We start from the raw sequence: 72,089 nt of genomic DNA, 5'->3' as shown, positions 1-72,089 counted from the left end.
ATCCTTCTTTGCAGCCAGGTGATTGTTGTATGGTCTCCATAAGGATATAGTTAAATCAAGCATTAAGAGGGTTGCATTTTAAGAGGAGGAAAATATGTCAATCACAGTTTGCCTTTGACAAAAGGAAATTCCTTGAAACTGAGAATGGAGAGGGAGGGAGAGTGTCTCGTCATGTGGGTGGCCAGGAAACTAGAGGCCACCCTAGTACGAGAAGAAGAGAAAGTTGGAGATTGGGGGGGAGGGGGAGACTCACCAGACTAAATTCTCCTCCTTTGCTGTGAGGCGTTCACACCAAGTCTTGTGAGAATATTAACAAGGTTACCGGAGCGGGCCCTTTAGCCTCAGGAATTATTGGTGAATATGGAACTATATTTGCACAAACACAACCAGATGCAGGCTGCTAAATGTGCTGCAGATGTGAATAGAGTTGGAGAGCATCACTTTATGCATGTGCGTTACACCTCTAGCCCTCTTTTGCTTGATGTTCACCTCAGTAAAGACAACACAGAAGAAACGGAGAGAGAAGCAGACAGCAAAAGTTCTACAAAATCTGAATTTAGGGGTCTGTTACAAGGTCATTCTTTTCTGGAGCAAGTAATGTAACCCATGGGAGCAGACACATTACTTCAGAATGCATCTGTTATTCATTGTTGTATTGTGAGGTTGAAGTTTTCTTTGACATTCTTTTTCATTTCTTTGGTGTCCTTAAAATCTATTTCTAAAAATACAGTACATCATCATCATCATCAGAAGAAGAAGAAGAAAAATCTCCCTATAGAACCTCTTCCTCCAATAAATACAAAATTTGGGCAGTGTAAAATTAGATTCTATTTGCATGACAGCATTCTGAAAATGTGTTATGGAGTTATTTTCTTTTTAGTCTTAGGATATTTTTGTATTAGTTTTTGTTTCAGTTCTAAAACCATTTGTTTTTTATTCCTTAAAACTGAGTAACATTTCCCCAAACTTTTACCTCAGATACATTTTTTATCATAATTTTTCTGTGAATAATCATTTTGAGGAACTTCTCTGAACTGTTAAAGCACAGTATATCAGGGTTCCAAGAAACACCCCCAACCGAATAAGACTCCGAGACCAGCAGTTCCTCAAGTTCCATTTTATTAGAGATGTCATATTGGCACATCTGGGAAAACCTGAATATGAAAGCACCCCAGGTTTTCCCCACCCAAAGGAAAGTCAAAGTCCCTTCCCCTGCACCCACAACTCCATTACATGGCCAATCAAACCACTGTCCCAACTGGAAATGTTTCCCAGTCACGCCTCTCCAGGTGCAGGCTGAACATCCTTGACTCCCAGAGAAAAGAATGTTATTTTGGCTATCTATTTCTACCCACTCCATGCAACCCCACTCCCAGTTTCCCACAGCAGGCCTATGCACTAAATGTGGCAGCCCTGAAGAACCAAAGAGAAAGATGGCCTCCAGGGCTGACACAGTGTATACATATTTTATCAAACATAACATAACATAGTTCTCTTGTCTTAATCCAATCCACTACTGTAAATGGAGAGTACAGCTTTATTCAGAATTAATTGAGCCAAAACTCCTCAGAAGATCATTTCCTCAGATACTACCTGATTATGATCTTCTCCATCTTGTTGTCTTATCTCAGAACATCTTCAGTAACAACCGGTAGAGAGAAATCAGAACTGCTTACTTCATTCTTTGCATCAGTCTTCATGCAAAAAGATAATATAACCCAATTTATTAAAAAAAAAAACAGCAAAAGACAGGCTAGTAATGCAAATTAAAATAATCAAAAATAAGGTAAGAGAACAACTGTCAGCTCTAGATGAATTCAAATCACCAGGTTGTGATGGATTACATCCCAGAGTTCTGAGAAAAATGGAAGACTCAGATCTCAGAAACTTTGAACAACATCTTTCAAAGTTCTTGAAGCACTGGGGAACCTGAGGACTGAAAAAGGGCTTATGTAGTTCCCATCTTCAAAAAAAAAAGTGGGGGGAACCAAATCCAGGAAATTACAGACCAATCAGCCTGACCTCAATACTTCGGAAGTATTGGGAAGATCTTGGAAAAGATAATCAAACAACAAATACGCAAAAAACTAGAATTGAGAAAAGTTATAACCAGAAGCCAACATGAGTTTGTCAAAAACAGATCATGCCAAACAAATCTTATTTCATTCTTTGACAAAGTGACTAAATTAGTGGATCAGCAAAATGCTGTGGTCATATAATATACTTAGATTTCAGCAAGGCATTTGACAGTAGAATACAACCTCCTTCTAGGAAAGCTAGAAAAATGTGGGATATACTGCACCATCACCAGATGGATTTGTAACTGGCTGACAAACTGTACTCAACTGGTAGGCTTTAATGGAACTAAATCCACATGGAAGGAAGTGGGCAGTGGAGTACTTCAGGGTTCCATTTTAGGCCCAGTACTCTTCAATATCTTCATCAATTATTTGGATGTAGGAATAGAAGGTGAATTCATCAAATTTGCAGACAATACTAAGCTAGCAGGAATAGTCAACACCCCAGAAAATAGGCTCAAAATCCAGAAGGATCTCAACAGACTTGAACATTAGGCCCTATCTCACAAAATGAAATTAAATGTGGATAAAAGTAAGATTTTATGCATAGGCAAGAAAAACAATTTGTACAGGTACAGACTGGGTGAAACCTGGCTCAATACCAGTAACTGTTAGAGGGATCCTGGAGTCTAGTGGACAATGACTTAAATATGAAACAACAGCGTGCAGCCGCCGCCAAAAAAGCCAATGCAATCCTAGGCTGCATTAATAGATCTCAATAGACTCAAAATCACATGAAGTACAAAGTCTTAATAAAAGCACACTTGGAATTCTGTATCCAATCTTGGTCACCACAAAATAAAACAGATGTTGAGACACTGGAAAGAGTGCAGAGAAGAGCAACAAAGATGATTAGGGGCTAGAGGCTAAAATTTATGAAAAACGATGGTAGGAAATTGGGTATGTCTAGCTTAGTGAAAAGAAGGACTAGGAGAGACATGATAGCAGTTTTTCAAAATTTGAGGGGCTACCACAAAGATGAGGGGGTTAAGTTAGATGGTAGAAGGCAAGACAAGAACCAATGGATGGAAAACTAATCAAGGAGAGAAGCAACCTAGAACTAAGGAGGCATTTCCTAATGGTAAGAACAATTAACCAGTGGAATGCCTTGCTTTTCAGAAGTTGTGGGTGCCCCATCGCTGGAGGCTTTTAAGAAGAGACTGGATTGCCACTTGTCTGGAATGGATAGGGTCTCCTGCTTGAGCAGGCGGTTGGACTAGAAAACCTCCAATGTCCCTTCCAACTCTGTTATTCTATATTCTATATCACTGTACATTTTGCTGCCTGATTCCAACTGATTATGGGAAGCTCACACAATAAAAATAACATCAACAACAAAATCAAAAGAAATAACCAGAAGTACAAAAATAATTACAAGACAGCAATCCAAACAACAAAGGAAAACAGAACATCAGAGAATCTCACCCACCCTATCCCAATGTTTGAATGATTAGCCAGATTTTCGAGGCCGCCTGGAATGTCATCAAAGGGAGGCCATACAAGTCTTGGGGGACCTCTGGAGGCTCTTTTGGGAGGCCACTCATGTGCTTGGTTTTTGTTCTTATTGATGGTGTACAAATAGATAACCCTACATGACGATGCTCAAATGCTGGTGGCCCATTTTGCCCTGTGACCTAATCTCCGATCCACTTCCAAAGACACAGGAGAGACCCAACAAGATTTTCTTTCCATGGTGAGAAAAAAGGACATTTGCTGGGCCAGCCATTCCTTTATGATTGCCCACATCTCACTTCTCCACTTCTCTGCTCCTTACCATTCACACACCCACTGTTTATTCAGCTACCACCTTTCAGTTCCAGCTTATATTCTTTGAACTGTGGAGATCCAAAGTATGAATCACAGTGAGATGTCCATGGGGTCTGCATTAGAACAGGCAGCTTCTGCAACAACCTCACTCACCGTATCTTTTTTTTGAAACCCATTCCAGAAAGAGAGAGAGACAATTGGATGTGGTCCACATTCAGGACATACACCCCTCTCCCAGGGGTGAAATTCAGCAGGTTCTAACAGGTTCTGGAGAACCGGTAGTGGAAATTTTGAGTAGTTCAAAGAACTACTGGCTGGCCCCAGAGTGGGGTGGGAATGGAGATTTTGCAGTATCCTTCCCCTGCCATGCCCACCAAACCGGTAGGGGAAAATTTTGAATTTCACCTCTGTCCTCTCCTGCTATGTGAGATTAAATGATTGAATCTTTCAGTTCCTCAGAGTAAGGAATGGAGGCAGGAAGCTGTTCCAGAGATCATCCAGTCATTCTGAGACATTTTTAGAGTGAGGCACTGGAAGAAGCTGCTGTTCTATCCGATGGATTGGGAGGGCAGTTTGTGGGGTCCAACCAATATGCTTTTCTTCCCCATTTGTCACTCCATCTAGTGATAGAGCTGGCTCTGCAAAGTTGAAGAGGGTTCTGCACATGTGTGTGTGTGTGTGTGAGCTTCCAGCAGCTGACTGGAAAGAGGCTTCTGCACATACTCATAGACTGCTAAAGGAGCTTGAAGTCCTGCTAAAGTGAATTAACATAGCAGGAGGGCTGCTGCACAACTGCTGAACGGTTGAAGTGAAAAGTGAAGCATCTCTTTAAAGTTTTGCTCAGCCCTAGAAAATAGTTTTGCTGGTTTGAGTTCCTCTCATTCCTTTGTTACTGATACATGAGCTAGACAGTTCCTTAATCCTGACAAATGGGTGGCCAGTTCATATTAGAATAGGCTGAGAGAGAGAAAGAGATTGGTTCAAAGTCACCCGGCTGGTATGATGACTGAGGCAGGACTAGAAATCAGTTTCAGTTTTTAATTTGGTGCTTTAAACATCTATGTCAAACCAGCTCCCAACAAACATAATACCTCGGAAGAAGCAAGATTTTGCTGCGGATATTTCTTTCTTCTTCTTCTTCTTTTGCCATGTCCGTCATCGGACATTGGCGATCGTGTTGGCAATCCTATTTTTGTCAACAGCTGTATGAAAAAGTGCTGCTGAGTTTTATCTAAACCAGTCCCTTAGGTTTTAAAGCCATGATATTCTTCTTCTGCCTGGGCCTCATTTGCCTTCAATTTTTCCCTGGAGGATTAAGTGAAGGATGCTGTATTTTTCTGGGTGTCACATCACATCTTCAAAATTCTCTAACTTTCGCTTTTTAATAGCTTTGATTATCTCCCTTTGCTTTCCCAGGCGGCTTATCACCTTAAAGATATTTTTTTAGATATGAAGAAAGCTCTGGCCATGGTAGTAGCTGGCTTTTGGCTTTTGTTGTTATTGTGTTTTGAATAAACATGGAGATTTAGTTCAGGTGTCTTACTTCTCAACCAATCTAAAAAGATTAGTAGTAGTGTATTGCTTGCCTTTATTAATTTCTATACAGAGCTGAAAGCATTAAGGGTACAATTTCTGAGCTGCAGAAATCTCAACAACCACTAGATGGCAGCAAAAATAAACTGTGCTCCCATCTAGTGGTCATTTGGATTATTTTTTATTTTTTGCAATCACATGGTAATCCTAATTAGCACATCTCTCATTCTTTGTTTTTAATTTAGTTTTAGATACACTTACTTGTGGGTACTGAATAGTAAATATTAAATTTATTATTTATAAACTAGAAAGCCCTATTCTTAATCCTTTTTATTGAATGAAAGCTTTATTTAATTGTATTACAAATGTCAGTGAATCAAATATATGCTGCTCCATTAGTACTAATATCTAAAAGCAATGCTATGTTTAAGACCAAGGGCTTTTATTTGATTTCTGGAGTCTTTTTAATCAAATAAATAGCTATCAGAAAGCTTTCTTTTTCAGTTAGTTAATTCATAAATATGACAAATAAAATATGATTTAGGCACATGACTCAACATTTCTATATTATTTATTTATTTAGGATTATTGGTAAACATTACTATGGTCACTGACCAAAAAAGAAAGAAGACAAATTCTGAGGCAGCAAATAAAAACCATGGTAAAACTTCATAATTATAAAATTGATGTGGCCAATGTATGGAGTATTTTACAAATAGAAAAGAAAACTTAGTCATGTTCAAAGACATAAAAATATATTGATATGACAGAAGCAACCACAAATAAAATGGATCTGGGTGACCTGGAAATTTGACTAGATGGGGAGTTATTAGCTGTAACCAGAAGCTTTATAATAAGGATAACATAGTAAAAACATGGGCCAATTGTATTTATTCGGTGAGTTGACTTATATAGCACCTCTCTCAAGATGGCATACAGTACTATTAAAAACAAAGAGAACGAAAATAAATTGCCTTAAATATAAAATGTGATCAAAATGAGTTCAAAATTTTGCCAAGGCCATCCAAGAAATTATTTTGGATGGAACCACAAAGTCTCCTGACTGACTGACGGTGGCAGTGTAAAGCCACAGACTAACACAAAAAGCAGGCAACATCAGGGCCATTCAGCTTTCAGGAGGAAGGCTGTTCCATTGGACATTTGGAGCAAGATAAATGCAATCAAAATTAATGGGACTCAGGTTTAATTATATTTTAAGACATTTCTTTTCTCTTTCTTCCTTCATATTTTCCAATCAAGTTTTCAATACTTTTCCTTATTTTCTCCTTAGTTTTTCTCTGTGTAAGTTGCAAATTACCTATATAGTAAGATTGATTTAATTTACCCACATTTCCAAATATATGAGTAGGTACAACTTAGATTTTGATACAGAACGGAATAAACCTGGGAAGGAGAGGCACTAGAATTCAATTTTTCTTTAGAGTAAATTTGAAAGTTATTGCTTGACTCTGCTGACATGTTGGCAGGTCATTGAAAGTATTGAACATTGATATACTGTATATGGAAACCTTTTTTAAAATCCTGAAAGCTCTAATTAAAAATTAAGAACAACCTAACCTCGCTGTTCCTAGCAATAGATCTAGAAATGTGTTATAATTAAGCTAGTGGAGCCTACATATAGACAGTTCTGATTTAATCACATCATCTGAGGAAAAGCAAGGTCTTCAACAGTCTACATCTCAGGCAGGTCCAGTTACATAACAAGGTTCATATAACAAACTCGCTGATGACAAACAAACAAGCATTGTTATCAGTTTTGTCACCACTACTTTTTCTTACCTTCTCTATTGTCTCAGATGTGAGGTGTGTGTGTGTGTGTGTGTGTGTGTGTGTGTGTGTGTGTGTGTGTGCAGATGGAACAAATTCCCTTGATGTTCCAGGACAAGGAAGCACAATGCTTGTTCAGGAACAGATGTTTGCAATAGAGGACTTTCACCCAACTATTTTCTGTTTCCAATCTGCATGTGACAGGAAACACAGACTTGAAATGAATAAAAAGAACAGAGAAAGCATAATGGATGATAAAATAACAGCATGTAGAAAAGATGAAGAAAAGATGTCCTTGTTCTAGAGGGGAAAATAAAAAAAGATAATAGCAAAAGCCACAGCGTCATCTGGCTTTTTCTCCAAAATTTGGACACACTTCTTTGAGGCTGTCTGACTCGTTGCCATTAAAAAAAATGGGGCCACATAAAAATAAGAAATTGGGGGAGTTTTTTGTATTTGGGGGCTGAAAAGAACAAACTTTATTATTCGGTGCAAAGGAAAAAAAAGGAAAACTATAGCAAAGGGTTCATGTACATATAGATAAATGAGTAAGTCAGTGATTTTAAGGTGGCATAAAACCTTAAACATAAACCTTAGACATAAAACCTGTTGAGCAAATCTAATTAACTAAGTCTACTATCTGCAAAGCATATCTACTTTGTTTGCTGCTTTACAGTTCTTGTTTAGGACCATGAAAGAATAAGCAAGATAAAATGAAATGAAGTAAATAACTATATTGCAAACAATATTAAAGTGGAATGAAATAGAACTTTGCCTTGCTAAGCGTGGCATTGCTTTTTAATCCATGAAGCACTTATGCTTCAGAGCAAAATCTTGCAACTTGTGCCAAAATATTCAAATCTGCAAAGTGAAGGTAAAAATTCTGTGGAACATTTTTTAAACCTTTTAATAAGTGGAATAATCCTTTGATATCGGGCTAGAAAAGGCAGCTTGGAAGAATGTGAGCCCTAGATCCTATCTCTCCCTTTCCACATTGCTTTTTAGGTATGAATCTTCTTATATATGCTATGTAAGTTATAAGGAGCAGAGGGAAAAGCAAGCCCTTGAAGAGGTCCATCTGTGTATGTACAAAAATAAGCCTTCATAAATAATTGGGCAGGGCCCAATTAGAGCTTTCCAATATTTGAGGGCTTCCTATATACACAGACGTGTGCCAGTTTGCAAAATTAAAACCAATTTCAACAAACAAATAATTACAGAAACATTGAAATTTCAGATTTTCCAATCTTTCCCCATTATTCCTTTTAGGGGCAATTATCATTTCTAGCCACTTTGAGCAGGCAGGCAGGCAGGCAGGCAGGCAGGCAGGCAGGCAAGTCAATCAGAAATTCAAAACTCATTCTAGGCATTGAGATACAGAATGTTCTGGGCATGGACTTTCAGTGGCATTTTTTCTGGAGGAGAGCAAAGCTTTTAATTTGCGCACGTAGCATATAACTGAATATATATATGTCTCTATTTTTAGCACGCGTGCTTTGTGGTTTATTGTAGTATTATGTGTACCAAAACCAGGTAAGCAATGATGGAAAGTGCCCTCGCTTGAAAATGTGACCTACTGGCATCTGTATGGGCATTAGCTATGATTCCAAGATGGTGGTGGTGAATTTTTAATCTGAGATAATTTGATGATCTCCAGAGGAGCTATTCTACTGATTTATTTATATCTATATTTATTTTCATATCTATATACCGCCCTACTCCCAGGGGACTCAGGGCAGTGAACAGCCAAGATAAAAATACAAATAACATACAAAAGTTAAAAGCTATTAAAAATAGATTAAATAATTTAGGCTCAAAAACAAATTTAAAAACATCCAATTTATATAAAACATTTAAAACCCAATTTAAAAGGGAGAGTTAGGCCAGACCAGCCTGTTGGAATAAAAACGTTTTTAGGGCGCGGCGGAAAGTGTGTAAATCTTGGATCCTCTGTATCTCCGGGGGGACCTCGTTCCAGATGGCAGGTGCCCCCACAGAGAAGGCTCTCCCTCTGGGGGCCGCCAGTCGATATTGTTTGGCCGACGGCACCCTGAGGAGCCCCTCTCTATGGGAGCGAACTGGTTGGTGAGAGGCTATTGGTGGCAGAAGGCGGTCTTGTAAGTACCCTGGTCCTGAGCCATGGAGCGCTCTGTCAACTCTGCGTTGCGTGTCCGTGTGAAAAAGGAGAAAGGAGCACGCGTAGCCACAGCTTGCTGCAACTTCTTTATTGGCACAATCCTTCACACGCTGCACGGCAAAGCTGACCATATGCGGATACACAAAGTCGGCGTTGGGAGCGGCTGCCTCCCAACGCCTTTTAAACAGCGCGCTAGCGAGGTATTAATGACCACCGCCCTTCCGGGTCTACTGCGCATGCGCTGCCGGGCTGCCGTCCTTGAACCCATTACAGCGAGAAGGCAAACAGTAATCCCTCTCCCCGGCCGCCACCGTGTCCGAACGCCTATGTTACATAAATCACCCCCACCACCGTGTAGCAGCGTAGACAGTCTTCGACACTCCCGTCGCTAAAACCCCCCTTGGTTGCTGTTGACCGTAGCGGCTGAATCCTCAATTGTAGCAGCGAGGTGAGGTGTCGAGTGGATCGCGACAGGCAGCTCCCCCTACCAGGGGCCCTCCTGGAAGACACAAAGAAACATGTTAGCTGTAAGTCAGGGTTTTAAGTCCGCACTCCGGGGCCCCGGCTTATGGGGATACCTTCTATGGAACTGACTGAGCAAGCGATTAGCCTCTATATCGGTAGCGGCTACCCACGATGCCTCTTCAAAAGGATATCCCTTCCACTTAAGCAAATATTTGAGCTTCCCCCTACTAAGTTTAGAATCTAGGACTTGTTCCACCTCATACCGGTTGTCCCTTACTGGGCCGGGTTTGCTCACTGGTTCCCGAACTACATCTACGGGCTTCAATAGGCTACTATGGAACACAGGGTGGACCTTACCGAGTAACGGTGGCAATTTGAGCTCCACTGTGACTGGATTAATGACCTTTATAACAGGGAATGGGCCTAAATATTTAGGACTCAATTTACAGCTTGGTATTCGTAGTTTTAGGTATTTGGTGGAAAGGTATACTCTGTCTCCAACTACAAACGGCTTATGGTCTGCTCTCCACCTGTCAGCTTGGTGTTTTTGCACTAGTGTTGATTTCTCCAAAGCCTTTTTTATATGAGGCCACCCCCTCCCGATGTGGCCGGCCCAGGTACCAGGTGCCAGCTGGTCTTGGGATTGCACATCAAGTTCTGGGATGGCGGAAAATTCTTTACCAGAGACTGCATGGAATGGGGTAACCCCTGTACTCCCATGAACCGTATTATTGTAAGCAACTTCGGCGAAAGGGAGTAACTCTGACCAATCTGTCTGTTGGTATGAGATATAACACCGTAAATAGCGTTCTATCATAGCATTTGCTCGTTCCGCTGTGCCATTGGTACTCGGGTGGAACCCAGAACTTAATCCCTGTGACGAACCGATCATGGTCACGAAGGTATGCCAGAATTTCGAGGTGAACTGGACACCCCTATCTGAGATAATACGGCGAGGTGCACCATGTAACCGGTAAATGTGTACTAGGAACATTTTGGATAGTTTACGGGCAGAAGGTAACCCACGACATGGTATGAAATGGGCCTGTTTGGAGAAGAGATCTATTACAGTCCATATAACGTTATATCCGTTGCTTTCTGGGAGATCCACTATGGAATCCATAGCGATCTCCTCCCATGGTCGATTTGGTTCTGCCACGGATTGTAGAAGGCCGAGAGGCTTTCCAGGCCGGGGTTTAGCACTCGCGCACACTTTACAACTTTTTACATAGTCCTCGATCTCCTTTCTCATACGGGGCCACCAAAATTGACGTCATACTAGGTGGAGTGTTTTGAGGAAGCCAAAGTGACCAGCGGTTTTCACATCATGACACTTGTGTAGTATGTTCAATCGCAGAGCTAAGGGAACGTACATTTTGCTTCCCATCCAGGCAAAACCGTTCCTATGTGTTAAAGCTTGCTTATGTTCTGCCAGCCATGTATCTGATGCTAGAGCATCCTTTAGTTCCTTCTCCCACTGGAGTGGTACATTATGGGACGTCCGACCTGCCTGTTGAACTCCCGGCATCAATGCTTGTACGACTTGTTCCTTCTTACTCTTATATTGAGGGAGACGCGATAAAGCATCCGCCAAGAAGTTCTTACCCCCCGGGACATATTTGAGTTCAAAGTCGAAGCGTTGAAAGTATTGCGCCCACCTCACTTGTTTTGGTGATAGGCGTCTTGGGGTTTGCAGTGCTTCAAGGTTTTTATGGTCCGTCCACACCTCAAACCTTTTCCCACTGCCCTCCAGTAGATGCCGCCAGGTGAGTAAAGCCCACCTAACAGCAAACCCCAATTTTCCCAAATAGCCCAACGCCTTTCTGTGGGGGTCAACTTACGAGACGTGTATGCACAAGGGACTAATCCAGTTGTTGTGGTTCTTTGCATAAGGACCGCCCCCACAGCTACATCGCTGGCATCGGCCTGCACCACGAACGGCAAAGTGGGATCTGAATGCCTAAGGATTGGACCTTGTGAGAACAGAGTTTTTAATCCATCGAAAGCTTGCTGACACTCAGGAGACCAGGCTACCACTTGCCCTGGCCATACTTTCTGGCCTGTGTCCTTTGTGCGGAGCAAGTTCGTTAATGGAAGAGCTATTTGCGCGAACGCTGGTATGAACTGGCAATAAAAGTTCGCAAAACTGAGAAAACTTTGTAATTGTTTTCGTGTTTTCGGTGCTTGCCAGTCCAGCACCGCCTGCACTTTCTTGGGGTCCATTTCTACTCCATCGCCAGAGATCCTATAACCTAAATAATCTAGCTTGGTGCGGTGGAATTCGCATTTTGATAGTTTTACGAATAGTTTTGCCTGTAACAGTTTCGTAAGCACCTGTCGTACCAATATTATATGTTCCTCCATAATTTTGGTATAGATTAAAATGTCATCCAAGTAGACGAGAACACCTCGATAGAGAAATTCATGCAGGACTTCGTTTATTACCTGCATGAAGACGGCTGGTGCCCCCTGTAAACCAAATGGCATTACCCTAAACTTATAACTGCCCAGGGGACAGTTAAAAGTAGTCTTCCATTCATCACCAGGCCTAATTCGGACTCGATAGTATGCCTCATGCAGGTCTAATTTTGTAAACACCTTTCCGGTCGACAGAGTAGCCAAAAGGTCTTTCATGAGAGGCAGGGGATATAGATGCTCAACACAGACAGCATTCACGCCTCGAAAGTCCACACACAAACGTAACCCGCCATCCTTCTTTTTCCGGAACAGGACGGGCGCCGCCATGTGGGACCTGCTGGGCTGAATGAAACCTCTGGCCAGATTTTTATCGATGTATCGCCTTAATTCCTCTAACTCTGGTTTCATCATGGCGTACATGCGGGGTTTCGGCAAACGGACCCCTGGTTTCAGTTCAATGGCACAATCTGTTGGCCTATGGGGGGGTAGCATCTCACATTCCTCTTCGTCAAAGACCGCCGACAGATCACTATATTCCACGGGGTACCCACTCGGTGGCTGTTTGTGTACTGCGTCCCCCTCTTCCTCTGCTCTCCCACTCGATTCCTCGGGGACCGGATCAGGACCAAGTCTCAAGCGTAATTTCTGGTAACCGCCCTCCCACCATATGGTCGGCCTCCACTTGTCTAACCAGGCTAGGCCGAGAATAAGGGGTTCTACCATAGTATCAACAACCACAAAGCGGATCTTTTCCCAATGGTCCCCCACTTCCAGATGGACCGGCTCGGTTACTTGGGTCGCTGGCCTGCCCCCCAATAACGACCCATCCATCTGTTCGAACCGTATGGGGACCCTTAATGGCACCATTCGTAAACCCAGTTCTAAGGCTACAGATTTCTGCAGGAGACATTGAGTACATCCAGAATCAATAAGGGCATCCCGTTCCACCCTTCCTGCTGTGTGTAAGTGTTTTAGGACCACAGGTATCACAAAAGGTCATATCGGGCCACTCACCATGGGGTCTCCAGTTGCGTCGTCTTCACTGCTGTCTGAGGCCACTGGAGTACTCCCTTGGAGCGGAAGGGGTCTCGATTCTGATGCCGGCCCACGAGTAGACACCGATGCCAGTGTAGGTGTGGCCCCTTTGGACCAGTCCGATGAAGAGCGGACTCGTTCTCGACCTTTCCCTGCGGACGATGGTGTCTTGGAGGCAACAGCCGACACAGGAGGTATAGGACAATCAGCGGCGCGATGACCGAGTTGGTTGCACCTGAAACATCGGATTGCACCACTCCCAACGGGGAGGAGAGAGCGAGGAGGGGAAGACCCCACCCCCCGTGCCCCCACAGGCCTATCACCGCTGCGTCGTGTGGCTGTGGAGAAACCAGCCACCCCTCGGGGTCTAAACTCCCGTAAACCTACATCAAGGTCCACTGCAGCCTTAAACCATTCTGTGAGTTTTGGTGGTAGTCCCCTGTACACACACGCCTGTCTCAACTCCCGATCTAGGCCTAGGCGGAATTGATGGATGAGTAAACGTTCAGGCCACGCACGTAATCAGCCTGCCACGGCCCGAAACTCCTTGACGTATTGCCTGGCAGGCCGGCCCCCTTGTTTCAACGCCACCAACTCGCCTACTAATAATTGGGTGCGTGACTGATCTTCAAAGCGACAACGCAACGCCTCTAAAAGGAGTCCCACATCAGCCAATTCCTTGGCGTGGTCGCTATGTAAGTCGGCGACCCAATCTACCGCTTCGCCCGACAGAACAGTGGTGATAGCCACCACCATAGACCATTGCGACGGGAAAAGATGACCATACAAGTCCATATAACTGAGTATCTGACTCAAAAATAACGAGACCCTATCTGGACTACCGTCGAATGTGGCTTGTAGGGGAGGAGGGCCCCACAACTGCTGCTGGGCGTGCCACGGGCCAGGACCCCATCCGGGCCCCGGGGCCATCGGTCTAACGTCCTGGGCATCTCCAGCACCACTCCTGCGGTGGTTATCTCTCTGCTGGCGACTGTGTCCTCGCGACCCCTGCTGGTTGAGGCGTGGGCCACCTGCCCTATCTTCGTCCCTGTCTTGGGCCTGCGGACACAATCGGGGCAGAACTAGTTGCTCCTTGGTCGCGATACTCGAGCCGTGGCGTCCCCTCCCCAATACGCAACTTCGGGCTCGCCAGACAGAAACGCGGCTCCGAGGCGCTGTGAGGTGCTCTTTGTCCCTGCCAGGGTCGTGCCTCCGGTATCCATGGCTGCCACGAGGGGGCGTCCCGGAAGCTTGCCTCGCCGAACTTCTCCCGTAAAACATCCAGCGTGGACGCCCCCAGCCCGGTAGAATGGCTCATATCATATTCGTCTTCCTCTGTCCACCTGCGTTCCCTCCACCCCTGGAACGACGCGCCACTCAGGTTAGGTGGGAATGGCAACCACTGTCCTGGCGAATCTTTCTCACCTCGGGAATGGCACTCGTCCGAAGGGGGGGTAACAACGCCCGCCTGGGGCATGGCCTCCTTCGGGCGTATGACTGTCAGTTCCAGTTCCTCAGATGCCAGGTTCTCCGATAAGCCCTCTATGTCCGCATCCAACTCCTCCTCGGTCGCCGGGGACTCAGCTGCTGCACCCTCTGCCATGCCGCTGACCACCGCCGAATGCGAGGAGGAACGCCGACTTTCTGTCAACTCTGCGTTGCGTGTCCGTGTGAAAAAGGAGAAAGGAGCACGTGTAGCCACGGCTTGCTGCAACTTCTTTATTGGCACAATCCTTCACACGCTGCACGGCAAAGCTGACCATATGCGGATACACAAAGTCGGCGTTGGGAGCGGCTGCCTCCCAACGCCTTTTAAACAGCACGCTAGCGAGGTATTAATGACCACCACCCTTCTGGGTCTACTGCGCATGCGCTGCCAGGCTGCCGTCCTTGAACCCATTACAGTGAGAAGGCAAACAGTAATCCCTCTCCCCGGCCGCTACCGTGTCCGAACGCCTATGTTACATAAATCACCCCCACCACCGTGTAGCAGCGTAGACAGTCTCCGACACTCCCATCGCTAACCCCCCCCCTGGTTGCTGTTGACCGTAGCGGCTGAATCCTCGATCGTAGCAGCGAGGTGAGGTGTCGAGTGGATCACGACACGCTCTAAAGGTGGTAACCAAAACCTTGAAGCGCACCCGGAAGACCACTGGGAGCCAGTGTAGCTCGCGCAGGGGGGGGGTCACATGGGAGCGCCACGTCGCTCCCATCACCACCCGCGCGACCGCATTCTGGACCAGTTGGAGCCTCCGGGTGCTCCTCAAGGGGAGCCCCATGTAGAGAGCATTGCAGTAATCCAGGCGTGAGGTGACAAGGGCGTGAGTGACCGTGTGTAACGAGTCCCGATCCAGAAAGGGACGCAACTGGCGAATCAGGCAAACCTGATAAAAAGTCCTCCTGGCCATGGCCGTCATATCTCTTCTAAAGACAGTCGTGAGTCCAGGAGGACGCCCAAGTTGCGAACCCCATCTGTGGGGGCCAACGACTCGCCCCCAATAGTCAGTGATGGCGCCAACTGACTATATCGGGACGTCGGAAACCACAGCCACTCGGTCTTGGATGGGTTGAGCCTGAGTCTGTTCCTCCCCATCCAGATCCGTACGGCCTCCAGGCACCGGGACATCACTTCGAGGTCATCATTGGGGTGGTCTGGGGTGGAAATGTACAGCTGGGTGTCATCAGCGTACTGGTGGTACTTCACCCCAAAACCACGGATGATCTCACCCAGCGGCTTCACATAAATGTTGAATAGAAGGGGCGGGAGGAACGATCCTTGTGGCACCCCACATACAAGGGGCCTCGGGGTCGACCTCTGCCCCTCTGTCAACACAGACTGCGACCGGTCGGAGAGAAAGGAGGAGAACCACCGTAAAACAGTGCCCCCCACCCCCACCCCTTCCAGCCAGTGCAGCATACCATGGTTGATGGTGTCAAAAGCCGCTGAGAGGTCTAATAGGACCAGGACAGAGGAGCAGCCCCTGTCCCGAGCCCTCCAGAGATCATCAACCAATGCGACCAATGCCGTCTCCGTGCTGTACCCGGGCCTAAAGCCTGACTGGAACGGATCTAGATAGGTCGATTCATCCAGGCACTGAGGCAGCTGTCGCGCAACCACACTCTCAACAACCTTCGCAACAAAGCGAAGGTTGGAGACAGGATGATAATTTGCTAACACAGCCGGGTCCAGGGAAGGCTTCTTGAGGAGGGGCCTCACCAACGCTTCTTTCAGGGTGGCGGGAAAGACACCCTCACTCAAAGAAGCATTTATAATCCCCTGGAGCCAGCCTCGTGTAACCTCCCGGGAGACCAGCACCAACCAGGAGGGACCCGGGTCCAATAAACATGTGGCCTCACTCAGTCTGCTCAGTATGCTGTCCACGCTTTCAGGAGTCACAGGATCAAACTCTTCCCATGTAATATTCTCAGGACCTGCCCTTGTCATCTCCCCTGGATCTACCCAGTCAGAGTCCAGCTGTTCCCGAATCTGAGCGATTTTGTCATACAGAGTCCTCAGCTCTACCCTCCAAGGGGTCCTCCCGCGCCCCCTGATGGAGCAGGGAGCGGGTCACCCTAAACAGGGCGGCTGGGAGATTATCTGATGATGCGATAAGAGCAGAAAAGTAGTTACTCTTCTCTGCTTTTATCGCCACTAGGTAATTCTTAATATGAGATCTTACCAGTGTCCGGTCGGATTCAGAACCACTAGCCCTCCAACTGCTCTCTAGGCATCTTTTCCGGCGCTTCATCTCCCTCAGCTCCTCAGTATACCAAGGAGCCAGGTGAGACCGGCGCCGGGTCAGAGGCCACAAAGGCACAACTCGGTCCAAAGCCCCAGCAGCCGCCCTATCCCAGGCGGCTACTAAGTCCTCAGCCGAGCTGTGTGCCAGAACCTCAGGAAATGGCCCAAGCTCCGTCTGGAACCTATCAGGATCCATCAGGCGCCGGGGCGGAACCACCTCATTGGTTCCGCCTCCCTGCGGCAGGGTGTGGCGATTCGAAGGTCCAGGCGAAGGAGGGAGTGATCTGACCATGACAAGGGTTCAATCGCTATATCCCTTATCTCAAGATCATTCAACCACTGTCCAGAGACAAAAACCAGGTCCAGTGTGTGTCCCCCCATGTGAGTAGGGCCATAAATTAACTGGGTCAGGTCCATGACCATCATGGAAGCCATGAACTCCCGAGCCGCCTCAGACGTCTCGCCGACTGATGGCAGGTTAAAATCCCCCATGACCATAATCCTGGGGGTGTCAACCGCCACCGCAGCTATAACATTGAGCAGCTCGGGCAGGGCCACTGCCACATGGCAGGGAGCCAGGTACGTGACTAGCAAGCCCAACTGCACCCTATGACCCCACTTCACAAGGAGGGACTCACATCCAGCCATGTGAGGAACAGTGGCCTCCCTTGGTCCACATCCCTCGTTAATGACAACCGCCACCCCCCTCCCCTCCCCTGTGACCTTGGCTGATGGAATGCACGGAAACCGGGTGGGCACATATCAACAAGGGGGACTCCCCCCTCCTGGCCCAACCAGGTCTCCGTAATACCCGCCAGGTCCGCATCCCCCTCCTGAATAACGTCACAAATGAGGGGGCCTTATTTACCACGGACCTGGCATTGCACAGCATTAGACAAAGGCCTGGGGCCCGAGGGTCCGTGCAACCTGGGGAACGAGAAGAGCTTTGGGGGCCGGAGCGTGCCACCGCTTGCAGCCAGCGAGGATGCACTCCCACCAAGTGATGTGGCCCCCTGCTCCCACATCTGCCCCTCCCACCTACAGTATCGATGTCATGGCCATCTGCATCATAAGCTCTAACCCCCTCCTTGACCCCTGAACCCGCCCCGCCCATGCTGCGCCCCTCATCTGGCTCAGATACTCTCCCCCACGGGTTCTTCCCCAAACCCACGCAACCTACCCCCCTCCCAGAATCCCTTAAAATCTTATTAAAAATTTTCACTAAAAAACCCCATAACCCTCTTTTTGCTGTATGCCATCTCTCCAGACTCCAAAGTCCGTCATTGAGATAGGCCCTCGATAAAACAGAGGGCCAAACCTGCGAGAGGGGGGAATCTCGCAGTTTGAGGAGTTCTCCCAACGAGTACATTTTGTAGCTGGATAGTCCATAGCTGATGGGCATGTCCTAGCTATCCAGGGTCCCGTGGAGAGAGTATCGATCAGAGGTACAAGTCATTTTAGTCCCACTGACCTCTCACATCAGTGGGGGAATCTTAAGCCGTTTTGAGCTCAGATGTAAACATGATGTAAACTGATGTCTGCATGTGAGACCCAGTTTGTGAAACTGGGATCTAGCGAACAGGCTTCCTGCTGCATAAAAGCCTCCTTGTTTGGATTGTTTGAAGGTACCTGGAATCATGGTGGAGTCCCCCCAGATCTATGGCATTGGGAATTCAACCTGTCTTCTCTGGATATGGAGTCAAAGGCAGCTCAGAAATTCATGGCCACTATGACATCCACGGACCTGTCTGAAGTAATTCTGAGTCCAAATTACAGTGGAACTTACATGTTTAGATCAGCTTTTTTATCACAAGGCAGTGATGATGTAATCTGGAACTGGGGGATTTTAATCCCTTGTCATGATCAGACATTCTCTATTGACCTTGGAGTTCTCTGCAGCTGTGCCCTATTTCAGGGAGGAAGGATCTATTTGATTAGTCGCCCCCAAACACCTAATAATTACTGTTGGATTTTACAGGGAAATTGGTGTTATTTCTGTTTGGCTTAGTTGCTGCCAGGAAAGTGAGGGCAGTGATAGCTTTGGATATATTTACACCTTGCAGATTCTCTGTCTGCATGGGTCTCAGAAAATTCCCTGATTTTTAGAACTCCAAGTGATGAAGCAGCATGATAGATGCTTAGACCATCACTGTGAACCTAACAAAGTGCCTTAAGAAAGGTACAAATCTTTCGCAAGAATTATCTCATGGTGATACAAAAGGCAAAAATGCCATTGTTTTCCTGTTCTCATCATGTCCATAGAGCGCTGCCCAATACCACAGCCCGGTTTAAGATGACTCAGTCAACTTGGATAGACCTTCTCAAGAAGCCATAATTAAATTGAGCAGAGTTGATCAATTATCGTCCTATCTCCAATCTTCCCTTCCTAAGGAAGGTTATTGAGAAAGTAGTCAGCTTGCAGCTCCAGCAGGCCCTGCAGGAAATCTTCTTCAGTCTGGATTCTGCTCTGGCTATAGCATTGAGACAGCATTGATTGTACTGGTTGGGAAAGAGATGAAGGCAAGATTGTGTGAAATTAATAAAAAATATGTTGCCAAGGTATGTTTGTGCTATAATCATGTGCAACTGGGATAAGTCCCAAACCCTTACAGTAATATACAAAAGAGTTGAGTCAGAGCAGTGACCCTGAGGCTACATGATGAGATTATAGAAAAGGAAAAGGATAAAGATTCGTTTTCCTTCATCCAATCACCAGAGCCATTATATGCCATTAAGAGGCCCTTCTAATGTTCTCACACTTCAGATTTCCAGATCTACTTAATCTTATACTACAACTCAGGGTCCACTGTTTAGAGCCAGATGTAGAATATTGGCTGCAAAGAATTATTGTTAACTAATTTAGCAGAATGGTTGCTTCAACAAAAAAAAAAAAATGCTCAACTCAGAAATGAGTTTGTAATTCCAGTCTCACCTAAGAAGAATCTACATTCACATTGTACCTTTTTAAAATTTTCAGAAATTTAATATCAAACAAACAAGGAAATGATGTATAGTTTCTGATGATTATCCGCTGTAGAATAATAACAGCCGAGACTGGAAAGTCCTGAGGTAACACCTTTAATAATCACAACGACTCTGAATGTAATCTGCCTCAGGCGAAGAACGCGCGAACTCAGCCTGACAGCTCTTATATGGGGGCTGTCAGGCGGCTAACCAATAGAATAACGGAACGTTACAAACAACACCAACAGGGGGCTGACTCATGGAGCCGGCTCAGTACACTACACCCCTTCCCACCTGGACCGCGGAAGTGTAGTCGTGAAGATATGCTGGTCAGCGCCGGATTCGCCCCGATCTCCAGGGTTGCGCTGTCAGCACTCCCTCACCTGGGGCTGGACGCCGATGCCATCAGGATTGCTCCCTGACTCTCTGGTAGTCTCCAACTCATCGTCTGAGCCCCGCTGGCACTCTTCACCTTCAGGTTAGTCTACAGTGTCCCGATCTTGTGTGGCCATCGCATCACTTGGCGATGTGTTCCGGTGTTTAGGCTGGGGTGCGCTTTTATGGGGTGTTACCAGGGAATCTACCTGCTCAGACATCCCTGCATCCCTAGCTGCGCCTTCCGCCCCATTCTGCCAATTTGCACCATTCCGCCTGGCCCGCAATTGATCCTTATGCCTGCGCCAGACCTTACCTTGCTCTATCTCAACTTTATACGAGCAAGGACCTGTGAGCGCAACTACACGCCCCGGTATCCACAACGGGTGGCCCCCATAATTTCGAGCGTAGACACTGTCGCCCAGGCTGAACCCCTTCATGGTGCTTACAGAATCTAGCGGCTGCCTTGAGGCATAACGGGGGTGCAACCTATCAAAAACAGTACGCAACCTGCACCCCAAAAGTAATTCCGCAGGACTCTGATTGGTGACCTGGCAAGGGGTGGTGTGTTGGATTAGCAGGTATTCAGCCACCCTCTTGTGCCAACCACACAGCGCCTCTTTAGCGGATCTTACGGCTCTTTCAGCAAGGCCGTTTCCGGCCAGATGGTAAGGGGAAATTAAACAATGACGAATCCCCAATCCCGTGAGGAACATCTCGAAAAAGCTGGCGGTCAATTGGGGCCCATTGTCCGACACCAGTAGGTCGGGCAACCCGTGCATACAGAAAATAGAGTGGAGGATTTTAATCATGGCGTCAGCCGAGGTGGAATGCATCAGCCAAATTTCAACCCACTTAGAGAAGGCATCTACAAGGACGAAGAACATTTGGCCATGGACCGGACCCGCAAAATCAATATGCGCGTGAGACCATGGGCCCAAGGGGTCCTCCCACCTCCCGGCCAGACACTTTGGTGGCAGCGGTCTCGATTCCTGGCACGGACGGCAAGACGCCACCCAGTCCGTAATGTTTTGGTCCAGGCCGGGCCACCACAGGTATGCGCGGCCTAAAGCCTTCATGCGCACCACCCCAGGGTGCCCCACATGCAAAGAGGAAAAAATGGACTTGCGCAGAGACTGAGGAATCACCACTCGGTGTCCTCATAATAGGCACCCTCCCTGAGTTGACAACTCTGATTTGCAAACAGAAAAAGGCTTCCACTCGGCCCCCACAATGCCATTTGGCCACCCCCATAGTACCCAGTCCACGACTTTGGAGAGTTCTGGGTCCTGAGCCGAGGCACGAGCAACATCGGCAGCAGTCAAGGCGAACGGTGTGCTGTCAATCAACAGGACAGAAGAGGCAGGTGCAGGGTCGCAGAGGAGTGAGGGAACCGGACAGCGGCTGAGGGCATCAGCGTGGGCCAGATTCTTTCCCAGAACGTAGGTCAAAGTGTAGTTATAAGCAGACAGAAAAACTAACCATCTGGAGAATCTAGGGGAGAGAATTTGAGGGCTTTGACGATCTCCAGCGAGGAGGCCGAGCAAGGGCTTATGGTCAGTTATTAGGGAGAAAGGCCAACCATAGAGAAAAGTGTGAAAACGTTTAACCCCCGCCACTAAAGCCAATGCCTCCTTATCAATTTGAGCATAATTACGTTCGGCGGGAGCTAAGGTCCGAGAAAAGAAAGCCACGGGGGCTTCCCGGCCATTAGGGAAACGGTGACTAAGGACAGCACCCACCCCGTAAGAAGACACATCACATGCCAGGACCAGGGGGAGGGTCTCACAATACTGTGTGAGGACGGAGTTTGAGACTAACAATTTCTTGACAGCTTGAAATGCGGAAGCAGCTTTAGAGTCCCAATTCCAATGGGCCCCTCGATCCAACAACCGATGCAAGGGTTCAGTGACGGACGCCTTATGCGGCAGGAACACTGCATAAAAATTAAGCAACCCCAGGAAAGCCTGAAGTTCAGCTTTCCCTTGGGGGGGGGGTGCCTCAAGGATAGCCCTGGTCTTGTCAGGCATTGGATGGATACCTGTCTTGTCAATTAAGAACCCCAAAAACTCAATCTGGGGAACAGCAACAAGGCATTTTGATTTCTTGACTTTAAGCGCAACACGCTGAAATGTGGAGAGGATCAAACGGAGCCTGTCCATCAAGGCGGAGGTGCTGGTAGCAGACACCAGCACATCGTCAAAATAAGGGATAACCCCAGGGATACCATGGAGCAGCCTCTCCATCAGACCCTGGAAAATCCCTGGGGCTATACTGACACCAAATTGGAGGCGGCGGCAACGGAACGCCCCTCTATGGGTAACAATAGTTTGGGCGTCTGCAGACAAATCATCGACAGGCAACTGCTGGTAAGCCTGTGCTAAATCAAGCTTGGCAAAAATCGACCCGTTCCCAAGGGAATGCAAGAGGTGGTGGACCACAGGGACAGGGTAAGCATGAGATATTAAAGCCCGATTAATGGTTGCCCGATAGTCCGTGCAGATGTGGACAGAACCATTAGCCTTCATAGCGATGACAGTGGGGGTCTCCCATTGCGCATGGTCCACAGGCTCCAGAATGCCTTGTGCAATCAACTTATCAAGTTCAGTGTCAAGCTTAGCCCGAAGGGCAAAAGGCACTTGCCATGGTCTAAGCCGACGGGGCTGAATGAGGGGGTCCAAACAGAACGACACCGGGGTTCCGGTGTACAAACCCAGCTTGTCATCAAACACAGAAGGGAATTCCTGATAGAGCGTTTCAAGTTCAGAGGATCCTACAGCATGAACTCCCTGGATGGTGAGGCCCAGGGCGTCAAACCAATTTGGGCCTAAGAGGCTGGGCAGTGGCCCATCAACAATTATCAAAGAGAGCTGGCCAGAAAAATTTTTAAACGAGACTCGAAAGGTCCCACTGCCTATGACTGGAATATGGGCGCCCTGGTAATCTTTTAACAGGAGGGTACATGGGTCCAAATGTCATTTCGCCAATTTTGGGACAAGACATTTAATCGTGCTCCAGGACACGATGGACGTGGCAGAACCAGTGTCCACCTCCATAAGGCATGGTTTGCCTTCGATCAGGACAGTGAGGTGGATTTTCTTCTGGCTGAATTTGTTTGGAGGAACCACTATGTTGACAGCAGAGGACCCCCGCCGATTACGGGCGCGCTCGTTAGACGAGCGGAAACAATGACCTTGCATGTCGCGAGGGGGACTTGATCTCAGTTGTGGCAGCGCCGCCTGACACACCTGGGTGATGTGACTCCGGCGGCTGCAACGGCGGCAAGTAACATCCTTGAATCTGCAAGAGGACCATTGATGGGCTTCCTCACAACTGAAGCACTCTGATTTAGGAGCCGACCCCCTCGCATTTACAGGTATTGTAGCCCTAGTCCTGGTATCCTGAATGCGGCAAACCCCCGCGTTGTCATCTGAGTCAGATAGGTTCCACTCCGAGGTCTCGTTTACAACTGTCGTTCCGCCCCCAGCCGAGGAAGCACTTTGGGCTTGAGGTAACTCTGCTAAGGACAACTTGGCCAACTCAGCCGCACAAGCCTCATCCAGAGCCGTTTGGAAGGTTAAATCATGATTCACTATAAGACGCCACTTTAGGCTCTGATTCTGTATGCCACCAACAAGCTGGTCAAGGAGGTAATCGTCGAGGTTAGCGAACTCACAATGACGAGCTGCCCTCCGTAATGCAGCTACATACTGATTTATTGATTCCCCCAGAGCCTGATCCCGATGGTAAAAATGCTGGCGGAGGGCAAATTGGGACGGCGCTGGCGCATCATGACATTTGAGTTTTTTCATGAAGTCCTCCCACGACCCGGAGTGGGTGGAATGGGGAGCCATGAGAGTCATAGCAGTGTCAAACATTTCTGGCCACAGAAACTAAGAAAATAAGCGCATTTGCGCTCAGGCGTCAAGTTCGTATAGTCATTAGCAATTAGAAAGCAGTCAAAACGGGCCACATATGCGTCCCATGTTTCATTACTTGGGTTGAATGGGGGGAAATGGTGCGAGCTAGCCATTTTCAGTGTTTTTTTTTTTTTCGTAGTTTCACAGATTTGGCTTTTTTACCTTGTTTTGTGGATAACGGTCGACAATCCCCTCCTCGTAGCCAGTGATGAGTATCCACTGTAGAATAATAACGGCCGAGACTGGAAAGTCCTGAGGCAACAACTTTAATAAACACAATGACTCTGAACGTAATCTGCCTCAGGCGAAGAACGCGCAAACTCAGCCTGATAGCTCTTATATAGGGGCTGTCGGCCGGCTAACCAATAGAATAACAGAACATTACGAACAACACCAACAGGGGGCCGACTCATGGAGCCGGCTCAGTACACTACAGTTCCTACTAATTATGGGAACTTGCAAGCATACAATGATTTAGAAGTGATTCCTGATCTCTTCTTTGCACATTCCTGTCTCTGTAGCATGACATGATTGACTGAGAAAAAAAAGATTAACTTCCATATTTCAATTTGCCCCCTACATCAGCCTATTGGACATCACTACTGCATATCTTCTTTTCAGAGCTAGTTAAAATCCTGAATAAGCACAATCTGAAGAAAAGAGATATTCTGCCATATTTATACTACACTCATAACAATTAATGTGCATTTTACATGTGCATGTGTCCTTATATACAAATGCAATTTTTAAAGTGGAAAATGGCTATTATATCTCAGAGAATATTCTTTCCAGGTCCTGGAGCTTGGAAATTACTAACAATTTCTCTGGTTCAAAGGCAACCAATGATTGAAGTGATCACCATGCCAAAAGAATTGCATTTATTTTGGTACTCTTCCTACTTTTTATTCCTTCTCATTCAGTTTTATTTATTTAATTATTTATCAAACTTAAATTCCCATATCTCTCATATCGTGGGGCTATGTTTTTCCTCCTCTTTCGCAGCCAAACTATATATGAAATAGAAATTCCATAATGAGATCTCCTAGTGTTTTCTTGAGTTTTTTAAAAGTACCGGTATATAAAAGAGGAGAAATATTTGATTAAAGTTGTAACATGAGAGAAAGGAGTACTTCCAGTTCTCTAGTGCGAAACGGGCCACTGATATGGGGAAAAATGCCCATGACAAACAATGCAGCAGACTGGGTTTTAAAAAGGCTCAAAATTCTTTATTTTTATCCTTCCTGTTGCTTCTAAGGGGGAAAATACCACACTGATCCCAAATTTCTTTTGTACGATAATTTGAAACAATCATACCTCCTTTTGGTCTTGTCTTTTACTTCATTTCTCTTAAACAGATCTCTGGTTCTCCTGTTTTCTAGGATGCTGCTGTTGTCCTCTTTAGTTCCGTCTACTCCAGCTAAACTTTAGTTGCTTTTCCAAAAAGAGTAATTCAGCTAGTAAAAATCAATGAAAGGGATCTATTGCCAATCTGAATAAATTGTCCTGACTCATTCACTACATATTAATAATACCTGTATTTAACAAAAAGAGTTTCCAGAAATATCCTGTAATTTCACTGTAAAAATAAACCATTAGTTAATTAACTAACATCTGTTCAACATCATTTCCTTTTATAAAACATTCCCACCCCATCTTCATGAAGAATACTGCATAGTGTTCATATATGCATAGTGAAACAGCATATTCTTTATCAATCTTACATCACATCTATAATTCTATTATATATCTCACTATATTAATGTCCTATTGTTATAAAATTTTATCAATCAGAAGGAATTTAACACTGAGTTTTTGTGAGTTTTTGCATTTACAAATATCAAGAACAGAAGTAGTGTGGGGATTTTTCCAAGTTTCAAGAATTAACTAAAATCAGAAATTTGTTTCCATGGCAGCAGATACATTAAGAATGGGCTAAAATCAATACTTCTAACTTCATTTTAAAAACAAAATTCTCAGTAACACTTAGTGAGCATTCTGTAGATCACTTATTAATTTGTTTTAATTCTGTATATTTTAATATTATTTGTTGCAGCCACATATTAAAGCATCACAATATAACTGCAAATGAAATTAAGAGCATTGTATGTTATCAAGACATCAAACAGCCATATTTTTCAGGCTACATACTAGTTACTTCTTCACTGGAGACTTATAGAGTTTTTTGGGTTCATCCACCAGTCATTGTGCCAAAGTAACAGCAATACAGAGAGCCTTTATATAACTCCAGCAATGACTGGGCATTGCTTTGAAGATGCTATAAATCACTAGTGAAAAAATGACCTCTGTAAAACTCAAGAATCTTATTCATTTACAATGAAATGTATTCATTGTGCTGAATCAGTGAGTTGGCTCCAAACTGTAAAGAAACTGTATGTGATCTGAAAACGTTATTCTCTTGTTCTCCTTGATCAGCCATTTTGTGATGAATTTCATATTGTCCTGTTGATGAACTGGTGATTTTGACTCTATTAAAAACATATTCTTGGTAACGGAATACCCACTATATGTACAAGTTATATGAAGATTTTATTATATAATTATATTGCTGGGGGGTTTTTTGTACACACAGTCCTCTTTGATTTGGGATGTTTACAAATATTGAAAATCAATCAAAATTTCAGATCCAATGCAAATAATTTTTGTGTGTACAAATGGCAGCTCCCCATTTCCAATTCATGTGTATCTCAAGCAACTAAAAATGTTGTGTTATCATTGGAATTTTTGATATGTCTTTAATCTTTGCAACCTCCACCTCAGAATGGTTGCTTTGGGTACTGAAAGATGTACAGTAGTAATTGTGAGGAACATTTGAGTGTCTTGGTAGACCACAGAGAAATTGTTGGACCACATGATCCAGCAATTTGCTGCAACTGCCAAAAGGGTCAGAGCTGTTTTGGGCTGCATCATTGGAGGTGTAATGTCAGGATCACAGGAAGTGATTCTATATGGCACTGAAATATTGGGTCCGGTTCTGCTCATTCCAATACATAAGGAGTGCTAAAGACCTGTGAAGAAGAGCAACAAAGATGGTTGGGGGCTTGCTTAGAAGCTAAATCCTACAAACAACATTTAAAGGAATTTGGTATGTTTCGCTTAAAGAAGATAAAGTTAGAGGGAGATAAGATATCAGTCTTCCAATACATGAAAGAATGTCATAGAAAAGAGGATAAGTACTTTTTCTGCATATAATCCGAGGGTATGATGAGAGCCAGTTGATGGAAGCTTGACAGCTAATGATCTACAGTTAGAATAAGGAGGGATTTTCAGATTGTGAGAGCCATTAAATGGAATACAAGCTGTGGGTGCCCCATTAGTGAATATATATATATATAGAGAGAGATATTATATATATATATAGGAAAAAAACCCTGACAAGAAAAGTATTATACATTTGAACCTATGAATTAAAAAGAACAAAATAAAAATAAATATTTGACCTTTACAGGGAGGAGTCATAAAATATGGGTGTGGCTGGCTGAAGAAGTCTCATAAAACAGAAATAGTATTATCCCAGTCTCCCATAAGTCTCAGAACAGACAACACAAAATGTCTGATAAAGCCTGAAAGTGGTGATTTGAGATATCACCCGACTATGGCTACACAAAGATCTTGAGCTACATAGGAAAAAACCTGGCTGGAAAGAGTGAATAGGAGAAAGTCATCATGCAACTGTTCCCAAGTACTGTTAAGTTGATACATATGTAAGGAATTTCCACCAGTTCCATTGTCAAGAACAGAGAATTCCCTGATAAAATGCACCTCTGCAAGGGATGAGGAATCTATGGGGCTAGGCAGTACCAATGAGTAGGTGATGATTCCTACTATATAGAGTACTGACATGTATGTGACACATTGAGTTTTTTCAGAGGCCAACCCTGCTGAACTACCATATAATAGTATCTCAGAAACCAGGGTAACATTTGGTTTGAATACTGTAGTTGAATGTTTTCAGTCTACTGCAGATTATTGTATTATCTTTGTGTGCAGTCCATTGATTTGAACCTATTGAATGCCTTAATGTGAAATCAGCATCCTCTGATTTGTTACCCAGATTAAATAAATAAATAATCTATTAGTTATACTGGAAACTCTCTTCCTGAACTGCTTGCTTCTTTCTTTTTCTTTCTTTCTTTCTTTCTTTCTTTCTTTCTTTCTTTCTTTCTTTCTTTCTTTCTTTCTGTATTTATTTATTTATTTATTTATTTATTTATTTATTTATTTATTTATTTATTTATTTATTTATTTATTTATAGTAATTAGTATAAATGCTACTTTATACCTAGTCATTTCTAAAGCAATCCTCAAATTCAAAATCTTTGTGTTTACAGTAGATGAAATTCCTTTCACAGGACTGACGTCCATACAACTGATGGTGGATTGCAGTGTATGAAATCATGCTAATATACATTTGCTACTTTTTTTGAAATAGCACAAGATTTTTGTGGGCTTGTAAAAATCTAACATTGTTATCTTCATGGGAACTGAAAACACAGGGAGCTTAAATGCTTAAATATACAACATGTAATTTCTTTAGTTAGTCTATATAGGTCTACTAAAACATTCCTAGACAATCTTCAGAAAGTGTCTCCTGCTTTGGAAAGGGCAACATAAGGCATAAACTCATTGAAAAATAATATGAATATTAGAAATAATCTGTATGATATCGATACACATTCATTATTGCCAATAAGAAAAAGTTTTCCAGGTTTTCAAGTTGATAAGTCTGCTGAGAACAATGAAAAAAACAACAGCAAAAAGATGTACACCATGACCTTGCTTATTTCATTCCCATTATCTAGCTCCAACCTTTGTAGTATGCAGCTGAGATAAAGAATATACAAGGAAAAATTAAGGAAAAAACGGTAAATAGTAAAGGAAGAAAGTGAGGGAAGAGCAGATTTGGAAAGGCTGCAAATAGATGTACTGTAAGGAGATGGTTAACATTTGGCCATCTTTTGTCTCACGCTGCTTGAATTTCAGGCACTAAGTTTGGAGTGTAAACATCTGTTGAGCACAAGGCATATGTTGGCCAGATTGTGCTGTTTTAGGCTCTGATAGAAATTATATAAAATCACGAAGTGTCTGACACTAAGGTATATAAAGGAGGGACTGATCAGAGGAGACACGGGAGAGAGAAAAGCACAGACAATAACTGTACAATAAAATTTTGACAGGATTTCCTTGATGCATTCTGTATTTTATAATCATGGTCAAAAACAGTCCATCCACACCCCCAATCTCTCTTCAGCAGCCAAGCAGAATTGTGAATTGTTCTAATCTTTCATGTTCTCTATTGTAGCCAGCAGTTCTGGAGCCAGGACCCACAGGGATAACTGTATTCAGTTATATAGGAGACAGGGTCATAGCCCTCTAAGAATCGTTTCTGACATTTGGGGAACAATAAATTATTATCTTTACGATGAGCAGCCATGTTTATAATATATTGTCCAGGTTTTCCAAATATATGGAACTCTTCTTGAGGTTAGATAACACAGAACAAGTTTTTGATGAAAAAAATAGCAATCTGATTTGCAATTTATTTCAGCCTTATAGTGAATGTTTCAAGAGTGGGGGAAAAGACAAATATAATAATAGCCAAAAGTCTTTGACTGAGTCAATCTTTCCCATCTTAGCAACCTTTAGATTTTGGGCGACATGGTCTACAATTCTATTCAGCAAGTCCAAAGGCCATACTGGAAAGTACAGCTGCCTTAATATACATGTGCAGCCAATAGGCTTTGGTTGTTTGAGTCATTGCATTTAACACCAAATAGTGGAAAAATATGAGATGATAACTGAAAAGGGTATTTAAAACCAGAGACTAATAAAACCCCACTTTTTAAAGGAAAACGTCTCTTTAAAAGAAAAGCTTATACTATATTATGCGAATAGCCACTGAAGAGGAAAACAGGATTTTTGTAGAATGGAATTCCCTGTCCTAAGAATGGTCACTGAGAAGGTGGTCTACAGTTTACTTGTCTCACTTTGAACCATTATTGGTATCTCAGCATTCTTGTTTAACCTTTTCACACTTCTTTTTTTTTATTGAAAAGTTTTATAAGAAATACAAACAATTTTCTCCCCCCACCCTTTCCCCCTCCCCACATAATAGAAAATGTACATTTTCTTATACATGATAAAGCCTACATATACATGTTTCCCTTAAAGAAAGCATTAAGACATTTTAATTACATTCGGAGTTGCTCTTCTTCTTTCTTCCCTCATTCCACAACAAACCTTCTTCTTCTCCTCCTTTCTTTCCCTTCCCTCCCTCCTCTTCTCTCCTACTTTCTCCTTCCTCCTCTCCTACCTCATCCTACTTCCTTTTCTGTTCCCCCACTTCTCTCTTCTTCCCCCACTTCTCACCTTCACTCCTACTCCTGTCCCCTTCCCTTCCTCCTCTTTCTTCCATTCCTCTCCCTCCATCTCCTCTTCCTACCCTCTCCTCCTCTCTCCTTTCTAACTTCTTTGCTGTGAAATATTCTCCTCCTTTAGTATCTGAGCAACTCCTGTATTCTAATCGTAGATACTTTCTTCTGTTAAAACATTTCTCTATTCACCACTTTTTTCCCACCCCAACCCTTATCCCACCCTCCCCACCCCCCACCCCCGACTTCCCAGAGCAAAAACAGGGTATAGCATCTAACAAACATATGCTAAAATAAACTAACTAATTATAAAGTTCAAAACTCCCACACGTTCTTTAACTCCCCTTGCTCCAATTCATCAACCTCCCTTTTATAAATTCTCAAGACCAATTAAATTAAATTCATTCTTCCTAGTTATAAAAAAAACTTTTTCTTGATGTATAATCCAATACTTTAGCAGTATTACAAGCAGTAAAAATCATGAATAAATTTCATTTCCTTACCCTCGAACATCATTCTTTTTGAACATTACTCCCTAATAATGTTGGGGGCATTATTGGGGGTTGGGGGTGGGGGCCACCGTTCTGCGGTGGTTCTCCTCCTACCTCTCTGACCGGTCGCAATCTGTGTTGACAGGGGAGCAGCGGTCGACCCCGAGGCACCTTGCTTGTGGGGTGCCACAAGGGTCGGTCCTCTCGCCCCTTCTGTTCAACATTTATGTAAAGCCGCTAGGTGAGATCATCCGTGGTTTTGGGGTGGAGTTCCATCAGTACGCTGATGACACCCAGCTGTACATCTCCACCCCAGGCCACCCCAACGATGCCCTTGAAGTGATGTCCCAGTGCCTGGAGGCCGTGCGGGCCTGGATGGGGAGAAACAGGCTCCGACTCAACCCCTCCAAGACTGAGTGGCTGTGGCTTCCAGCGTCCCGATATAGCCAGCTGACGCCATCGCTGGCTATTGGGGGCGAATCACTCGCCCCCACGGAGAGGGCTCGTAACTTGGGCATCCTCCTAGACGCACGGCTGTCTTTAGAAGATCATTTGACGGCCGTGGCCAGGGGGGCTTTTTATCAGGTTCGCCTGATACGCCAGTTGCGCCCCTTTCTAGATTGGGACTCTCTACGCACAGTCACTCAGGCACTAGTCACTTCCCGTCTGGACTACTGCAACGCTCTCTACATGGGGCTCCCCCTGGGGTGCACCCGGAGGCTCCAGCTGGTCCAGAACGCGGCCGCGCGGGGGATTATGGGGGCGACGAGGTGCTCCCATGTGACACCTCTCCTGCGCGAGCTGCACTGGCTCCCGGTGGTCTTCCGGGTGCGCTTCAAGGTGTTGGTGACCACCTTTAAAGCGCTCCATGGCTTTATGCATGGCCGGGGTATTTACGAGACCGCCTTCTGCCACCAATAGCCTCCCACCGGCCAGTACGCTCGCACAGAGTGGGCCTCCTCAGGGTGCCGTCCGCCATACAATGTCGGCTGGCGACCCCCAGGGGGAGAGCCTTCTCTGTGACGGCGCCCACCCTCTGGAACAACCTTCCCCCAGAGTTACGTACAATAACAGACCTCCGGATTTTTCGTTGGGCCCTGAAAACCTATTTATTTCAACTAGCTGGGCTGGCTTGAGTTAAATTTTAAATTGATTTTAAATTGGGTTGTTTTAATTTACAGCCAAAATATTTAATTATTTTAATACTGTTTTTAAATTTTGTATGCTCTGTTTTTTTACTTTGGCTGTTCACCGCCCTGAGTCCTATTTAGAGAAGGGCGGTATAGAAATGGAAACAAACAAACAAATAAACAAACAAATAAATAAATAAATAAAATTCTGAATTTAATATTAATCCTCTTTCCTTCAAAAAATTGGGCATCTTGAAATCTTACACATTTTATCTCATATATCTTTTAAAATAATATAATCTTCTGTTAAACATTTTAAAAATCTCTTAATACCATTAAAACACTTATTTACCAAATATAAATTTCAAAATCTGCAGGAGGATATCTTTCAAATGTTCAATTAACCATTTTAATACCTCTAACTTTTTAGAAAGCAGCCCTTTTACTATCCAAAACTAATTATCATTTTGTAATAGAATTCTAAATTTAACATTAATCCTCTTCACTTCAAAAAGTTGGGCATCTTGAAAACTTACACAATTTATCTCATATATCTTTTAAAATAATATAATCTTATGTTAAACATTTTAAAAATCTCTTAATACCATTAAAACACATATTTTTGCCAAATGCAAATTTCAAAATCTACAGGATGATATTTTTCTTAATCTTCTGTTTTTCTCTTCTTTCTATATTTTTTCCAATCCTTTTTTTTTATAAATTCTTTCAAGATTCCCCCCAATTTTATTTTTGAAATTTTTAAAATGTTAATTTGAGGTTGATGTTTCTGAAATACTCGCTCTCTTCTTGAGGTCACGTTTTCTAATTTGAAATCCCCATTTCGACTCTTCTTGCTTGTATAATCATTCAATCCATTCCTTTGTCCATATAGCCAAAATTTGTTGCCATAAAGATTGTCAGCTTGCAATAAAGAGTCTATTTGTTGCTTTTCTATCAATTGAATGGATTCTTGTATGAAGAATATATTATTTCAAATGCACTGCATTAATCCAGATATGATGTAACTCTGGCATGCATCATTGTTTAATCTACCTTCTCCAAGGAAATGATGTAACTAGAATACCAATCTCAGATGGTCAAAGGCATTTCTACTCAGAGTTAAGATCAGGGTATCCAGGACTTCCGGTGGCTCCGCGAAACACTGACGGAGCTCCTTTTAGGAGCTCCAGCCCCGTGACTCCATATAGGCACCAGAACAGCAAAAATCAGCTGTCTAGCGGCTTAAAAACTCTCCCCCAGGGAAAAAGGGGAGAGAAGAGCAGAAGGGTCTGGGTAGAGCTCCCCTAGACCCCCAGGCTTTTTTTTTTTTTAAGCCTGGGGTTTGCAGGGTGAGAGCTCCCTGAAAGCCCTTCAGAGCTCCGGAGCCAGGACAAGTCTGCTTAAAAATAAGCAGACCGAAGCATTACGACCACACCAGCAAAGCAACTAGAAAAGTTATAAAGAATTTGGACTTTGGATTTTGGATGCTGGCAGAGTTAATCCAGGAGATTAAAAATGCAAGTATTGTATGTTAACTCCGTTTAAAAAGGGAAAGATGGCGCCTTAGGGCGTGAAAACAAAACTTATAAGTGAAAGTCCTTGTTAACATCAGTAACATTGTTTTTTTTTATTGAAAAAGTTTTTCAAATACAAATTTTTCCCTTTTCCCCCCCCCCCTCCTCCCTAACCCCCCTCACCCCCCCCTTCCCCTTTGACTTCTTCATAATAAAACCCAAATTCATAACAGATTATATCATACTTTGCTATCCACTTACTCCATCTCCATATACTGACCCTTTCTTTCTAATAAAATTATCATACCTCCCTTATACTATGCTATAATATGCATTTCAAAGTGACATTCTATTATAACAATGTCTAGTAACTCCTGATTTAACATAATAATATTATTATATCTCCCAATTTAACAATTTCCGCTCGTGATCTACCCTTTTACTACCCCCCATACGATATAACATTTCAAGGCATACTTCCACTCTAAAACTATTCAATAAATCCTAATTTAACACTTATTCAATTCAACTACCCATTTCCTTCCCCCCCTTCATTACATATATTCACATCTAAACATAATATCCCTTTTCTTTAAACTAAACAATCCATAACCTATCCTATCTCCACCCACTTTCCTACAAAATTACCATAATTATTCTTAATATCTTTATTCTTCTGCCCACTCCCCTAGAAGAATATTCCCTTATGTAAATAAAATCCTAAAAGAAAAAAAAACTTTAAGCTTGTAATCCATATAGCATCTTCTGTAATATCCTTCAACTGGATGATAAACTCCATCACCCATGTTAGGGTAACATCGCATCCTTATTCCAGCAGTATTTTCAGAATCTTCAATTACCATCTGCCCCCATCAGTAACGAATATCTTCATATTGGAAGAAAGAAAAAAAAAAACCCAACAACCACCCGAGTGACTTTATAATTATATTCCGTATAATGTTTATGGAGGTGTCTTTTATCCAGATTATTAATTCCAACCATCATAATAGGGTAACAACCAGATCTTCTGCGTGCCCCAATCCAGTAAATCTCTTGCCATATAACTCAACATACACATAATATATTTATCCGGAAATCCAAAAAACAAACAAGATGTTTCCAACCATTCAATTTAAGGCCTTTTTCACATCCCAAAATAATTCAGCACTGCAGAGATCTGCCCTATCCTCAGGATAAAATAAACCAATACTTTGCCAATTATCTTTTCATATATTCAGTCCTCTCATAAGTAACTGGCATTACACCGTTGTTTAGTTTAAAAGTTTTTATGTTTGTGAGACTTACTTCTTCTTTTCTTGACTTTTTGTGGGTTAGATCTCCATCCTAAATTCCTTTCTGTAGATTGTGTGTCAACTATTTGGTTTTGCTGGTGTATAACTTGATCCTGTTGGGTTTGCTTTTGTGGCTGAGATCTTTCTGGTTCTGTAAATTGTATATCAACTGATTGACTTCCATGCTGGTTTGTGGCTTGACAAATCATTGCAATAGGATCCGAAACCACCTCTCTTATATTAAATAATCCAGCTGAGACCTCTGAAAGAGAATCCAAAAGCGGCTCATCTGTGGAGACCTCTTTAACTTGTTGTTTCTTCATTGTCTCCATCTCCTTCTGCTTTTCTTGAATTTCTGTCTCTTGTTGATTTTGCTTTTTAAGTACCTTATGATAAAATTCTTCCGCTTTTTCAACAGTATTTAACTGATATCTTATTCCTTGATATCTCAGTATTATACCCACTGGGACATCCCACCTGAATAGAATATTTTGTCTTCTTAACTCAGTCACCAATAGTCCAAATTTCTTTCTATCTCTTACCATCTTAGGCGGCAATTCCTTATATATCCAAATTTTTCTCCCATTCAGTTATAAAGTAGAATTAAAAGATTTTTGCACAATATCATTTCTTATCTCTTTATCTGTAAAGTAAATCACCACATCTCTAGGCAGTTGCCTTTGTTTTGCAATCCAGGAATTCACTCTGTAAGCCTTATTAATTTTACTGAATACCTCCTCAGGATGAACCTTTAAGATCCCAGCCAAAACTTGAGCAGATGTTTTTCTTAAATCATCACTGTTATTTTCCTGTAAACCTCTGATTCTGATCGCAAATTCTGTAATCCTGTATTGCAGCATTACAACCTCTCTTTCAATTCCTTGCTTTATATCTTCTGCATTATAAGTCTCGTGACCAGCTTCCTTTTTAGACTTTAGTTCTGAGCTATTATCTCGAATATTTATTAAGTACTTTTCAATTCTTAATATTTTATTATCCAAATTATCAATTTTCTCCATTTTAGACTGTAGCAATTTAATATTTGTATCCAACTTTATAACAACTTCTGAAAAACCATTAGTCACTGTTACAATCTTTTGTTGCAAATTGTCATACTTTTGTTGTATCATTTCTTTAATTTCCTGCCTTAAATTTTCAAATTTCTGGTTCACAGTCTCATAATATTTTGCCATTTCCTCCTGAATAAATTCTTTTAAATTAAAACCATTCTGCAGAGTCTGTAGGCTCAGAGCTTGCTCAAACAGTTGTGAGTGGGGGAGCACCCCCCCCTTCTTGTCTATCAGATTTTATTAGTAACGCCATCCTTCCAGCAAACTGTTCTTTTTTACCCCCCAAACAAGATCAAGTACAAATCTCCAAGAAGAGAGGAACTTAAAATAACTCTTTTTCTTTCAAATTGTAGCCAGCACTATATATTCCGCTACTTTGTATCTGTTATGGAAGGACTCTTACTTTCAGCTTTCTTCTACTTCCCAAGCCTCAGTGGCCATTTTAAAGCTTTTTTTTTTTTTTCCTCTTTCACTTTAAAATGCTTGTAAATTCATTAAGGATACTTGCGATTTAGGGTCCAAAATCCAAGTCTCATCTTTTTTAATAAGTCCATCTGTTAGTTTCGTTAGTTAATCCGGTTCCAGCGCCTAGCTCTGCAGAAAAGCAGAGTGCACTCGATGCCCGGAGCGGCAGCAAGGGACAATAGGGAGCTCCAACCTGCTCGTCCCCAAGAGTTAAAAAAAGACTCTGGGGACTTCGCAGAGGGCTCTACCCACCCCCGCCCGCTCAGACTCACATTTCCATCAGGAAATGGAGTTTTTCGAGCCGCCTTTCAGATGTAAAGGCAGCTCTTTTACAGGCAACGGGGCGGCGGTCACGAAGGACCGTCTGGCGGCGCCGGAAGCCAGACAGGAAGTCCCAACATCAGTAACATTGTTAAAGCTATCGGGTTATTCAAGAAAAAGATTTAAAGTGGAAGTGGAATGGAAAAGACTGTGGTATTGATTTTAATTAACTTACATTTTTAATTTGTGTGGAAAATAATTGGATTTAATGACCTGATAGCCAAATTAATACAAACATAAAGAGACTATTGAAAAATGGCTGAAATTAAAGATGGATTATATGAGTCAGCAAACTCACAAGTGGTGACTGCGAAGGATTTAAAAGACTTTTTAAAATCTTTTACCGTTGAGATAAGACAGATAATTAAAATAACTATTCAAGATTTTAAATTGGGGAATAATAATGACTTGCTGGCTGGAAAAGAGGAAGAAATTAATCAGGATAATGTGACTTTGGAGGGTAAAAGAGACACTGTTGGGGTTAAAATGGAGGTTATTTTACTGAAAACGGAGGTTCTGGAAGAGGCTTCCATTTAATTGAGAAACAGCAAGAAGACTCTTTACTGCAGGTTGATAAATATTTTGACAAGTTTTGGCTCTACAGACAGAATCAATATTTAAGGAATGAACTGATGGATTACAAATACAGGAAGAGTCAAAATGGGGGCTTCAAATTAAAGGAAACAACCCCAAGAGGAGAACGAATTCCAAAGACACACCAATTACAATTTCAAACCCAAAAATTTTTGAAAATAAAAGGAGGGGGAGGAGCAATGCCGAAGAAGAAAGTATTATTGAAGAAGGACTGGAAAAAATATAGAAAGAAAGAAAGACTGGTCATATTTTGGAGATTGTTTCAAGATGTTAAAAGATTTAATTAAAGTTGGATAACTTTTTGAATTTTACTGTAGTTTAAAGTATTGAAGTTTAAAGGTGGATAACTTAAAATTTAATGGATAACTTTTTGAAAGTTTTGAAACTTATACTTTGGAGAATGTTCTGCTAATGTATTAAGAGATTTTAAAATGTTTAAAATAAGATTATGGGTTTGTTTTTGTTTTTTTTACAAATGTGAAATGTGATAAGAGAATTTATAAAAGGAAGGTTGAAGTATAATTTTTAAAAGGGGAGTTAACAAGGGTGAGAGAGTTTTGAATTCTGTAATAGTTAGCATACTTTAGCTTATGTTTGTTAAATGCTATATCGTGTTTTTGCTCTGGGAAGGGGGGGGAGGAATTGGGGAAGGGGGGGTTGGGTGGGAATAAAATGATGTATAATTGATTTTGTAGTATTTGGTTGTTTGAATATAAAAAATAAAAAACTTTTGTTTAAAAAAAAAAGATCTGGGTATCCAGGCTTGAAGTCTGCTGTAAAGATACCACAAAAATATACATCTGTTTTCAAGGGGATTCTCAGGATTCCATCACAAACAATTTAATAGTATTTAGCTTTCGCAATATCTATACGCTAGTCTAGCATAGTTATAATAATAATAACAGTAACAGAGTTGGAAGGGACCTTGGAGGTCATCTAGTCCAATCCCCTGGTCACGCAGACCTATACAAGGGATTTGAACCTCTGAACTTTCTGATCGACAAGCTCAGTGTCTTAGCCACTGAGCCACCTAAGTTTTTCAATTGGAGAGCCAGATAGCATGGATGTGGGCTGAATCAAAGACGGTAAGCCCATGTTAGTTTGCCAATGCAACACAAAACCCATATTTCAAATATTACAATGTCCATCCTACACGACCCTCATATATCAGAACTTTAAAGCAGGAGGACTTTGGCTCCCACAATTCTACAGCCAGCATGCTGGCAAGGAATTCCAGGACTTGAAGTCCACACATCTTAAAACAGCTGAGGTCAAGAAGCACTCCTCTAAATAGCAACCTCGATTCTCGAAAAAATTTTCTTTTTTTTATTTGATTTATATGCTGCCCTTCTCCGGAGACTCAAGGCGGCTTACAATGCGTTAAGCAATGGCCTTCATATTTTTGTATATTTATACAAAGTCATCTTATTGCCCCCACAATCCGGGTCCTCATTTTACCTACCATTGAAAGGATGGAAGGCTGAGTCAACCTTGAGCCTGGTGAGATTTGAACTTGCAGTAATTGCAGGCAGCTGATGTTAATAACAGTGCTTTAGTCTGCTGCGCCATCAGGGCTCTTTTATTAACCACAAACCGAAGACAGCTGTCAATCTCTTCTTTTAACATCAGTATTTTCAGAAGTTAAAAACCAAAGTACCTTAAGGAGAGTTGGGGGGGGGGTAAAAGGTCAAGGCTGAGACGGGAAAAGGGCGGCGGTGAGAACCTGGGGACGCCTCCAATGCGGGGAGGAGACAGCAGAGGGAAAGAAGAGAAAGCGCAAGGATAGCTTTAATGGAAACAAACTTTTCGGAAAATTTTGCTGCGGGTCGAATTTGTTATTAGGATCCATTAGTTGTTGTTGCACATTAAACCCTTTCAAAACTGTTCCAAGCACCATCAGAGACACCGCGCCAGTTGCAGAAACGCGCTCGAGAAGTTGGGGCAGAGCGGAGAGGGCGTTGATCGTAGCGCATGCGCAGCATCATGTGACCGCCGTCCTTTCTTCCAACATGGCGGCGCCCAGTTCTGCTCTTCGGACTCTGCAGCTCGTGCAGGTAGAGCGGAGGGTCTGCCCGGGAGGAACGGGGGAGATTCGATCCTCGAACGAGGAGGACGATCTTCTGATTCAGAGTTTCGTCGCCTCGCCCTGTTAGGCGGGACAGCATACCGCTGGATCGTTTAATTCAGCTCCGGAGCCTGGACGGCAACCGCGTTATGGTGTTGCCTTCCCCTTCGCGTATTCAAGTTCCTCCCCGTACAGTTCTTCTTTTGTAATACGGCTGCTGGTCTTTTTCCAAGTGAAGTGGAAACCGGTGTCGGGTATTTTTAGCATGTTGGACTTAACCACGACAGAATTCAGTTTTTTTAAAAAATTGCATCTATATTTAACTGGGTAATTTGGGGCCAATCTCCGTTTCTCAGACTAAGCCAGCCCGTGATATCGGTGCAAAGGAAACAGTGGGATATATAGAGCCCTGAACTCCTAGGGATAAAAGTAGATTGTAAATGTAGCTAATAAATAAAAATAAATTTAGTGTTTGAACTTTTACACACATACAGATTTTAGGTTAGCCCTTCTTCCTGATATGCTAGTTCCTTATGTACAGGTATGTTAAAATAATTAGTCCCCCAGAAAAATTGATTGGCCTAACACTTTACAAAATTGTAGTTGTGATTGAATGCTAAAGCATTTTTGCCTGCGTGTTACTGCATGTAATCTGTGAATGTACAGTGCCATTTATTTAGTGTTTTTATTCTATTTTAAGTGCTGCTGTGATTTTTTTTTAAATGGTAACTAGCTGCCATGAATGCTACTGGCAGAAAGATTTGATATACCTTGAAATAATGATACAATCTTTCATGAGACTATAAAATTAATAACTATGGTATGAGAAAATGATAAGGACCACAACTTTAGAGTTAAAAGATGGAGAAATAAAACTGCAAGTCTGCATTGAAATCAAAATATGTACTGTGATTTCTAGAAAGCTAAAAGGATAAGTGTTATCAGCAAAAGTTTGTAAAACTGAATAGCTGGATATTTATAATTGAACATAAATTATATCAAGCTTAATTGGCTCTACTTGGCCGTTAGGAGTTTGCTTATGGCTGCACAGAACTTGTCAACTTTATAAATTATGAATGGTAAAAGTCAGAAAATAATATAGAAAAGTGTAAAATATGTCTCCTGTTAGTTATCCTGATGAGTAGTGGGAGCATAAGGATACTGGATAGCTCTGTAAAATGAATGGAATAGCAGGAAGTGCTTTGTGATTTGAATTTGCTGAGCATTATAGGGTAAATAATAATACTCTGTAATAATTAACATAAACTAATGATGCACAACTTTGGGGGAAGATCAGGGCTGGCCTTTTATGTTAGCAACAATAGAATTTTGTTGTATCTGTGGCCAGTAGGAACTCTAAATTTGATTTCAGATTATTTAAAGAAAATTAAATCCAGTTGAATGATTTCCATTCATTAATCATCCATTTTCATCTTATTTGTTAAAATTTACAAGTGGATTCAAAGTTTATAGGGGCTCTAAAAGCCAAACTTTGCTGCTGTTATATAACTCTGAGATATTAGATTGTTGTAGAACATTCCTTCTCCAAGCATGGAGAGTAGGAAAGTTATTTATGGTCAGACACCATTATCAAGCATAGTACAATAAAATGCAGTTCAATACAGTCAGATTAAAAACAAGTGAAATCACCAAATGAAAGTATTACTAGAATGGTTTAAATTAAATTTACGGAAAGAAAATGAAATATGGAAGGCAAACTAAGATATCATATTTATTAAAATAATCAGGAAAAAAGTGAAGAGCATTAAAAAAAGAAATACAATCATCTTAGGAAAAGCAAATTATCAAGATTGCTAAATAATTATTTGTCTTGCACCAACAGCAATTGTAAGAAGTTTGTCAGTTGGTCTGGAGATATTTGCTGAGCTGACAAGTAAAAGGATCTAGTGATCCCTTATATGATCACATATAACTATGGCTAGGAAAAGGAGTAATTAATTCAGTGCACCATGTTGTGTAAAAAAGCATCACCGCAGGATTGGTGAAACTGTTTTGTTTTCTTGAGGGAGCATCAACAAAGATGTTATAGAAATGTAACATTTTAAAATCTTCCCTCTAAGAGGGCATAAGGCAAAATGTAGCTTTATTTATTTATTTTCCATATTTCTGGACTGCCTATCTATCTCTCAGACTTACCCAGCACTATAGTTTTTGAAGGGATGTTCTTTTCCCTGTTGATTCATAATCATCAGTAGTGAACAAAGAGCCTGGGGATTGGGGGGTGGGGGAAACCTCCAACCAGTGGATAGTAATACAAATCCATGCACCAGTTCTATTTTAATCAGAATAAACAGACTCTCTCCTTAGTGCCACATTAGTTACACATGGAGTCACTTGGAGTAATTCTTAAGAATTTGGATTTAATCCTTTCCAGAGGGGCCAAGGAGCTACAAGGTCCCAACTGAATACCAAACAAAAGTTGCATGTATGCCTTAGTCAAATGAAATTTTAACACTGATGGGATATGCTGTGCCCTTCTAGAAAAGTTGATTTTAGGGCATTTTGGATTTTATAGTTTTGGTATGTGCTGTAATTGGAAAAACAATGAAAAACCATGCCCAAAGATTTTTTTAGCCACCAGGCACAGCGTCTAGGTCACATTTCAAAAATTAAGACCTTAATTTTAATGTAATTATTTTAAGTCATCATTTATTCAATTTATTAAAATTATTTTTTTTAATCACTAGAATGGCTTACCTCCAGAAGTTAGAAGCGAGTGCTCCATCACTGAAGGTTTTCAAAAAAAGATTGCATGATATAGGGTCTCCTGCTCGAACAGGAGGATTAGAGGACCTCCAAGGTCACTTCCAATCTTATTATTTTATATTCTATGTTCTTAACTGCTTCCTCAAAACAATCAGGGTCTGTAGCACTATCTTAAAACACTATATTGTGATGAATGAAGGTGAATATACATGTCCCAAGATCCAATCTGGGTCGGTCACCAGTACCAGAGGTTTAGTCTTCTGAGCTTTCAGACTTATGCTGGAGCCCATCCTCAGGAAACCTCTTTCTAGCAGAATGTGTTATAGCAGACTTTTTGGCTAAATTTGGGGGATGTCGATCCAAATTACTTATTTTTATCACAAGCAATTTGGTATATAAATTGAAGAAAAGGGGAACCAAAATACATCTCTTATTCCTCTTCAAGTTAGATTTTAGTTGATAGGTGCATCACATGCTGCCATGAAACTTTATTCTGGAATTCTTTTGAACCTGGTTTGATTGAATACTTTTGGTTAAATGTTGCAGAATTAAGATGTGATCAAAGATAAGAGTGTCCAGCTCTAAAAGGTGCCTGTTCATTTGTCAAAATACACTCTGTATTGACCCAGCTAGTTTTTTAACTACCTCAGTTGTTTGCTGGAGATGAAACCAAAAGTTAATGCCATGAGGATGTGGAGTAAAAAACCCCCAAACCCTTGGTCCTGGGGCAAGAGGATATGAGATTGAGACCAGAGATAATGACTCCAATAAATTCATGCCTGTATTGTCAGTACTTTTCATTTTTACTTTCTTTGATTAATTAGCACCACTCAGATGGACTTCAGGGTGTAGTTTCTGTTGAAGCCTTCATTGTTGGTAATAGTTGCAGTTCAAGAGGAAAACCTCTATTGGGATTATTGTGGAAAATAACAATGTTTTATAATAAGGTATATTTCTATCATATAAATGTAGGTCTCTTGGTGAACTAAAGTTAACTAAATTTAAATCTTATATTATGCAAATTTCTATCTTTAATACACCTTTACTATATTTAAGAAAAAAAACATTACATTTTTAATTATGTTCAAGAAATAAAATTTCTGTAACTGTGAAAGGTTTCTAACTACTGCATGTTCTACTCTCTGGGCTCTGTTAAGGAACTCTCATTTAATATATTACAGTATTCTTTAAACAGTGGATTAAAAACCATGAATTGCCTCGCTTTTCTATGCCTAGTTAGTTTATATTTATTTATTTATTTATGTGCAGTAATGTTGAATAAATTATATATTTTTGATTTTCTAAATGTTGTCTCACAAGAAAATCTGTTTCTGGATAGATTATATTATAATTTACAAATAAAAAGCTCCATTGTTATTTTTCATTCTCTGGATAGTTTATTTAGGCAATTTTCCTTTTTCAGGAATGAAAGGAAACAAAAGAAAAATGACCAGGCAAAGATTTTTTGCCAGCCAGAAAAGAATGTCAGCTTACTCTCAGCTAAATAAGTGGATTTTTTTCATAATATTTAGTTGAAATTGTTATTACTGCATTAATTGCCTGGTTGTTATCTTGAAGCATGATTTGGAAAATATGTGCAATTTGGCACAATTTGAAAAATATGTACCTTTATTTAAAGATAAGACAGTTCCCAACATCTTGTTTGTCCTCATGATTTGCCTTTGCTTTATTGGCTTAAATTCAGATCCAGGAAACCACTAAAACCATATGGAATTCTGTGATTCCAATTACAGTTAAGGACAAATAAGAGAGTAGTCTAAGCATGATTTTTCTGTTTCCTGGGCTGCTGCTTCTACCTCATTAATCAGTGTTCAAATGGTCTTAGAGAAACAGTTTGCTGTACTGCCAGCAGAGCAGCTTCATAGCGGCTTCTTCATCCCTTTCCCCACTCCCTGTATGCCTTCACAGTGGGGAAAACTAGAGAGGGAAACCATCAATCTTCTTTGTCACAGATGTCAGCAGTGATTCGCTCCCTTCTTCCTGTGTTGTCCCTCACTCCCAGGCATTCATGCATAAGCACACACCACCTGTATTTAGAATTAGCTTTCTTCACCTGCTCTGTTCCACAGGCACACATTATGGGTGCATAACATTCCAAAATGCAAGCCAGTTGCGATGGCATAGAGAATTTTGATTAGTACTTTTCAAAGGAAAGGCCCCATGTACATGGTTCTCCTGCCTGGGTTAGTGATGGTTGGTTGTGATACTTTTTTTGGCTGCTATATATTTTTAATAGTTGTTTTTATTTTTGTTAATATTCATTGCCTAGAATTCCTTCTTGAAATAGGTGGCTATAGAGATAAACAGACATAGACAGACAGACAGACAGAGATAGATAGATAGCGATAGATAGATAGCGATGGATGGGATGGGAGGGGATGGAGGGATAGATGGACCCAGTAATACTTAGTTCTTTCTTTATATATCGTATTTAAAGACCACCATCTCCCTCATAGAGCAACTCTGGGTGGTGGGTATACTTCTTCATATTTTAACCCTTAGCAGACAAAGTATTTACATAATAATTACAAAATAATTTCAGTAAGTGTTTTTAGAATTATTTAATTAATGGAAAGGCTATTTGGATGTGATTGACATGTCAAAGAATTGAAATAATGTATGTTGGAGTCCAGGGGAACAAGAAATGAAAATAGGGTAAAAATTTGGGAAATGTAGATTAGATTTTTGTTCTTCAGCAAGTCATATATGTAAGTGAAAATATGTTATGGTATGTTTGATCATTTGGACAAAGAATATAAAATGTATATAAGACTGAAGTATGGAATATTTGTAGTGAATATGAAAATGAAATTTTCATATTCACTAAAACTAAATCAAGCCTGTGTAATGTCTCCTTGTGTGTTTAATTTACTTATGAATTAATGTATATGGAATGCTTATAGTGATGTAAGAGGCGGTGTTGTTTGGGGATATGAATGTGCATGTATTTTGGCATGTAAAAAATTATCTGTTTTGGCTGAGAATCCAAATGATTTGCAATTAATTTTATATCAAGGAACATAGATCTGAAAAGTATAGTAATATGTCAATAGTAAAATAATTGAGTGTGATGGGGAAAATGGAGGGAATGATTACAAGTTAGTATTTTGTATTCTTGGTATAAAGTAAAATACACATAGAAAAATAGATGGAGACATTTTTTAAGCTACACTGGTGCTGATTAAAAGGTTGTGGACAATATGGTGAGCTATTGTAAGACTGTCAAAGTAATATTTTATTATTATAAAAATGTTATAATGTTATATGGAAATGAGAATTGGGTATGTCAGGAGAAACAAATATAAATTAAATGCATTACTTAGGAAATATATGTGGTGCATTAAGAATATACTGTAAAGTGTCAGGAATGAATGGGAATTAAATATAAAAATTAACTATCAATATGGAAAAAGTATGTTGACTGAATTGTAAAACAAATGCATAAAGGCAGAGTGAATAGGTCAAGAGAGGACTAGGAAAGTGATGGTTAAATGGAGTTGAACTTGGAAAAAGAGGTGAGAAGAGTAAAGAAAAAAAGCAATGTATCTACCAGATAAAAACATTATGGAAGCCAGTTGGTTGTAAGGAAAGAAGGTTATGAAGAGATACAGTGAAAGGTATTGATATAAAACTGCTGGAACAGTAATTAATCTTTTGAAAATCCATACAACCTCTGACTGCTTGTCTCTCCACTCTGTACCAAAGGTCCAAGGAACTCTGCTCAGAATCTAAAATGCATTGAGACATTTTCCCATGTAAAAATGGCTCTAGTCTGAATTTGCATTTCTTGCAGTTTATGTTTCCTTCCAAAGGGAGTTCCTCATTTTCTCTCTCTCTCTCTAATCCTTTACTGACTCGAAATCTTTTGAGTATACAGCTCTGATGCCTGACCTCAACATTTTTAGTGAAGCACATTCCAGCTCTATGATTTCATGACACCAGGCTGAACTCCCTGCTAGGCTGCCTTCTGACTCTTGCTGGGTGGATAAATAGTGAACAATGCTTATAGAAGACCAATCAACTAGGTATGGCTTTAGTACCATGGTTTCAAGAATTCTCTTTTATTCCTCTCAGTAAAGTAAAATGCTTTATGCTGCCAGAATCCTTCACTAATGAAGAATCAAAAATAAAAACAGCATACAATAATTATATACCGCTCCCAAAAAAAGTTATGAACAGCATAAGAACAAACTTCATCATGCCATCACTTAGTTCAGGGGTGTCAAACTTGGGGCCCAGGGGCCAGATGCATCATGTACTAGCCACGCACACCCCCAGTTTAGCAAAGGTCAAAAAAAGTTGTGATACGTCATGTGACGACGTGTTGTCGTGAGTTTGACACGCCTGACTTAGTTTATCAAAAACGTTAGCCACATACATCCTTCTTGTTTTACTATCCTATCAGACGATTTATTTAACTGCAGATGTCATTCCTTTTTCAGTAATCGAGAATCAGGTTAAGGTATTGGACTAGACTTCCTGTTCAAGTCTAGTCTCAGCCTTACAAGCTCCCTTGGTTACCACCTCAAGAGGGCGGGGGGTAGTTGTTTTTTCGAAGAAATGAGATGAGGGATCGTGTTGTATTCTGCCTTAAACTTTTGTTTCAAAGGCAGAATATGAATCAAATATTATCCTGTTGTGCCCATATCCTTGAGAATATTTTCACTGTTCTGTAATCAGTATTAATCATCTTTAGAATTTAAAATGTGCCTCTTCCTTAAATTTTGTTGAAATTCTAGTCATAGTGCTTTTAGCTAAGTTTGTTCCCCAGGAGGTAATACAATAGAGCCACTTTGAAATATATCATCTTGGATTGTTATTGAAGTCCATTCTGGATGGATGACTTGCAGGTGCCCTCTGTATCTGCAAATCTATATAATTCAAATGAAATTGAACTCCTAAATAAACGTAAATAAAACTATGCTGTTAATCACTTGGTGTGTCATTTAATCTGTTTCTAAAAAAATGTTTCACCATGGTTTTTTTAGTGGTATGGTTTATTAACAGATTAAGTTTAAAACAAAAGTAATTTCTTCCTCCTCTCTCTTTTTCTGAAATAGTTTTAAATACAGCCGTGGAGCCTTGCTTGCAATTCCTTCCTATTAATAAGTTTCTTCCACCCAAAATTCCAAGCTGGGGAGAGACACCTTTGCTGCAGATGTCTTGGAAATGGGGAATAGCCTCTTAAAGCCATTTATGCTTATCAGGGTTGTCTGCTGTAGTCTTTGGATGATACTGAATGGAGAGGTGAATTCAGTTTCTTAGATTCCAAGCTCTGAGAAAGGGCTGAGGGGAGGTAGTTATTGTAATGGGATTCTTATTAGAAGTCCTAGTGATACTTTCACCTCTTCCCAGCCTTAAACACTGGCACATGGAAAATATTTAAAATAAAAATATTTCCAGTTGATTTGGAGGTATATGGGATGTTTGAAGTGCAATAGATCAAATTCTGACAGACTGGATTGCTGAGAGACTGGTCAGCCTTAGAGGCTGGGAGGGGGAATAAAGCAAGCTTCCTAAAATGTCGTAATTTAACTAAACCCTACATATGTAATTGTTTTAATCTTTTCTCCCAGAATTTAGTTGTTCCCAGGCGTTTAATCATTTTGGTTTTTCTCTGAGCTCTCTCCAGATTATCAATATGTTTCATTGTTGAGGTATCCATAATGGGTCACAGTATATTAGATGTGGTTTTTAATCCTGCATGTAATATGATCTATCCTTAATCATTTTTATTTTTTTAACATAGATGTTTTAAAAATGTGCTACAGTGTGGCTATCCTACATGTTTAATGAACCGTTTTCCTTCCCTGCCTGTTCAGGTTTCTGTTAAAATACAGAAGTGACTTTTCTTTTTTGTAAAAAAAAAAAAAAAAAAGGGACATGAATTGAAGGGTTAACCTCTTCTGAGATTGATATTAATCCACGCACACAACACTATTTCACCTTGTTATCTAGTCTATCTTGGAGAGGGGCCTTCCCTGCCCTGGTACCTCTGAATGACTTTTATTACAACTTTTATTTATTAACACACCTTGGATTGATTTTTTTTTTTTAAATGAAAAACCTGGCCGTTGTATTTAGCTATGGGGTCTCCAATAACACTTCACTGTGCCACATAAATTTTGAAATGGAGCTGAGTTTCAAAAGTACCTTATGATATGGCATGGGTTAAAAAGAAAAAAGGAAGTAAAAACAAATTCTTCTGGATGAATGGAATCCCTGGAGTTTTTTAAGAGCAAACCTATATCCTAAAAGAATGTGAGGTTTTTAAGAATTCTGTTACTACTGGAAGTGGTGAGCTTGGCACCAGGATGCAGATTTTGGAAGCAAGAGCCCTTTTTAGCTTATAGTGCATTTCTAGTCTTCACTGTGTATTTTTCAGCACTAAATAACTTTTTCAGCAGAAGTGATAATTTAATTGAATGTTAAATTTGCTTCATCATTTAATATGGAAAGTAAAGTTAAAGCGACCACCCAGGAAGTAGCTTGACTCTTGAGAGATGGAACTGTCAGACCTTACTGATGATTGATGATTTCAACTGATTCCTTAAATAGCCTAATACCATGTTACAGCCCAGGTTCTTTTTTGAAGTGTACTGAATAATCCAGTTCTGTTTAGACAATCATATTTTACGCTTTCCATTTTGTATCCACAAGCATGCTTTTCTCTCAAAGGAATCAGTGGATGAGTAGTGCTTAAAAGACATCCAGGCAACCAGAGAATGAGAGGGTTAGGAAAAAGAAACTGAATAACTAGAAGTTGATAGGATGATGCTACAATAAACAATGTGTGACTATGTATTTTGCAACGGGGGCTTGGAATTTTGTTTCCAGTCTCATCTATTTTTCACTCCATTCTGTCACTAAAGAAAAATGCAGAGTGCTAGTACGTAACTTCATTTTCTCTTATAAGCAATGTGTCCATTGTTACTTTATACCACAGTGTTATTGTCTTTCATAATACACAGAACAACAAAATAAAAATTGCCTCTAGAATTAGGTGACCTTAATGTAAAGAAAAGAAACTGAATAGGGAAAAAACGTAGATTTGTTCTTCCATCACCTTTCTTTCAGATCAAAATGAAAGCAGTGACTAGACATTATTTGGATTAATTACTGTATGAATTTTGTTTATTTTGCTGGAAAAGCTTAGATTGAAGAGTAGCATTCTCCAAAGCTTCGATTGTGAGAATAGCATAAAAAAATACTATAGCAATAGCAATAGCAATAGCACTTAGACTTATATACCACTTCATAGTGCTTTACAGCTCTCTCTGAGCGGTTTACAGAGTCAGCATATTGCCCCCAACAATCTGGGTCCTCATTTTACCAACATCAGAAATATGGAAGGCTTTGAACCCCGTCAGGATCGAACTCCTGGCAGCGGTCAGAGTTAGACTGCAACACTGCATTTTAACCACTGCACCACCAGGGCTCTATACAACCTTTTAGTATAAAGTGGTATTTAATGGGCAGCCTTTGTGACCTTAGTTGTGCTGCTCCCCAAACTTGTTGGAGTCATCTGAGCTTTATGGGAAGAAGAGCATACCTGCATGAACTATATGTGAGCTGTCAGTGATAATTTACCTATATCTAAGCCTATGGTTATGGTTTTCTTACAGAACAAAGGTCTGAAAAGGATTTTCTCAGGAATTCAGCCAACCGGGATTCCTCACTTGGGGAATTATTTTGGTGTCATCACAAGCTGGGTGAAGCTACAAGAAGAATGTAGTTCTGTATTATACAGCATTGTGGACCTCCACTCCCTCACCATACCAAGAGAGCCGGCTGTTTTACGTGAAAGCATCCTAGACATCACTGCTGTTCTCCTGGCCTGCGGCATAAACCCACAAAGATGCTTCCTTTTCCAGCAGTCCCAGGTCAGTCTTTTCCTCTGGAGGTTTCTGCATGGTTTTTCTAGATCATACTATATATGTGTGTCTGTCTCTTTATGCTGTTACCCACATAGCTACATCAATAGTCAAAGCTCATTTTAAATAGTACAAATGTACAATGGACAGGAAAGATTATCAGCCTTTTAGGAGAGCTGCTTCTGGGCTCACTTACAAAGAATAAAAATTTTGGCCAGGTACAATCTGTGGAACGAAAGAGCAGGTAGCTATGCCTCAGAGTCTTCATCTTGTTTCCTTTAAAGCCCTGCTCTACATTAGAGACTTAAATGGGAAAGTGAGAATAGAAGAAAAAATGTATTGCGAGGCTGAGTTTTTATGCTTTGAGTACTTGCACAGCAGTGTGGAGGAAGAGTTTCTGTAAGGAAGAAAAAGGAGTTCCATTTTGGTATTAAATTGCAATGGTCCAAAGAAGGAATAGGAAGAGTCTGCTGGTTGTAGCTTTAGCATTAGCACCAACATCTCTGGGATCTGGAGAGAAAAGAATTGGTGCTGACAATAACTGCAGGAGGGAGAATATAAAATAATTTTGCATTGTTTATGAACTCTGGAGTAACATTTGTAAAGAGAAGGTTCTGCACCATTCAGGCAGAGTTCAAGGAATGAGAAACTCAAGCGTGTGAAGAGAACAGACACACGGAGGGTAGGAAGCTTAAAACAGAAACCCATTCTGTGCTAAATCGTGATTGCTACAACCAAGATTTGTCGAATAGGCTGCAAGGAGATTCAGTTTACATAACACATGGAGCCATAAACCATTAGTTATATAATACGATAAGCCAGAACCAAATAAACTACATGATTTAATGCAATGTATGAACGCAAGCTAATTGCAACAGTGTTTTTCCTCTGCATGGAACATAACAAATTATACTGAAGACTGCAAGCGTGCTTCTCGGTTACAATCTTGCATTTAAGTAACATAGTAATATTTTCATTTGCTTATTTTCTGCCCCTTCCCTCCCTCAAAGCATATGATCCTTATGAACATTGATTTAATGGTAGGATTCTCCCCAAAGTAAATAGGTACAGAATGAACAGGAATGTTTTGTGCCGGTGAAATAATTTGCAAAATACCTGTATTGGGGTGAATTTTATTGTTCTGGCTTTAGTTTGTCCTTACCAGCAGGAGGCTGACCCAAGTGGCCACAGAACCTGCTGATCTTATATCTGGTGTTCATCGACTGCCTCTACACACGCAAGGCTCCCAGTGCTTTCTTTTCAGTGCCACAATTGAAATGCCCCAAGGTATGCAATTTGGCAAGTCAAGGCAGACGCTTGTATGAAAAATAGACATCTTGCATGAAAAAGTTTTCCAAACTCTCTTCTCTTTATGAGGAGCTTTTTGATTTGGGACATGTGAAAATTTTAATGGATCCTAATATTTATTTAATAAGAAGAAGAAAGACAAAAAAAAGTTTGGATAGTGGATGTGACAGTACTGGGAGACAGTATAATAGAAGAGAAAGAACTGGAGAAAATCTCAAAATAGAAAGACTTGCGAAGAGAAGTGGAATGACTTTGGCAAAGGAAAGCAGAGATAGTTCCAACAGTAATAAGTCTAGTCCCTAATTGGCATTCCAACAGCTTCATCAAAACAAAACAAAAACCCAGCACCAGCTGCAATAGTTGAAAGAATTAAGACTCTCCCAAGAGAAATGGCAAACATCAAAAGAGAACTAGAATATATCAGAAGAGAACCTTTCAGAATATTTGATTTCAAATTAACACTGTCGCAGAAGAGAAAAGAACCAGTGGGAGGCAAAACATTCAACAAAAACATTCTAACAACATTCTGCCTAAAATATGTTTAGTAGGTTATATGGATAAGTCAAATTGCATCTTCTTTATTGGATATTAATATTCTTTGCTCATTCAACAGTTTTTACAGGAAATGAAATGGTTCTCTTAGAATTAATGTGCCAGATTTTTTTTCTTTTTCAGAATTAATAGTTCTGTACTGACATAAGACAGAACCAAAAATACTCTTGAACACAGAATGACAGATTCTGCACACAGTTCCACAGAGCTACTGTTTGAATTCCTGCTTTTGATTGCAAATTCAAATTGACACAAATGTGGTTCTCTAGCTGAAGAGTGTCACTTTCCAAAAACAGAGCTGTAGAATTTCATTTTAATTTGCTGCTGCTAGCTAATACTATTTTTCTGACCATTAATAACTGCCTTTTGAATAAAGTCAGGCCAATAATCAGAGCTTTCATTTAACTGTTTCATTGTTTCTATTATCCATAGATTTTTGGTAGTTTGGATCCGAGTGATCTGGAACTGCTATTTGGCTCTGAATCTCATTGGCTGAGTTAAAAAGGAAAAAAATTTGGAAAAGCTGCCAGAGGGATACATATGTGAAATCATTCAACATTAATACAACAATCAGTTTCTTTGAAAAATGTAGTTTCTTAGAAAACTATCCAAGGTAGATTAGATTAACAGTAACCCACAGAAAACAAAACTTATCAGAATATATAAGAATTTACAGTCAGAATCAAAAAAATAAAGGGAAAACATTGATCAAATAACGTTGATCAGCAAAGAAAAAGACTAAGCTTATCTGTCCTGGAAGACAACTAATCAAGAAACAGTCTCAAAACTAGTTTTATGCAAAGGGTAGTTGGTTATTGCTGTTGTTGGTTGTTCTTATTATTTCAGAAAATCAACTATCCATGTTTGGACCAAATAAAATTGAAATATTGTGAATAGCATAATGAAATGAATATGAGAAAGACAGTATATTAAATACAAATACACTTTAACATCAGATCTAGGTGCTCATTGATAGTCAGAGTTCTAAGGATCAGTAGGACATGCGATTTTGGATGATCACATCTTTGACAAATTCAGCTGGGTAAATTATAGTGGCATTTATAACACTTTATAATACATCTACATATTTTCAGCTATGCTGCAGGAAAGATTTACAGAAGAATAAGTATACTGATAAGTACACTAAGTGTAAGTACCCTTGATTCTGGCTGTTAGGATATGAGACTAAACTGGGTAATTTCTGATAAGAGGGGAGATACGTTGTAGCAAAGATATAAAATATTAGTTTTGTCTTTTCAAGATCAAGGACCAGTCTAAGTACACATTGGAAAATGCTTTTAAGCTCCAGGCTTGCTCTAAATGTCTCATTTGGGTGGCATAGGAGACAGCCAGAATGGTTTAAGATCCAATGGCCTAAACTGGGTTCTGCACTTTGCCCGAGTACCTTTCATAGTCAGCCTTGGAGAATGATGGGCTTTGCCCTTCAGACTTGGGAGTTCTTTCTCCAACCTCAGAGGACAGAGTCCTATGACCTTTAGGATGGTAACTCAGAGGCCCTTGCACTCATCCTTTTGATCTTTTATTAATGGGTTAGGCATTAAAATCAAATCTAAATCTAAATGAATTACCATATTTTTCGCACTATAAAACACACCGGAGCATAAGACGTACATTAGCTTTAGAGGAGGAAAACAAGAAAAAAATAATCTGCCTTTGCCCAGCATCCATCCGGTATTCATCTGGCTAGCGTCCTTGCAGCAAACAGAAACAGCCTGGTCAGCTTCAGCACATTATTGCAGCCCCAGCACATGGCTCGTCAGGGCTCCGCTCCGTTGCGCCCACCACTGGTCAACCGAGTTCAGTTGCCACCGCTGCCAGGCAACACTGGAGCCTTCACTGCTGAGCAGCTGATCGGCGGTTAGATCGGCCTACTGGAATACTGCCAATCAGCTGTTATAGCTGGCGGGGATGGCGGCAATTGGCGGCAATCAGCTCCGGTTATCCCTGCCATCTAGAAGAAGCTGATCGGCGATATTCCGGGAGGCCGATCCAACCACTGATCAGCTGCTTGGCAGTGAAGGCTCCAGTGTTCCCTGGCAGCGGCAAACGGCAGCAGTGGTGAAAGGGATGGTGAACGCCGCTGCCACACCAACCCCATCCCCCCAGCACAATATTCGCTCTATAAGACCCACATACATTTCCACCCACTTTTTGGGAGGGAGAAAGTGTGTTTTATAGTGCAAAAAATACGGTATTTAAAGTCAAAAATTACCTTTATTAATTTTGATATGATATACAAGTAGGGCAAGTTATAACTAACACAGATCAGCAAGTTGAGCCTAGAATATATTTTTGGGAACTAAAATAACCCAATACATGAATGAATACACACACACACACACACACCACACGTGTATGTGTATATGTATATGTATATGTATATGTATATGTATATATGAGTGCATGTGTGTGTGTGTGTGTGTGTGTGTGTGTGTGTGTGTGTATAAAATCCTTGCCTTTTAGGAAGGACATCTTCCAATTGGTGTTGAGTTTTTATAAAAAACACAATGTACTTATTTTCGTATTTCATTTGTTTCAGGTGCCTGAACATGCTCAGCTTAGCTGGATCTTAGGGTGTTTGATAGGCATCCCACGTCTGGAACATTTTCCCCAATGGAAGGTAAGGTTCCATTGAAAAGAAAGAGGTGAGCTATCTAGGAAGGTTCTTCTCCATCAGCTCAATAACCCATTCTTCTCCGCAGTAGCCCATTCTTCTGCCTGTGCATAAATATAAAGAAGAAGTGGGAATCCTTGATGATCTGGCTGAGATCACTGAATATTTGAATCTTCTATGCTCCAGATTTTTTTTATTGCCTTTTCTGTAGGCAGGTCCTTTACTTTAAAGTATTTGCTTAAGTGACTTTCTAATTTTGGACAATGTTCTTATAAATCATGTATATGACCTTCTTATCTATCTATCTATCTATCTATCTATCTATCTATCTATCTATCAGCAGTTTCTCAGTTTATGAAAAAACAATCTGGCCTAAGTATGACTGCTTTATTCAAGATCAAATAATAAAGAGATTAATCAATGCTGTATTATTTTTCTACCACTAGCTTAAGAAGGCCAAACAGACCAGTGGAGGAACAGTTGGGCTCTTCACCTATCCTGTCCTTCAAGCGGCAGATATTCTTCTCTACAAGTAAGAATGACAGTTTCCCTATTTGCAGACGGAATGCCTGTAATATAATGTGTCAGAGAAAAGGTACAGCTGAGCTATTGAGAGCATCCAACTCCCGCCAACAAAATGGTATCAACTATGGAGCAGATCCCCTGCCCTCCACCTTAAGAAGTGTGAATTGCTCTGTAGCAGATCTTATGGAGAGTATACTGCTGAAAGCTTGGAAGGAGAGCAAAATAAAATTTCCTTCTGCTCCAGCTTCTGTAAACTACCAGCAAATCTATTTGCTCTATTTAGCACTCATTCTTCAGTTTTCTGAAGGAGTTTGAAATAAGCAGATGAGATGGCACAGTTTTCTTTTTCATTTGAAAGGTCAACACATGTTCCTGTTGGAGAAGATCAAATCCTCCACTTGGAGCTGACTCAAGATACAGCTCGCCACTTTAATAAGAAGTATGGGGAGTTCTTTCCAGTACCCAAAGCCCTTTTAAGTGAGTAAGAAGAATAGCGAAAAGCACAACGAGCCGCTGGTTGAATAATATCAATATGTTTTAGATGGGAGGAGGATTGGGCAGCTATCAAAGAAAAGAAAATTCAACAGTGAATCTTTTTGGCAGTCTGAAACAAACATATGTCATCATTCCAACTGGGAAAATATGTGTAAGGCCACAAAAGCTATATGAAAGGCTGCCTGTCAGATCTAGAGAGTAGCTTGGTACTCTGCATCTCATGTCCATCAAGTCACTCTGCATCTGATGAAGTGAGCTGCAGCTCACAAAAGCTTATGACTTAAAATAAAAACTGGTGAGTCTTAAAAGATGCTACCAGACTCTGATTTTGGGCTATACTAGACTATACTAATATGGCTCTTTTCCTATATTATGTACAGGTTGTAATTTCCTATTTTCTTTTGATTATAGCCTCATCAAAAAAAGTGAAGTCCCTCAGAGATCCCACATCAAAGATGTCAAAATCAGACGCTCATAAATTAGCCACAGTGTGTATCACTGATAGTCCTGAGGAGATAAAGCTGAAATTTTGCAAGGCTGTCACAGACTTTACCTCTGAAGTGACCTATGATCCTGAACACCGCCTGGGAGTCTCCAATCTTGTGGCTATTCACTCTGCTGCAACAGGACTCAGCACAGAGGAAGTGGTACAGCAGAGCATTGGCCTGGATACGGCCCATTACAAGGCAGTGGTGGCTGAAGCGGTTATCGAAAAACTTGCACCAGTTAGGAATGAGTTTAAGAGACTAAAAGAAGACAAATCCTACCTAGAAGAGGTTCTGTCATCCGGAGCAGAAAAAGCCAGAGAACTTGCAGCTCCTGTATATTGGGAAATTAAAAGATTGGTGGGGTTGAATTGAATCCAAGAAAATGTAGCTATCATCTTTCATTACTTCAGTTTGTGCCCTACTGTATGTTACAGTCCTCTGTTTTGAGGCTCCAAAAGAAGATTGATTGTCAGATATTTCCCTCACATGTATTAATTCTTTTAGAGCCAGGCTTGGAGACTGCAGAGAGCCAAATGACATGCAATACAATGAAGACATCTAAGTATGGTTAGGGTGGAAAGCTGAATCTGCTCCAAGGGCCAGGTTTCCCACCAGGTAGATGATTGTATGCGGTGGCATTTCTGGAAGAAGAATCCCTTCCCATTTCTGCCACATAACAGTCTCTTTGGTCCACTAGTGGCTGCAGTTAATCATTCCTAGGATCATTTGAGTGGTGGAGACAATTGTAGCTGATCTGGCTTTGGTCTGCCCTCAAAGCAGAAGATGGGAAGGCATTGAGAATTAAGATCTTTAAGAACCGTCTTGCCAGTCCAAGTAAAAATGCTGTGAAGCCAGTTCAGCTGAAAACTGTTCTTGCAAGTTACAACACTGTTGTTGAGACTTTTTTTTTAAACGATCCCACATATTTTTATAAATAACTCAAGGCACTGAACATACCTAATACACCTGCCTCCTTCCATTTTCCCCACAACAACCCTCAGTTAGGCTGAGAAAGAATGGCCTGCCTAAATTACCTAGCCGGTTTTCACGCCTAAAACTGGATTAGAACTCAAAGTTTATAGCCTGGTGCCTTCATGACTAGACCAAACTGGCTCTTCGTTGCTCCCAGTTCAATGGCAGAATAGCAATTTTCCTGAGAGGAAAGACAAAAATATAGGAAAGCCCTGAAGGAGCTTTATGCTGAAGCAGCTCAGTGAAGTGATGGTTCTTGTCTTAGGGGGAAGAAGGAAGTTCAATCTGGTTTGTGGTCCCAGGGATAAAATGGGGAGAGTTGATAGTTCAGAGTTTGAAGATTCCTTAATCACTTCTTTCATCTTTTCCTTCCCCTTTCCAGTATGAAAGCTGCCCTAGATAACTTGGGCTTAAGTGACAAAAATGGTAGACGATTCTAAACAACAATGTTGTTTAGAATATTCTGCCTTCCTAATGCAGGCCTCGGTTGTTGCATAAGAGAGTTTCTCAGGGCATTTTATTCTGTAACAGAGCTTAAGAAGATAGGAAATGGCACTTATTTTCTAATATATATTTTGGGAAAAGTCAGCCACATATCTTTGGATATTTGAAAAGGGAGTGCTGAGTTCATAATTTGTGTTCTTTCTCAGAACAAAGAAGTTATTCCTTCCATTCCATAAAATGTGAACCGCACCCGGGCATCTTCCTTCTGGTATGTTTGCAAGTTTATTTGAAGTGCAGCATAACCTATGGAAAACAGGACAACATTATTATATTGCGGATGCTTGGCAGGCAGAAGAGCCTCTGCTTTATGAACTTAGATCTTTTTTCATGTGGAGCCAAACTGATTCTGAAACAGACGTCTTCAAGTTTTTGTGCCTTGCGTAAGAGTGTGAGCAAAAGACTGCAGCCAGAGCCAGGGTTCCCAAACAGCTGCATAGCAACTCCCAACTCTCTTATTTTGTTTCATGTTTACTGACTTCATAGAAAGCCCTACAAACTCCAGAGCCAGTTTTCCAATGTCATCCCCTTAACGTTTAGCATTGTTAGATCATGGTCTTGACAAAAATCCCAAATGATGTGGGAGCAACCATAAACCTATTCAGCTGATGCTTCATCACCAGTTCTCTATTCTTCACACCCTGCCTGCAAAACTAATTCTCCTGTAAGGTTCCCAGGATTTGTCTGTAAGCATCCATGAATACATAAAAAACATGTGTGACACAGCTTTCCCTGGCCCATTGTGTGGAAGAAGAGGGTGTATTTGTACTGTATGATAATACTTCTGGCTGTTCCCTCTTTTGAGGGAGGCAAGTGGTTCAGAAATGTGAAATATAAATAAATAAGTGAATATTCTACACATCTATAGTACTATCATGGTTGTGCCCTGTGGCTACATGGCCAGAGCCAGTCCAGAAAGCACTGGTCCAGCCTGACAGCACCTCCTTGCAGCCTGCCAAATTGCTGATTGGTGGGTTCCTGGGAGAGTGGAAGGTAAAGGGCAGGATGCTAGCATCTTCTTCTGAATTGCCATCTGGAAACTGTTTACACGTGGCTGCCTGCTAACCACAGACAGATTCAGCTCTCTATCCAGTCTCATCAAATAGTGTGCTTGAAAACAAACTCAGGCTCTTCATTTAACCATTTTAGCTCTTTAGAGGGATTAAATTCTACCTTTTGCTGGCTAACTTAAACAAATGTTCACTTTTGTGTGCAGATGTCTCCGTCATCATCAGCCACCACTGGTTTGCTTTTCAGTGTCAAATTGTAGGCTGCTGCAGAGAAGCACTTGGGGGGGGGAGGGGAGAATTCAGTGCTTTTCCTGCACTGCTACGATCTTTCCCAATTCTGTTTAAACTCAGTGCATTGACATGAATCTCCCACATAAACTAATATGAACTGATATAATGGAAAGAATTGTTGGGCCCGTTATCTCATTCTAAAGGCAGTGAAAGTTGAAAACAGTAATAAAATAGTAATAGACTTTTGTTGCTGAATCAACTGGAAACCGTTGTTGGTAAAATGATTAAAATACTGGTGAATGGGAAGTAAGTTGCATTCATTCGGATTCTTTATTTCCATATGCTGTAAAAGCAGATTTCTGCCAAGAATCTCATTGTCAAGTGTTTTTGTTACACCGTATAGCTAAACCTGTGGTAATTTTGATACAGATCAGTGAAAGCATGCTACATGCAATGTGGCATCAGTCAGGTGGATGAGGGATTTTTTAAGGAGAGGAACAATTCCGATCTAGAAAACGCAGAATCATAACCAAAAACTGTGACAAGCCAAGAATGGTATAGGTCCTGAACATATTTTCATGCCTCTGGAACTGGGAAGTTAATCACTGGCTGGATGATCAGTAAAACACAGCACATTGCTATAGAACTATATTCAGCTATTTTCAGCAGAGCAAGGAACACACGCTGTTTTTTTAGAAAATGGTAGGATGAAAACATTGTGCAATATGTAATGAATAAAACCTGTACCACAATCTTCTAAAGAAACATGATTCCAGGAAGTCATAGCATAAAACATTGAAATATTGCTTGGTAAAGTTATGGCCTATTAAACCCCACGAGCCCCAGGTCCTGCTTTTGGAATAATAAAGCACCTAGGCTTCTGTGAGATCTTATTTTGTTTCAGAAAATCAACAAATCAAAAATCAGTAGTGAGTCTGTTGGTCTTGTATCCCACCATGCTGGTCTAGAGAAATATCTCTTAAAAAATAGTCAGCAAAACATTAATTCTGTACCTGTATCATTTGTATACCTATGCATACATTGTATAGCTGCCTCATTTCTCCTATTCTCCGTTTGAAAGCAGTAATGGCAGGGGACACTGAAGATCCACAATCCCCACTTTGTAATCCCAAAAGTGCTGTTCAGAAAACAGCTGGACTTTCTTGGGGTTTTTTTTCCCCCCTTTCCTTTCCATCCAAGAAACTTCTTCAGTTCTGCTGAAGAAGAACTAAGAAAACCATTTTAAACAGCACCTTTGGGACAACCATGACCTGGATGAGTGAGAATCTCCATTGACACTTTCCCACTTTGTACTTCACTATGCTCATTGCCCATGTATACTGATTTTTTGTATACTTGCATGAATCTTGCATGAATAGTATTAAGGGGTTTAGTGCACCCTGTTATTAACACAGCTGCCTGCAATTTCTGCTGGTTCGAATCTCTCCAAGGCTCAAGGTTGACTCAGCCTTCCATCCTTTCTAAGGTAGGTGAAATGAGGACCCAGTTTGTGGGGGCAATAAGCTGACTTTGTATAAAATATACAAAAGAATGAAGGCTATTGCTTAAAGCATTGTAAGCCGCCCTTAGTCTCCGGAGAAGGGCGGCATATAAATCAAATTAAAAAAAAAAAAGTATTAAAAATTACTTGTTTAAAATAATTTAAAGATGAACTTCTCATGAACCCATTAAGACAAGTTGTGTCTTGCCCGGCTGACTGCTCGATCTGTTCAATCACCAGAAATGTCTTTTCTTGAAGTTCTGTGTCCCCATTCATTAAGTTCCCTACCTCTCTGCCAGAGCATTAGGATGTCACCACAGTTCAGTATTAACAAGCATGCATCAAAAAATGTACAGCAATATACGTACAACAGCTTTCTATCTTGAGCATTTTAATTCCATTTTAATGGAATAGCCAACACCACAGAAGACAAGCTCAGGATCCAAAAAGTTCTTGACAGACTTGAACAATGGGCCTTATCCAACAAAATGAAATTTAATGTGGAGAAAAGCAAGGTTTTACACTTAGGCAGGAAAAACCAAAGATACAATTACAGATTAGATGAACCTGACTCAAAAACAGTAACTGTGAGAGGGATCTGGGAGTGCTAATGGACAAACCTTAATTATGAGTCAGCAGTCTGCAGCAGCAGCCAAAAAGGTAATCACATGAAGACTACACCTGGAATTCAGCATCCAGTTTTGGTCACCATATTAGAAAAAAAGATGTTGAGACTGGAAGAAGTGCAGAGAAGAGCAAGGATGGTTTATTCATTAAACAATATGAAGAACGGTTGCAGGATTTGGGTTTGGCTACTCTAGAGAAAAGAAGGACTAGGGGTGACATGATAGCAGTATTCCAGTATTTGAGGGGCTTAACACAAAGAAGAGGGAGGCTCAACTTATTTTCCAAAGCACCAGAAGACAGGATAAGAAACAATGGATGGAAACTTATCAAGGAGAGAAGCAACCTGGAATTAAGGAGAAACTTCCTAACACTGAGGACAATTAACCAGTTGAAAAGCTTGCCTTCAGAAGTTGTGAGTGCTTCATCACTGGAGGTTTTTAAGAAGAGACAGCCACTTGTCTCAAATTGTATAGGGTCTCCACCTTGAGCAGGGGGTTGGATTAGAAGACCTCCAAAGTCCCTTCCAGCTCTGTTCTTAATTGAAATTTCTTCACTGTGATTTTTTGATATAGAGATATCTCAGTCCTTTCCATCCAACTAACCAACCCGTTTTTCCCCTTACACTGTTACAATCAGATATTTCAGTCCCCGGTCTTGGCATTTATTTAGAGGCACTAGCTGGTTCCTACTGGCTGCAAAATAGCAATGGGGAGCTGTTGTCTGAGATGGCCACCAGGAGGCAGTATCATCTAAAATGTGACATTCCAGTGCACTCCTAGAGGGCAAAATGGAGTGGACAAAAGAAATAATTTGTAATAGAGCAACAAGGATTTCTGAATCACTTTTCTTTGGCTAGAAAACTTTGGATAATCAGAAACGGGCTTGCATGCAAAAGGGTTCAGTCTGTCTAGTATGAAACATCCTTAGCTGAGTACTGTATACTAAAAGGTAGCTGTGATTTCATCCAAAGTACCATTTGATTGATAGATTGTGATTCAACAGTCTGAAGTGAAGTAACTACTGAAAGCTGAAAAATTGTTGCTCTTGCTCCGGTCTTAACACTGTTTCACACATTACAGATCCTTAAAGGTAGGAAGGCCGTTGAGTATATACAGTCCCAAGGAACTTCAGCCAAGCCGGATTTGCAGGATATGGACAATGCCTGTAAAAGCACTGCTTTCTGCACAAACATTTTCCATTTGTAGCTTTGCAATATGAACGTGTACTGGATGGTGGTTTAATGGCTGAAGCTATCTTCCATCCTGCTCCTTGGGTATCACTGGAGAGTCTTTGGCTTGCAACATTCCAAATGAGACCAAGGCTGACCTTTGGAATTTAATGCAAAGGATATTTTTAGAAGCAGAGAAATCAGAAACTCTAGCTACTCTGGCACAAACATGATCATTAGGCAAGTATGTACATTTAGGGAGAAAGCCATTGGTATGTTGCTCTTTTTTTTTATGCGTTTTCATGCCCTTCTAGATATATGGAGCAGTTCGGTGTTAATTAGATACATAAAGAAATGTGACCTATACAATAACAAGTTTCTTAGAGCTGAGAGAAGAGAGGCTACTTGTTCAGCCCTCCACCCTACAGCTCCTCGCTCCAATCCAAAAAAAGTTTTTTTTACTTCAGATCATTTCCTGAGCCAATGGGTATAAATAGGAGAGAGATAGTTCAATAGCCTAATTTTATATCTTTATTTGTTACATTTGTGTCCCATCACAGAATGCTCAAGTTCCCTAGTAAAGTCATATTCAAAACCAAACATTTGGTGAAAAAAACATCAGTAATGTGTTTACTAGTTAAAATGTTTTCAACAACTTTATAGTCATTCAACATCTGCAGTTAAAAACTGATCTTCATGATACAAATCATTTTACCTCAGACGTTAGAAACATGGAACTTTCTGGGTAAACCTAGGAGAAATCAGCTTCCCATCCATCTGTATCTATACTGCAAAACAGACAAAAATGTGGTCTTGAAACTTGGGATATGATAAAAGGCACAGCATCAGAGCCTAGTGATGCAGGCTGTAAACCCCCCCCCCCGAGTGATGCCCCCAGATTTGAATTCCTCTATCAGTACAAAGAAGTCATCAGAAGGTCAAAGTCTGAAGGACTGGAAGCAAGTCATCAAGGATTTTTGACTCTCGGCAGGTGTTTGGAGGATGTGCTTTTCTTTTACATCCACTTTTTTCCATTTTTAAGTCCCAGGATGAAAAGAAAGTGGCAAAACTGGAGTTCATATGTGCTATGGATCCCTTCTACTAATAACTAGCTTTCCTGGTTTAAAAACAGTTTGCTACTGTACTCAAGCTTCCACCATGTTCCCACAGTTAGGTGACAGCCATCTGGGTAACCTTACCTGTTCCTCAAAGACTGGGCCTGTTCAATACTTGGGTGGAGCTGAGTTTCTGAATTCTAGAAAGTTTTTGTCTCAGCAAGGTTAACATCTGATCACTTTGGATTCAAAAGCTAAGCATAGTTGAGTCTGGGTAACAGCTTATTAGAAGACAATGTAGACCACTTATGTAGGGTTGCCAGGAAAGTTGTGTGAATGTGTCCATGTAATCACCAGGAACTGAACTAGACTCAAAGCCATCTTTATTTTCTTTGGCCCCATTTGCAGAGCACATCCATTTTACTCTGTGGAGAGGCTAACAATTGGCAATGATTTCTTGCTTGGGCTGATCATTGATGGCAAACATTTAGTAACCTGCTTTACAAAATCTGTATCATAACTTGATTTAGAATTTATTTACTATTTTAACAACTAACCATACAGATTCATTTCATGGGTGCTAATGACCGAATGAGTTGGCTGAATCTTACCTGATAACTTCTGCTCAGCCTCAGCCCATGCACAAAAAATGTTCGTCCAACAAAACATGACAAGACAAAACTCTGAGATCCTTCGAGGACTGACATATATCTACACATTGTAGGGTCCAGACAGTAACAGTTAGAAATAATTTATCCTTCAAATTGCCTCACAGATGTGCCAAGGAGGGCATTCCCATGGAACCAGTTACAGTACATCAACATCAGATTATAGAAGGCCCCTAACCATTTGAGAAAAGATGTGACAGCAAGGATGCAGCTATAGATTCCATAATGACCTCTTTTGTTAATTGTTCTAAAATGTGTTCTATTTGTCTTGGAGCTGCCCAAACTTTGCTGAAAAGGAAGGGTCTCTAAAGTTTATTGAGTTTATCTCTGCAGTTCAGTGATTAACAAGATAATACCAGTGATGTCAGAAAAACCATCCCAATTTTTTTAAAGTCCCTGGGATCAGTTTGAAACCATCATTTCCTAGTGGTTGGGCTGATTGATCTGACAAGTTCTCACCTTCTCAAACAGGAAAAGGAATACTAAAGCTAAACATAAGCAACCCATGATAAGGGAAAAGTTCTAAAAATAGTGAAAAGTTCTAAATCATTTTCTTTTATATCAGTGCCTTCTTGCCCAGTAAGGAAAATGATATTTAGAGCGCTGATGTCAACATATGGCCTTCCCCAGTTGAACTCTACTGTAGTAAGCATGACCAATGAAGACAGGCAATAGGAGGTAAACTCCAACAACATTTGAAGAGCTGTAAAGTTGTCTATCCCTGATCTAAAGTAGAGCCTGTCAATGTGTTAATCCAATAAAATGTAGGGTCAGCCTCACAGTTTTCGTACAGGATATGAAATCCAAAGCCAGTCCTGATTCAAGGACCTCAGCATAGATGGTCCGCCAATAAAAATCACTCTGGCAATTCTGAATTTCAAAAGATCATCTTTGTCAAACAAGACAGGAACCACCAGGACAAGTGCTAATAATAGCAGATAGCAGCCAACTCTCCAATCCACCCTACAATGAGGAATATTCCAGTTTGCTACTTATATGAATAGGAAGTCTATAGAGATTGTCTACAGTTTAGTTTATTGATTAGTCCATGGGCCATATCAAAATGCAGATTTCCAAACACAAATTATTAATAAAATCCTATAAAAACAATGTAAAATGAAATTGGAGTAAAATATAATAATTTGATATATAGATAAGTAAAATAAGATCAAATATGTTTCAGTATCACCCCTACAATCTACCCCAATCGGTCCCACAAATGCCGATCTCAATCAAACCATTTTATTCAAGTACTGTGCCAAATTAAACGTTTTCAGATTCTGGCCACACATAAGGTATATTATTTTAATATGGGGTTCCTAATGGGTCGTTTAATATATGAACCAAGGTACCTGTCTCTCACTCTCTTATACAAACAACAATCAAATAGTATGTGAGCCAAATCTTCTACCTATGCTGCTCCACAAATGCAAATATGTCCATTTTGTGGTATAGAATGGAATCTCCCATATTTGACCATTGTATCAAGCTGTTCGAGTCTCACTCACGTAAATATCTCCCTAACATGTTTTAGCAATTGTAACTTTAAATAGCCGTCTGTTTGAAAAGTATGTTTATATTTACTCAGCCATTTCAAGTTACCAGCCTTACTAAGAGTAGCTATATCATTTTGTGCTTCTATGTCTATGATTCTTTGAGCAACTCTTTTTTTAACTTGTTCTCCTGTAACACAAGAGACAGGAAACCTGGCTAATTAAAGAGGATGAATTAGTACAACTTCCGGGCTTTCAAGGATGGACTTCCCCCTGGACAAAAAACAAAGGATAAGTGGGTAACTCTCTGGTGGACTATGTATTTTCATTAAGCAAGAATTGCAATGGCAAGGTGAGATTAAGTCTATAATTCACAGCAATATTTTCTTATTCACCCTCTAGTTCCTTGACTCATTTTTCTGATTCATGGAATTTCTTATTCCAAATTGCACTATCAACATTCATTGGCAAATTCTAAATGTAAATTATGTTAATTTTCTTTTAATTGTGTTAAATGGCCTGCTAGAGGTTAGCACACTGATTTTGAATGCACAAGAATCCCAACCCATTGAGAAAGGTTTCAAAGGAAAATTAACCATCTCTGCTCTAGCCTGTTCTGGATCAAGCACTCAAGAGAATACAGCTGAGAAGTACAACTGACCTGCAACTCACCTTATCTTAGTTACACACACTGGATCCTTATCTACTTGACAACTGGATCATGAATAGAGAACTTTTCTCTATTGTACATATTGTACTATGAATGTACAATACCAGCTGGCTCAAGGGCAAACTGGCAAGGCCACCAAACTTTCTCCTTCCACTTCCTAGGGCCATATTTCTCGAGTCTGGCACTCCATGCTTTCTGGGAGATCATGATCTACTGCTTCCTGCTGGCATATACTAAAATTTCCCTTTGAAACAAGTCAGTAATTTATAAATGTATCCACCCACATTCTCCCTGAATAGCGAAGCCCCACCTAAAAACAAGTAATGAGCTGTTTGCGACAGAATTATAATTTTGCCTTCTGCATTCATATTCATATGTTTTCCACCCACTTTTCATCCACAGTGGGGCAGATTCTATCCAAAGATTCTGTCCCCCAAGTAAAATTTTCACTCCCACCCCCAAAAATAATGAACCATTTTAATAATAATGAGCCAGCAGTGTGCTGCAACTTCTAAAAAAGCCAATGTAATTCAATGGTGAGCAAATAAGGTTTTATGCTTAGGCAAGCCAAGCCAAATGCCCAGATATAGAATAGGTGGTATCTGTTTCAACAGCAGTAGCTGTGAGGGGGATTTAGGTGTCCTAGTGGACAACCACTTAAGTAGGACCCAGCAGTGTGCTGCAGCTACCAAAAAGCCAATAGTCCTAGGCTACATCAACAGAGAGATAGCATCAAGAGCATGGGAAGTGGTAGTAATGCACTATACTGCACTGGTATGCTCACACTTGGAATTCTGCATCCAGTTCTGGTCACCATGATATATAAAAGATGCTGACATCTTTTTTGAAGAGCAACAAAGATGATTAGAGACCTGGGGGCTGAATTGTAGAATGAACAATTAAAGGAATTAGGTATATTTAGCCTAATAAAGAGAAGGACTAGGGGTGACATAATCGCTGTCTTCCAATACTTTATTTAGTTATTGCAATTATTTGATGCCCATCTCATTTCAAAATGACACAAATACTTGAAGGGCTGTCACAGAAAGAGGACAGCAAGTTATTTTCCAAAGTCCTGAGGGCAGGACAAGAAGCAACAGGTGGAAGCTTGTTAAAGAGAGATCCAATCTAGAACTAAGGAGAAATTTCCTGACAGTGTGAACAATTAACCAACAGAACAGCTTGCCTCCTTGTGGGTGCACATTTATTGCTGGAGGTTTTAAGAAAAGATTCAACAACCATTTGTCTGTGATGATATAAGGGCCTAGAAGACCTCCAAAGTCCCTTCCAGCCCTATGATTCTAAGCTTCTTTGGTGTCCATCCTACCATGTTCTAATTTCTACCTTCAAAGAGAACCTTCAGTGCCAATTTTTGGGAGTGACATTATTGGATTGCAGTTATGGTCCATCCCTAAGAAGATCTTAAGTTGCCTTTATTATTTGCCTGGTATTCTCGACTTCTTGACCTCTCCCTTGCTTCTCCTCCTTTTGCCCTGGATTTACACCTGCTGATTCCATTTTTGTCATTTCCTCACTAGTGATTTATAGCACCTTCCAGTGTCGCCCAGCCACTTGTGGCAATATAAAACCTGTCTATATTACAGTTATATCAGCACCGTGATACTAAGCCACTATAAATCACAAGTGAGGAAACAGCCTTATGCTCCCATTGACAGACTGATCTTCTGCAAATGTGCCAATCCCGATTCCACTGATTCAACCAAGTCAGGCTTTATTCTCCAGGGCATTGATGAGACTGTGGAGCTTCTCCAACCCAGTTCAGTACTGAGATCCTTTTAGTGGTAAATGCTCAGAAGCAAAGCGAAGCAATCTCTTGCTGCAGAAATACCTTCCCCACCCAAAGCAACAGTGTATGTTCAGCTCTTAAGGTTATTATAAGCTGTGTGAGAATAGCCAAAATTGCCAAATGGCCTTTTAAAAACAAAGCAGCAGACCAATCTTACCTTATTCCATACTACTGGACCAATGTATGTGGAGCTGTTGGACATACCAAGGTTTTCCACCTGTTTTGGAGAGCGTAGTTAAATCACTGCCTTTTCTTGCATCCAGAGAATTCACAGGAAGGCCGAAGATAATCAAGGAATCAATCTGAACTCTCAGTCAGTCAGGGTTTTGCAATCCAGCCACACTTATGGTAAATTGAACATTTGCTGGAGGTGAAACGCTTGGCTTCTTCAGGAGGCCCAGGTATGTAAGGCCTTTACATTTACAGGCTGTGCCACCACAGTCTACTGGACAGAAATAGATGGGGCTGGACAGGTCCCCACAGAATTTTGGGCTAGGCAGGATGATCCACTCTAGATTACCACAAGCCCTGCATTTCTCCTTCAAATAGGTTTTTTTGGAGGCCTGCCATGGAGTCCATTGTCTGCAAAAGCACTAGAGGGCTTACACAGGGGAGGGGATTGAACAACATTTGGAAATCTCTTTGAACTCCAGCAACTGTTGCCGCTCCACCCTATTTGAGGCTCCAGATGCACTGAGCGAGATACATGCTTTGATCTCCGAAAGCAGTCATTCCATGCCATTATTTTTATTTTCTAGCCGATGGTTGCATAATGCAAGGTCTAATGGCAACCATGCAGGTATGAGGTCACTGCAGAGTTGTGTGGAGAGTGTGTGTGTGTGGGGGGGGGGAGGAACAGAGAACCAGGCCTGCACTGGTCTTCCTTCCACCCCAACCTCCATTGCTCATTCATTCATTTGAAGAGCGGCTGTCCCCTCACACCTCCCCTCTTTCACAAAATTGGAATGGTTTCTCCCCATAAGATGGGGAGAATGGTTTCTTATTCCAATTGGGTTGCTGTAGAATCAATGAGAACTAGTTTCTGGAAAGAAACTAGTTCAGCATGCAAAATTCCATGCTCCAGTCTTTAGGCTATCCATCATCCCTGAGAGAGAAAGAGAGAGAGATCCAAAATCCTTTCTGGATGAACAATGACTTGGCTGCCAAAGCCTAAAAGAGGAAAAAAAATCTGGATTGTCAGCGGAATGCAAAAAGATCCCCAACTTTGGAATTAAATATTGTTGCTAGATGTGCATTCCCAAATATATATTATCATGTAAACAAAAACAGAAATCTCCACCTTTAGTCTGATTCCAATCAGTCTGGGACTAACATACAATTAACTATTTATGTGGATAACAAATAGTCAAGCAATATTTCATCCAGTACCTCACTTGCCAGCCAGCCAAAGTGGAAGGCGGGGCTAACCTTCCCGTTCCTCAATAGCAGAACTTCTCAAAATCCTCCAACTCAACAACACCATACTGGGAAGCAGTTGACTTTCTGGAGGCAACTTTTTAGTAGTTGTTAATGAACCACAGGTTGTCTGATTTAGTTTATTTGCAAGACAACACTTGATTTAAAATCCTAACCATTATTTCTGCTTAGTTTCTTTAAGGACGTTTTCTGAAGAGTTTAATCAACTTGTCTTTGAATTCTGCATTCTTAAGAAATTAGTTTTGGAATTCAAATAAATTGCACCTTTAATTGGCAACAATGAATAAGGCACACAAAACAATATTTAATAGCATTTTTCATGCAGGTTTTCAGTTGAACAGCATGCTTACTATTAATTGCATTCAAACATCCTTTCAAAATGTCCTTGTCCTAGGTCCAGAAAAACATCACACGCCATCTATTTAAATTTGTAGGCGAGGGTGCAGGTTTTTAATATTTATTTTCAGTTATTAAGAGTGAAGTAGTTCTCCACAATCATAAAATAGGACCCATCTCAATCCAAACATTAACACCATCTCAGACCAGACTAGCATTAAAAAAATAAAGACTTCCAAGCATCTTATGTTTTTCATAGCTACAATACTGCAAGAAAGTGTAGGTGACAATGGGGGCGGTCATCTTTTCTCAGGGTCTAATAAAAAATGCAGAAAAACAAATGGCTATACTTGCCTGCATGGAAGAATCTTGCTCAATTGCTTTGGATTAAAGTGTCAGTACTTAAAAGACCTGCACCCTTGATCTTGTTCAGAGCACCACAACATTTGCTAACACCGCAAAGGACAAAGGGCGGGCAGGAAGATTTTGGGGACTAAACCAGGCCTATTTCTGTTTTCTGACAGGAGTCTCTACCACCGTCACTACCACCACTTAAGGCGGGCAAGAGTCAGTCTCTCTTCTCCCCCCCCACTTCCTTCCATCTGTTCCGTTTTTGAAATCCCTCTGCGTCTCCCGTCTTCTCTTCCAGCGATTTGAATCTGGCTACAGTCCTCCAGGCTGGATCGCTTAAAAGCAAAAAACCAAACCAAACCAAACCAAACCACGGAGGTTCCTGCCTTGTTGGACGAGCGCACACTTTACACCAGGCGTATTTTTATCTCGAAGGTCAAGATCCGGCATCGCCTTCCCGGAGGAGAACATCAGCTCGCCAATGACTATTTTGGGTGCCTAAGCTGCTCTTCGACTCCGGGTGACAGGGACGAGCGCAGTCTCGGAGCTCCTCCTGGAAGGTGAGGCAGTTCTTCTTCTCCTCTCCTCCACGCGGGGGATCCAGTCCCGAGGCTCAGGATCGACGGGGCGACCAGCTGCTGGTTGTTTTCCCCGAGAAGGAGTTGCGTGGTTTTACAAACGGCGGGAGGCTGTCCTCGCTTGTGTGGCCTGTCCTCGTTTGGGAGTCTTCAGCTCCCATTAGCTCTTGTAATCGCGGAAGGCCCCTTACAGACGAAGGATCTCGCTCCTGGCGCCTTTACCCAGAAATAAATCTCACCCACTTTAGTCCGCTTGCAAATTCCCAGAGGAAGTCCGCGGGATTTCCTTCTCACTAAAGAAATTCTGGAGAGACCTGCGGGCTTCTCTGCTTCGAGGTCTCGCGTCGCTGGGTGCTTTGGGCCTATTCAGTGCAAGAGATCGCGGGCCGGAGACTACATCGGTTCGAATTCGCTCGTGCTTCTGGAGAGCTTTGCTTTGCTTTGCAACCTCCTGGAAGCTCGACACGCTGGGTTCCAGAAACGGCGTCTGTCTCCGGGGAATACAAAGCTACTAAGATCCTTTAGGGCTAGCGCTTCATTGAAATCGCGGTGGGGAAGTATATTCCCAGCCCCGCCGCCACCCAAAGTGTCTCGCGGAGACAAGGCAACATTTAAGAAAAATGCTCCAGGCGCCCGCAGAAGACGGACACCCGGCAGGCACGTGGCGCGCTGCTGCTCTAATGTTGACCTATCAATCGGCACAGAAATTAATCAGCGAGCAACCCAAAAGTCTTTCGACCCCGAAAGAAACTCTCCTTCCAAAGACTCGTAAGGGCTTGGAGCTCGGCAAGGAAGTTTCTCGGCTCCCCTTCGTATCAAAGGAGCTGCGCCGCAGAAACAACTTCCCGCGCGGCTGGCCTCGAATTAATCTTGCATTTCTGGTCCTGGTCATATTTATCTGGATTTAAGCTCGGGTGAACAGCCTAAAAACACGCTTCCGTACTTAAGTAAAGGCCAAATAAGATACCTGGGGAGAGAGCGAAAAAGACGCCGCCGTCAAGGTAAATGGTATCTGGTGTGTCGTTTGGGATCATACAAGGCCGCTGGTTGCGAGCGGCCTGTGGAACAGCCGCCGGAACCTCTCGACGTCCCATTTAAGGCAATGTTTGCCTGGGGCGTGTGGGCGAGGCAGGCGGCGAGCTGGAAGAGGGAGAGGTATTTTGGGGGGGGGGGGTCATGAGAGCTCCGCAAGGCAGGTGCCAGCAATCTTCTCCCGGCATTTCTTTTTTCTGGCGGAAACAGCGGCGACAGAGCGAAGAGAAGGAAATCGGCACCACCAGGAGATCACGGCCCTGCAACAATCCAAGATTTGCCGCCTGTTCTTTGCTGACCTCCCCCAACTTTAAAGACGATACCGATTTGCTTCCGATAGGCTAGATATCTACTTGCAATGGGCTTGTTTCGCATGCGACGGGAGGTGATCAATCTTGCCGCACAATTCCATCTGCTGCCTGCAGTCGCGCAGCACACGAGGTCGGTGGCAGAGGGTTTCCCGGGCCTTTCTAA

At 41.4% G+C, this 72,089-nt stretch overlaps 1 protein-coding gene across 2 annotated transcripts; it reads left to right on the top strand.

The window, feature by feature from the left end:
• The first annotated feature begins 39,478 nt into the window (after positions 1-39,478).
• WARS2 (tryptophanyl tRNA synthetase 2, mitochondrial) lies at positions 39,479-58,848 on the top strand. 2 transcript variants are annotated; one of them, XM_070938404.1, is made up of 6 exons: positions 39,479-39,542; positions 49,927-50,184; positions 54,596-54,676; positions 55,117-55,202; positions 55,554-55,672; positions 56,102-58,848. In XM_070938404.1, the coding sequence occupies exons 1-6, from the start codon at positions 39,498-39,500 to the stop codon at positions 56,548-56,550; spliced, it is 1,038 nt and encodes a 345-aa protein (XP_070794505.1). In that variant the 5' UTR covers positions 39,479-39,497; the 3' UTR covers positions 56,551-58,848. The 2 variants fall into 2 exon arrangements, with proteins under 2 accessions (XP_070794505.1, XP_070794504.1); XM_070938403.1 differs by lacking the exon at positions 39,479-39,542 and adding an exon at positions 47,475-47,548.
• Positions 58,849-72,089: the final 13,241 nt, after the last annotated feature.

This window comes from Pituophis catenifer, unplaced genomic scaffold (assembly GCF_029215685.1).
Source record: "Pituophis catenifer annectens isolate HBS135680 unplaced genomic scaffold, rPitCat1.0.hap2 SCAF_2, whole genome shotgun sequence".
NCBI classification, from domain to species: Eukaryota; Metazoa; Chordata; class Lepidosauria; order Squamata; family Colubridae; genus Pituophis; species Pituophis catenifer.
Note: the sequence above shows the minus strand (reverse complement) of the source record. Positions and strands in the feature narration are given on the sequence as shown.

Coding starts and splice junctions, on each gene's coding strand:
- WARS2 (XM_070938403.1), top strand. CDS start 47,498: ATGCTTATCAGGGTTGTCTGCTGTAGTCTTTGGATGATACTGAATGGA. Junction 47,549..49,926: donor GGATGATACTGAATGGAGAG/GTGAATTCAGTT, acceptor GTTTTCTTACAG/AACAAAGGTCTGAAAAGGAT. Junction 54,677..55,116: donor AACATTTTCCCCAATGGAAG/GTAAGGTTCCAT, acceptor TTCTACCACTAG/CTTAAGAAGGCCAAACAGAC.